The 70541-nt window shown below is 50.5% G+C and overlaps 2 protein-coding genes and 1 long non-coding RNA gene across 6 annotated transcripts in view; 2 read left to right on the top strand and 1 right to left on the bottom strand.

Annotated features, from left to right (window-relative positions):
- The window catches only part of LOC148056120 (uncharacterized), a 9145-nt gene extending 5637 nt beyond the window's left edge, over nt 1-3508 (top strand). The window contains exon 2 of the long non-coding RNA XR_015703928.1: nt 2671-3508. This is a non-coding gene — a long non-coding RNA (uncharacterized LOC148056120). The remainder of the gene's footprint in view (nt 1-2670) is intronic.
- A 15472-nt stretch (nt 3509-18980) lies between these two features.
- Nucleotides 18981-56113, bottom strand: CSNK1A1 (casein kinase 1 alpha 1). Of its 3 annotated transcripts, none has more exons than XM_087753529.1 (11): nt 55594-56113; nt 54654-54760; nt 41541-41667; nt 39714-39812; nt 37217-37300; nt 33696-33835; nt 30349-30427; nt 29286-29360; nt 27920-28026; nt 26907-27055; nt 18981-21650 (listed from the first exon to the last, which is right to left on the bottom strand). In XM_087753529.1, exons 1-11 carry the CDS (start codon nt 55714-55716, stop codon nt 21643-21645), a joined length of 1098 nt encoding a protein of 365 aa, XP_087609655.1. In that variant the 5' UTR covers nt 55717-56113; the 3' UTR covers nt 18981-21642. The 3 variants fall into 3 exon arrangements, with proteins under 3 accessions (XP_087609655.1, XP_087609656.1, XP_087609657.1); XM_087753530.1 differs by having other exon boundaries at nt 26943-27055; XM_087753531.1 differs by lacking the exon at nt 37217-37300 and having other exon boundaries at nt 55594-56109.
- A 13698-nt stretch (nt 56114-69811) lies between these two features.
- Nucleotides 69812-70541, top strand: part of ARHGEF37 (Rho guanine nucleotide exchange factor 37) — a 22589-nt gene continuing 21859 nt past the window's right edge. Inside the window, exon 1 of one of the 2 annotated variants that reach the window (XM_087754098.1) lies at nt 69812-69960. The gene's annotated coding sequence lies outside the window, so the exon portion shown is untranslated. The remainder of the gene's footprint in view (nt 69961-70541) is intronic. The other variant, XM_087754099.1, reaches the window with a different exon arrangement.

The following is a 70541-nucleotide window of genomic DNA, read 5'->3' as shown; positions in this document are numbered from 1 at the left end:
CCAGCACCAGCAGCTCTGCAGGAGCCGGTGGGTCCTGCACACCAGCACGGGACTGGGCACAGTGGTGGCCAGGCAGGGATGGTGGGATTTGTCCCCTGCCTCGGGGTGACAAACAGGGAGATGTAAGCTTGTGTTTGCAGCCTGGAGGTGGCAGAGGCCTCATCTGTCCCTGGGCTCCCTCCCGCTGTCCCCACCGTGCCACCACCCTGCGCCTCAAGCGGGGTGCGGAGGAGCCCCACTCTCAGCAGAGACACCAAATTAGGTGATTTCTCCCTTGCTCTGGCACCAGGAGAGGGGCCGCCTGCCTGGGAGGAAGGAGCACAAACCAGATGCGCTCTCCCCTCTGCACCCATCCCCTGCTCTCAGCCCCCCAAACCTGCTCCTTTGTTCTTGGCATTATAATTTATCCCAGCGAAACCCAGCGAGAAAGAGCAGCGTCCCCCTGGGCCCCCTTGGCTCGCCCCCAGCATGGGAGATGGGGGCCGCTCGGTCTCCAAATCTGCCTTTTTGACCATAAAAGGGCAGGCACGCTGCAGCCCCGGCGGGAGGATGGGAAAGGGAAGGCAGAGCTATTTATAGCTGAGCATCAGGACCTCAGCCTGAACTCGGGGTTAATCAGCCTGCGACCAGATTAGGATCTCCCTTGGCCCCTCCATTTTCTCATAAACCTTTGATTTAATACCAGCCCTGGCGAGGGAGGGAGGGAGGGAGGAAGGGAGGGAGGAGGCACCTCTCCTCTGCAGAGGCCACCATTGTCCGTGGGGGACGGGATGGAGATGCTGGGGGACGGGATGGAGATGCTGGGGGAGCTGGAAGGCCCCAGTGGGAAGGAGCATTGGAGCTGTCCCGCCACCAGCTTGTGCTGCAAAGCGACAGCAAGCAGCATCCCTGTGCAATCGCTGCTTGCGAGGGACACCCAACAGGCAGCCGAAGCTGCCCTGGGGTCAGTCCCTTAAGCTTCTATAGAGTTGAGTGAGTCCTTCCAGCAAAAGCACGTTCCCCTCCATTGTCCCAGCCCTCGCCACCCAGGAGGGGGCACTTGGCAGGGTCCTTGGGCAGGATTTACCTTGCCCGGTGTCACCCAGCAATGAGTCCCTCAGCCAGCGGGAGGTGGCATCAGGGCTGCTTGGGTAGCTGATGACCAGAACCGGATCAGAGATCCGCAGCGGCAGGGATGGAGCCCTGACGGCTGGTGGAGATCAGGCTTTTGGGGGCCAGGAGGAGGGGAAAGGGTGCCCACATGGGGCTGAGCATCACCTAGTGCCTTCCACCCTCCTCCAGAGAGCGGGGCAGCCCCGAGCCGCTCACAGCAGAGCCGTCCTGGCCGGGGCGTTCAGGTTTCCCTCAGAAGCCCAGGTCTGGCCTCGCGCCTGGCCTCGCAGGGCTGGGGAGTTTCAAGGAGGAAACAAATCCCAACTGCTATTAAAAAAGGACATTTCCTGCAGCGGCGGCGTGCCTGGAGAGGGGAAAGGGCGCTGTGTTGTAAGCACGGGGAGGGCCGAGCTCTGACTCAGCCCAGCGCCGCCGGGGCAGCAGCTCGCGGCCACCGAGCGCTCACCCGCCTGCTCCCATCCTCCCGGCACCCACTGGCAGCGGCAGGGCAGGCGAGCAGGGGAAGCGGCTCGGCAGAGGCAAAGGCTGGAGGTGAGCAGTGGGTAGGAGCCAGGGCAATGCCAGGCGGTGTTGGCATGACCAAGGAAGGAGCCGGGGGTCTGTCCTGGGCACGCACGCCGTGCCCCGGGCACCCTCCGGAGAGCCTTGGCTGGGGGATGCGGTGGCGGCTGGTGGCCACCTCAGCATCGGCAGGACCACGAGTCCAGCCATTTGTTATTCTGGTGTCTTCTTCTGAAGCCACGTGGCGTGTTCGCACCCACATGAGCGAGGGGACGAGCAACCTGGGGCCGGAGCTCTCCTCCTGGCAGGCTGTGCTCGGGAGACACTGGTGTCCCCCAACAAGTCAGTCCCCCAGCAGCAAAGTGAGTTGCATGGCACGCTGGTGGCAGCCTCCTTTCCTCGGGAAACCGGGATAAAACAGAGAGTGGAGACAAGGGGGAAAGGACAGGCCCTGTGGCACTGTCTTTTTGCCCCATCGTGGGATGGGGAGGCTGCGATGGGGACATCAGGGAGAGGATAAGGGTGCCGACCTCCCCTCAGGCAGGGGTGGGCGAGCCCCAGCAGATGTTTTGCCTCCAGCCCAGCGGGATGCACAGCCCAGCACATTCCTCCAGCTTTTCTCGGTGTTTCTTCTCCTGCCACCACCTCCCGGGGATGGCAGCTGAGGGCTCCCGGCCCCACACTGCAGGGGCAGAGAAGGCTCCATCACAGTTTTTCCCACCAGGGCCAGGGCAGTGGCAGGGAGAGGACAGGGGCCATCCCCGGGCCCCGCTGCAGGACTCCCCGCATGCCTGGGGACGTGCCAGCCACCTACCGGGAGAGGGGAACATGCCCCATGCCCTTGGGCTTTGGGCACACATGGCTTCGAGCAATCAAAGGCAGGCCTTTGAGTAGCTATCGTAAGGTTTCTTGTGTGCACAGAGCTGTTGGCATTGCTGCCCTCAGTCCCGTGGGGTGCTGGGCACCCGGGGGGGCCCATAGCAGCTGCCCGGGAAGGGACCCGAGAGCTCACGGCTCCACACCACCATGCTGACTGCCACCCTCTGTCTCTTACAGGCTCGGCTGTGGGAGTCCCTGGGGACATCAAGGCTGCCGAAGGCACATGATGACTGTACAGTCCCAGAAACACAGCCAGCAGCGAGAGCTGGGCAGAGCCAGCATGCCAGCACGCTGCCAGCGCGGGCACCACCGCGTGCCCTTTCCCTGGGCACAGGTAGCCGCATGCTGCGGGCAAACCTGCCCCTGTTCCCCACTGCCCGGGTGTGCAAAGTGGGGCTGGCTCCCAGGGCCCGCCGCAGTGCCGCGCATCGCTCCTCGCAGAAAGCAGAGCGGCCCCTTCCCGGGGCTGTGCATGGGGCCGGGGCGCTGCCTGGTGGGGCTGGCAGTGGGGCAGAGGCTCTGCAAAGGCATAGGGTAGCAGAAGGGTCCCTGTGGCACCTCCCCTGGCTCCAGGTCCCTATGGCTTTTCCCAGACTTGGCCAGGGCTCAGGGCTGGCCCAGCCATGGCCAGTATGGAGATAACCCCGCGCCAGCCAAGGCTGCTCCCAAACCTCCTTCCTGACTGACGGACACAGCAAGCTTGGGGCACCACAGGGCTCTTTTCCCCACTCTTTCCTACCGAGAACCAGGGGCAGCAGACGGGGAGCCCAGCACATTGCACGGGGTGATTTCTGCCCCAGTTCCCAGCTGGGCACACCCGGCCGGGGGCCCCGGTGCCGGATGCAGGGGTTCACGCCGGAGATGCACCATCTGCTTCTTGTCAGGCTGCTGGGAGTGCCGCGGCCCGGCAGTGGGATGCGGTTGTGATAGATGGTCTGTTTATCATGTTTTGGCTCTGCTCAGGATATTAGTGTTCGCCTGTGAAAGACATTTTTGGGCTTGGCTGCTCCCTCCATCCTCTCTCTCCTCCTGCTTCTCCCTGGATCCTCACCCTTGGGTCCAGATGGGCTTCAGCCCCTGGTCCTTGCCCATGGGAAGGGCTGGGCTCAGCCCTGCCGCCCTGGGAACGGATTGGGCCTATGTCTGAGCTTGGGAAGCGGAGGCTGAAGCCTCTCACAGGTGCTGGCCAGCTGCAGGCTCTCCTCTGATGGGGACTGGGACAGGGACAGGGGTGGGGAGGGACAGCAGGAGCTTTCACACGCTCCTCATCCCCCAGGCGGGGAAGGGGCGGGGGGCAGGGAGGGAAGCACTGTGTGATACCCACACCCCACATTGTCCTGGGGTGTCCTGGCCCCGCTGAGTGGCAGCCCTGGACTCTGGGGGGACTCCTGTCACCCTCGCCTCTTGCCCAGCTCCGCACTGGCTCTCAGGAGGGGTACACGGATTCGGAGGTAGAACCCCCCCATCTGTCCCTATCCCTGTCTGTCCCTGCAGAGCTGGGGCCAGGCTGAGCTACCAAGCCCAGGTCTGTCCTGCCATTGTGCTGGGGCTAGGCACGGGGGATGCGGGCACATGGCTCTGAAGGGGGGAGACCTCTTTGCCTGCAGCCAGCCAGGCAGGCAGACACACAGCCTTGCCGTGGCATGACTCACGGACGCACACCAGCCGCAGCGAGGGTGACCGTGGGCTCCTCCATGTCTCCCAGCCCAAGGTGCAGTGCTGCATCTCTGGTCAATTGGGAGTCTGAGATGAAGCACTGTAGCTCGGGAAGGGAGGAACTGCGCACCGTGGGGACCTCTGGGACTCTCCACCCGCTGGGACGAGTGACGCAAGGAGAGCTGGCCCCTGGCTACAGGAAAGGGCTCACCCCAAAGCTCCCAATCCCTGCAGAGAGCAAGGGGGGAGAGGAGGGTGGGGAGGCTTCTCCTTGCAGCAGAGGGACCCCCATGTCTGCTCAGGACTCCTGGCCTGGCACTGGGCACCAGCGGGAGGAGTCGCGCAGAAACGTGGGAGCCTTGGGCGGTGGGGGGACAGCAGGGACGCAGCAGTGGCACCCCCCCATCAGCCACACGCAGAGCCCAGCTGGCAGCAAGGACGTGCGGGGCTGGCAGAGAGCCCAGGTCGCCGTGCCCTCAGGGTCCAGTTTTCCCAGGAATCCCTTAGGCGCTAGGTTGGGGATTCCTGGAAATACTGTTCTTGGGGCCACGGCTCAGCGGCTGGAGACGGCCCATCTCACGGGGAGCCACAGCCTGCGGAAGAGCTGGCGATCGAGGTATGGGATGGCTTGGGGGGCTGCGAGCGGGAGGGGGAGACCCCGGCTACCCCGACCATGGGGAGGTGGGCAACCCAGCCCAGGCCGCCCCACGCTGGCGGTGACGGATGTCCCCGCGAGTCACCGCTCGCTGCAAGAGGATGCGGCTGGTGGGCAGATGGCCTGGCACACCGCTGCTGCCCGGCACGTGCCACCCAGCCACCCTGGGCTCAATAAAGGCCTCGGCTCCCGTGTGACTCTGTCCTGGCCGGTCCTTTGGGGCTGGGAGCAGGGTGGGAGCCTACGGTCTGGTGCCAGCACGGTTTGGGGCAGAAAAGAGGGACAAGAGCCGGCTGTGGAGCACAGCCCCGGGGGGCTGCTCCCTGCGCCCTGCGCTGTCCCCCACCACATCCCCCGCGCTCCCGGCCCCTCCTGCCCCTGCGAAGGGACGCGATGCACCGTCCCTGTCCTGCTGCTGCCAGGCGGCGCGAGCATCCCGGGCCGCGCCTGCCTCGCCCGGGAGCGGGGACCGCTCCCCGCGGCTCCCCGGGCACTCGGTCCACCCCACGTTAACCACGGCAGGATTAACGGAGCCCCGGCCTGCCCTGGCCCCAGCCCGGGGGCAGGGGGCCCCGCACGCCTGCTCCGCCCTGCGGCCCCCGACGGCCCGGCCCCGCCTGCCCGCACAGGGGCAGGTGCAGCAGGCAGGCGCAGGCAGGCGCAGGCAGCGTGGCCGGGTAGGGAGGCCGGGGCGGACGGCAGGTGGCGGTGCTGCCCAGGCCGGAGCAGGCAGGCTGGGCTGCCCGCCCTGCCCATTCTGCCCGCCCGCCCTGCCCATTCTGCCCGCCCTGCCTGCCCCTGCCCGCCCTGCCCGCCCTGCCTGCCCCTGCGCGCCCTGCCTGCCCCTGCCCGCCCTGCAGGCGGGGAGGACCCGGCCGCCCTCGCCCCACGCAGCACAGAGCCGTCCCCACGTCACCGGAGAAGCAGCCGTGTCCCCTCCTTACCCACGCGCTGCTGTCCCCGTGTCCCCTCGCCAGCTCGTGCCCTGCCTGCCCCGATGCCAGCCTTGGAGGCGGGAGATTCAAAGCCTGTCCCGGGTGGGTGCCGTGGGGACGGGGACCCCGCTTGCTCCGGTTGCTGTTCACAGCTGAGCAATGGATGAGCCTCAGAGCAGCGCGGGGCGAGGGACAGCACTGGGTGCCGGGGGACACAGTGGGGTGGCCGGGCTGGTCCCCATCGCCTGGCCAGGACTGGCAAGAGGCCCTAATCCTCCAGCCACCCCCAAACACAGCCAGACCCATCCATCCACAAGGTGGATGGACAGCCACATCAGGGACAGGTCCCCGGGGACAGCCACGTGATGCCGGCACAGCCACCATGCCATGCTGCTGGCATGGCGCACCCCACACATCACACAGCCCTGTTCCCACCAGGCCCGTTCCCAGCTCCCCAGCCCGTGCCGAAACGCCGCAGGGCTAACCGCCTCCGCACCCGTCCCACTGACTCAGCGGGGCACAGCCAGCAGCACCCAGCCCGCCCCGGTGGGGCTCGCTGCTGACGCAGGCCTGCACGTCGCCTGCGCTCCCCATCCCGACGCCTGCCAGCGGGCACCCTCCCACACGTGCCCACGTCCCCTTCCCACAGCTGGCAGGGAAGAGCCGGGCAAACCGTGCCTGCGTGCAGCCGATGCTGCCTGCGGTGCTCGCGGCTCACTCTGCCAGCACCCAGAGGCTGGCAGCCCCTTCGGGGAGCTGGAGGGGACACCGCGCTCTTGCCGTTGGTTTTCCCAAGGCTCCCAGTTTGGGGTGCCTGGCATGGGCAGGCGGATGGGACAGGGCTGGGAGGGCGAGGAGATCCCACCCAGAGGGGCCACCCCAAAACCCAGCCGGGAGAGGGCAGGGATGGGGAAAGTCCTTCCCATCCCACAGAAGGAGGAAAAGTGGAAATCACAAAGCCTCTCTGGAAATGACAAGGCAAAACCCAAACCCAGCCTCCCCCTGCGACAGCACTGTTGGTTTGCTGTGGCTCCAACTGCTCTGTTTCAACCCTTTCCAAGCAGTTTGTTTTGATTGCAGTTGTTGGGGGGGTTGCATGACATGCCGGTGCAGGATGGAAAGCTGTGTCTCTCACACACACCCAAATTAAAAAAATACGGCACTTAGTTCAGGAAATGCCAACTCAGAGCGCTTTGATTGTTTCCTTCTCTCTTTCCCCCGCTATTTTTCAGCCAGAAAAATTAGCAAGGCTGACCCTGTCCCTGAGAGAGAATTAGGTTTGGACAATATTTGCAATTTCTGGCCAAAAAAAGCCCCTTAATTGAAGAATCTTTGACTTGCCCCCAGCCTGCCCATGAACCAGCTGCTCCAGCCGCTGCGGGGAAGCACCGGTCTCCTCCTTGTCAGCAAGCAGGGCTGGGGTTCGGCTCCTCGCCTCTCACTGCCAACTCCCAGCCGGGCGGTCGCAGAGCCCCCCTGCACGGCAGCACCGGTGCCAGCAGCTGCAGGGGGGAGAGCAGAGACCCCACACGCGGCAAACGTCCCCCTTGGGACTCAGCGGGTGCCTCCCCCAGCCCCGTGCACGTGGGTTACCAGCAGCTCCAGCAGCTCTGGGCATAAAGTCTGGAGCGCTGACCCCATCTACCTGACAGGGAAACTGAGGCACACATCTCCTGACCGTCCCTTGCCTCGAGAACACCACAGCCAGGGCTTTGCTACCCTGCCCAGAATGGCCAGGGGGAGGATGGCTGGGATGAGGATGGCTGCGGTGAGGGTGGCCGGGCCACGTGGGATGGGGGAGCAAAGCCTCGTCCCTCCATGGGGATCAGCCGGGGCCTCTGGGCAGCGCCGGGGTTTGCAGAGCGGGCGCGGGGCAGTGCCAGAGCCCAGGGCTGGCGGGGGGCAGCCACGCTGCTGTGTGCCAAGGACAGCCAGGGCAGCCACGCCGCCTCCGGCAAGATGCCACCCTGGCATCAGTCACAGGCGTTGCACGCTCCCTGCCTCAGTTTCTCCAATGGTGACAGCACGGGCACGGAGTCGCTGGGGAGCGCTTGGACACTCAGCGTGGCTGGCTCAGCCGCCTCCGGCTCAGCGCTACCACCGGCTCAGGACCAGCCCTCCCGTGCCGCTGGCTGCCACGGCGAGGCCTTGCCATGCCGGGAAGGGTGTTGCCCTGAGTCAGCTGGCACAGCCCTGCGCCCGAGCACGGAGGAGGGAGCTGGGACGTGGCAGTGACGGCAGAGCAGGGGTGCTTCCCCCAGACTTGGAGGCAGACATGCTCATTCCTCCCTTATTCCTGGCAGGACGAGCCTCCCATGTTCCCTGCTTTCTGGAAAGCCCCCAGGAGGGGAGGCCGAGCTGCCACACCCCCTTTTTTGTGCAGCTTTTCCCCCTCCATGAGTTCCGCACAGTTATTGTCTTTGCAGAAACTCAGCGGCCATAAACCCTCCTCTGCCCGCAGGGCCAGCCCGCCTGCGCTTCCCTGCCTCCTCTCCATCTCCTCTCAGAGCCCTGCGTGGTGTGCCACAGCCCTCCAAAAAAATATCGGGGGTCTCTTACTGCCTAGCTAGAGAGAGAAGAGGCACCGTGCTGGAAGCCAAACCCCCGCACCTGCAGCCATCCCTGCCCCAGCATCCAGAGGCTCGTGTCTCACCAGGCTTGGGTGTCTCACCAGGCTTGGGTGTCTCACCAGGCCACCAAGCTGGGGCAGGACAGGGGCTGGTCACCCTCACTCCTAGAGGCCATCGGGGTGAATGAGCCCTTATAAGCTGTGGTGGCAAAACCAAATGGATTGGGGAAGGGGCGAAACCTCATCCTCCCCCTCTGGGGTGCGGTGCCAGCCCCACGGCTGCCGCGCTCCCCCTGTGACCCAGCAGCTGCCGGGGAACCCGCAGCCGAGTATCGCAGTGCTTCCCTAACGGGCAGCAATCGGCTTAAACTAATCCCCATGTCCTGCGCTGGCCTCGGGCGCAGGGCCCCCGCGGGGGTCGGGCGATGCCACCCATTGCCAGGGCCTGAAGGGAAACAGGGTGATTTTAAATGAGAGGAGTGGTGGGTGCTGGTGTGGCATCTGCGTGCCCGCGCCCCGTCTGCTCTCGCCAGCAGCCGCAGCGGGCATCCCACTGCCCTTCTCCAGGCTTCTGTGGGCCGCCACAGCGTGAACGCGCCCCAGTGCCAGCCCTGGGGGCAGGCACCCCCGGGTGCCCAGCCCACTCAGCATCGTGGCCCTCGCAGCATGGCACCACTGTGCTTCGGCGCTCATCCCCAAGGTGGTTCGGAGCAGCCCGGCTTATCTCCTGCCAAGGGCAAGACACCCCTGAGCCAGGGAAAGGCTCCTGGGATTAGGGCTTTTTGCATATGTAGATTTTCAAAGAGCTCAGCAGGGCTGGGATGGAGGCGAGGGTGCGTGTGTATGCACACGCGCACACACAGACCCAGCGAGAGGCGGAGGAGCGGATGAGCCCATCTGCAGCCCCAGGGGCCCTCCCACGCGCCCCTGGTCCTGCCTGCTCTGCGCTGCCCTTCCAGGGGCCTCCGCAGCCCCATCCCCCTGCCCCACACCTCCCTGGCTGCAGAGAGCTGCCCCCCAGGGCCACGCTGCTGAGCTCCCCGGCTCCCTGGAGCCATGCCGGGAACATGGGGACGGGGACTTGGGTAGCTCCATCCAGGCAGGATTGTGTCCTTCACCGCCCGGAGGGGGTCATGGCCTCCCAGGGCGCCCAGCTCAGGAGCTGCGCCTGCAAACCCAGCCCTGCTGGGGCTGAGCCGCTGCCGCAGCAGGATGGGATTAGCGTGTGCGTGGGAAGCTGGAGGGGGAGAGGGAAGGGGCAGGCATGGCCCCCCCAAGGAGCCCAAGCGTGCAGGTGTCACGGCACGAGCATGGGGGCGGCTGCCAGCCCACGCACAGGGCTGGGGGACGCGGGTGCCTGTGCCCGCGGAAGGGCTCAGCCCACCCAGCACCCGCAGCCGCCCCAGCTCCCAGCCTGGGCTCGCAGCCACCCACCCCGCTGAGTCAGCACCCAGGAAGGTCGTGTCGGCAGCCGGCGCTTGCCAGGCCTGCTTGGCGCGCCTGAGCCCTGCGGTGCCAAACCCGGCAGGGCAGGAGCTGAACAGTCCTGTCCCGGCAGATCAAAGCGTAGGCAGGCAGGCAGGGCACTGCCAGCAGCCACATCACCAGCCTCCACATAGCCCCAGCCTCCACATAGCCCGCTCAGCCATGGCGGGGCAGGACGAGGGTCTCGGTGCCCAGGAGCAGACCTGCTGGCATCCAGAGCATGCCCAGCCCGGCCCTGGGGCAGGAGGCACGGCCTCGCACACTCACCCACCAGACCGACGCACTGCCCGAAAGCCCCTCCGTCAGCAGCTCCGGGCCCTCCCCGCCCCGGCGAGCAGGCCCAGCAGCTCCAAACCTGCTCAGCACGGCACAGCACCCAGGCGGGGCCGGCTCGCCCTGCCCCGCTCCCACCCAGCACCCTGGGAAAGCAAAACGCACCCAGGGAGGGACGAGGCGGCACAAGCTGATCGCGACAGGGCAGTTTCCCACTGCCTTTCCCTCCTCCCCAATTGCCCTCAGGGCCCGGGATGAGGGTCGGCTTTGATCCTCCTTTGGCTGACCCTGCCCCGAGAGCAGAGACCACACACAACTCGCTGCACAGGCTCCGGCTCAGCCCCAGAGGGCAGGTGGGCAGCGGCCGCCCTCGGGAATTGCCCACAGGCTGTTGCGAACCAATATTGATTCAAGGTGCACCTTGACCTCAGCGCCATGGGCCAGGCTCCGGCTTTATCTCGCCACCTCCTCCTCTGGGAAAGCGGCCCAAGCCCTTGCACCGCGTCCCGAGGCTGCATTAACCCCTACCCCAGGGCTGGGGATCGGCTCCCGTGCAGAATAAAACAGCTTGGGGCTGCTTTGGCCACCCCAGACCATCCCGGAGCAGGGTAACGCCATAACCAGGGTGGCAGAACCCTGAGCCATGGCTTGTCCTGCTCCAGCAGCCCCTCCCTGGGCAGCAAAAGGTCCCATGGCCACAAGCGGGCTGTGGCTGTGTTCCTAGATGGACTTTGGTCCATGGCGTCGAAACGAGGGGCTGCAGCTGGCTCCCTCCATCCGCCCTCGTTTGCATGGTGACAAGTGGGAAAAGCTAAACCCACACACCCCGAGGCTGGGAGTCAGAGCCTGCGTGGGGCAGGAGCAGGCAGCTGCCGGGATGGGCCCTGCCGGCTGCCCAGCTGCCCCGGGATCCCCTTACAGCTGGGGCACCTGCGGGGTCTTCACAGCACAGGGACAAAACGCCACCAGGGGAGACGAAGAGCAAAGCTCACACTGTCCCCTCTTCCCAGCACCGAGCCCTTGCTGGGGTCTGCACCCTGGCTGTCACCTCCCCCAGCACCAGTGTCCCCATGCCAGGCAGTTTGCCAGGGCAGGAACAGACACACCACCGGTTTCCCCTCGGCCGTGGAGGTGCACAACCCCATCCCACCAGACCAGCGCTCCTCCCTCGCTCCTAACAGCCACAACCCAGACACCTGCTTTTAACTATCTTCTTCCTGCAAAGGAGCAAGGGTCAGGCTGCCACAGGGCTGTTGAGAAACAGTCAGCCCAGACCTGCCCTCCCCACCTTCACACACCAGCAGCCGAAGTCCTGGAGCCAGAGACTCCAGCTGGACCTGCAGCAGCCGGCGAGGATTTCATCACTCAGCCTTGCCCCAGGTCTCAGCTCCTGAAGTGGGTCTGTCCAGCCTAGGAGGACTAGGAGAAACAGAGCAACTTTGTACTTGCCCTCAATTAACGAGTGACCTATTTAGGAGAAAATCTGGGCTAAGTGGGATGAAGGAACCAGAGCTGGCTGCTTAGGGGTGCAAGGGCATGAAACAGGCTGAGCCCAGGAGCTCCAGATTCGTACGGGACAGGGAAGCCAGTTCAGAGCGTTTAAGAAACGCCCTAAAATGACCAGGAAGAGAAACCCGGTTTGGAAACCACCTCACGCTGCACCCTCTTTCCCGAGCCCACCAGCCAGGGGCCGTCCCCTCCCACCAGCCAGGGCGCAGCCGCCCCGCAAGAGGGACCAGGAGAGAGGTGCGGGGTGGGTGCGTGAGCAGGGGCAGCCCGTTCAGCGGGGCAGGGAGGCTCTCAGCTCCTCTCCTGTCGGGGGCCGTGGCGATGCTTTCAGCAGGGAGGTGGGAGTGGGGGGCTGGAGCCTCCTCGCAGCACAGGAACGAATGTTCCCCGGTGGGTGGAAGAGCAGGAGTACGTGCTCGCCTGATGAAATCCTGCCGACAGCGGGAGCGGTGTTTCAACTCGACGGCAGCTTTGAAAGGTAGGCGTTGGTCCTACCCAGCAAGCGTGTTAAAAGGAGAAGCGCTTATCTAACAGGACGCGTGAGTCAGACGTGTATCTCTCCTTCTAGAGACAGCTCTGCCCAGAGCTGGCAGCATCCCCTCCTGCTCCAGAGCCTGGGAAAGCCAACTGTCCCGCACCAGCCCCGGCGGGAGCAGACACCGCACCTGGGGGCCTCTCTGCAGGAAGGAGACGGGGTGGCAGCTCACACGTTTTAAGCCAAAGCACTTCCCACGCTGCGCTCAGCTTTCCATCAGCAACACCTCCATACTCCAGCTATCAGGCAAAGCCAGACTAGACGCTAGCGATTTACCACACTCTTCCTGATGCAAGCTGAAGCAACGAGGAGCTTTTTCTCTCCCCATCTGAAAGAAAAGCGGTGTTATTTCTCGAGCTGGACTGTGGGGACCCAGGAACTGGGTGGGTGGCTTTGAGAGGGCAGCCAGACTTAGACCGTTTTATATCTGCCGGATAACACGGCTCTTTCAGTACTTCACTTTGAACCCATGTGCAAAGCACCAGACATTTGCCTGTGCCCCAAACGGCGGCGGCAGCAGGTCAGCCAAGCTAGCAGAGACACAGCTGATCCGGCAGACCCAGAGAGGAGGCAAGCCCTGACCCGGCTCCGCCACGCTCTGCCCATACTGCCAGACCACCCGTGTCTCCTTCACGGGCTCTTGCAGCAGAGCTGTTAAAACGCTTCAGCCAGCCTCCAGCACCACTGCTAGTCTGGCACAGAGGCACCTCCAAACCCCCCTCCGCACTCAAAGTGCTGCGGAAAACCTTTTTCTTGAGGGGGAAAAAAAAGATATGGCAAGTCCCCGAGCAACCGTCCCACTTGAGGCACAGCTCCACGGACTGTCACAGCCCCGGCAGCCAGGCACAAGGATGATCTTAAGGCTTCAGCTGCTTTGTGTTCACCTAAGATCAGCCATGGGGGCTTAGCAGAATCAGGGCTTTTCCCAAAGAGGCTGCTGGCATGTAGCTGCAGGTCCAAGGACGGCAGGGAAGCCCTGCAGAGCCGGCCCTGCCGAGGACAGCCCCAGCTTTCCCGGCCCCCCGGGCATGCTGACATGCAGGCTGGGAGCAGGCAGAGCTGCTGCAGCAGTCTCAGTACCATCCCTGCAGCAGCTGCCCCCACGCAGCCGGGATGCTCACAGCCGCTCCCCAGTACCAGGGCGAGGACCCAGCCAGGGCAGAGGGGAGCAGAGTGCGGATGGGACCCAGCTCTGGGCTGGGCCAATGCTTTTGAACCCACTCCAGAGCAGACATGCAGTTCTCCAGACCAGACATGCAGGCCTCCAGACCAGGGCAACACCCTGAAGATGCCAGCATCAGCTCCAGGGCAGCTGGAGAGCTGTCAAGGGAGCTGACGTGGAGCTGCTTCAGCCTTTAGCTCCCAGGATGTTGGCAGAGGCTGAGATCAGGACTTCAGCCCCAGCTCTCGATTATTACAGTGGGAATGAAAGCAGCCATAGATCCCACACAGGAGGCTGCCCTGCCCTTCTAGAAATGGGATTTAGGCACAAGCACTTCTTTCCTGAAAAGCGTTCCCTGGGGTCTGGGATTCCTTCCCATCCCACAAATCTCCCCTCGCAACACTGATCCCGAGTACCCCGCATTCCTGCAGGATCACAGCTCAGCCCTGTTAACGAACATCAGCAGCTGGCAAGCTATTTAGAGGAGCAGGATTGCTCCCAGCACCACTTTTCTCTCCCGTTACCTGCCAGAGGCACAGCCTGCCAGTGCTGGAAGTGACAGCCCCACACGTGCTAGAACCTCGCAGGCTTGCCACCATGCTCCACGCGAGCCACCGTGTCATGCCTAGGGAAAGCCAAGCATGCACTAGGCTCGTCTGTGCCCAGCTTGCTCCAGCATCTTGTATTTAAACTTCTTCCTAGAGGTTACAGGGTAGCTGCTGCAAACTGGGTGTTGGACAGACACCGTGGCCCGACGGGACGCTGCAGCTCTGGGACCCTCTGTGCTGGGCTGGCCAGCCCCAGGGAGGCCCAGCACACGGCTGCTCCAGCAGCAGAGCTCCTTTGGGCAGCCAAAGCCAATGCTGGGATAAGAAACCAGCCACCTCCCACAGCCAGCGGCCCCCGGGCTTGAGCAAGGAGCCCTGCAGAGGGTCACCGGCATGTGCTGCGCGCCTGGCTGGCGCGAGGCAGGCTGCTCTCGCCCGTGAGCTGGGGCTGCCCGTGCCCCAAGGATGGGGCCATCAGCCCTTCAAGCCGGGCCCCTCGCTGCTGCCCCGGCTGCCGGGCTCAGCTGTGCCCTGGTTCCAGGAAGGGGGGCGCAGGGCAGCCGCCCCCCCGCCGCTGCCTTTGCTCTGTTTACCAGTCACCCAGCAACCCTGCGAAGAGCGGCACCGGCTCCGCTTTCACGGCCTGCCCGCCTGCTGAACCCCCAGGAACAGCAAGGCAGGGGAGAAGGTGGGAGGCCAGCAAGCAGGTGGTGCCAGGCTTTCCCTCGCCAGCAGACGGGGACAGGGACCGGGCAGCTCCTGAATGGGGACCAGGCGGCTCCACCGGGACGTCCCAAGGGGAGGGACACACTGGAGTCCTCTAGGAAAGAGGAGCAGGCAACTGCTTGCATGATCTTGGCACTGGGACGCGGCTTGTGTTAGAGCAACTGCTTCCTCCCCTGCTCCCCACCCTGTGAAGGGCTATAAATACGTCTGAACACACCCTGCACTGCGCATCCCACGGACGCCCAGGTGCCCCTTGTTGCCCATGTTCAACTCCTTCCTTGGAAAAGCCAGCCCAGGAGGAGCCGCCCGGCCACAGCTGAGCCAGCCTGTCCAGTGCCGTGATTCCACCCCTCCGCGGCCACCAAAGGGATCCTGCCCACGCAGCCGCCCCTGCCTGCGGCTGGGGTTTAGGGAGACTGGACAGGAGCGGGAGCAGCAGGCTGACAAACCCCAACAGTCTTTCACTAGGAAAGGCTGAGCGCAGCACAGATCGGACCCCGCGAGCTGTTTGCATGTTGGGATGCAAAAACAAGCCGCTTCCAATCAGCATCAAGTTGCCAAGCCCGTGCTTTGCCTCCTGGGAACGCGCTGCCAGACTCTGGCAGAGCCTGCCGGTTGCTGGCATGCAAGCCAGCCCTGGCCGGCGAAGGGCAGAGCGCGGCTCCATGCCCCGCTCGCGTGCCACCTGCGCTGCCCGCGGCTGGGAGCCCCCCCAGCAGGTACAGGGAAGGTGGAGAGGTGCACTGCAGCAAGCTGTCAGCGAGAGGGAGAAAGGCCACTGAGCGGTGGCTTACGCCCATAATCAGTTTATGGGATTTGTTACCAGCCTCAGGCTAACCAGCTGGGAACTCGCTACGACCGCCTCAGCCCAGCTTCAGCCCAGCAGCACGTTCCCACGCCGGGGGTGCAACGCAAACAGGGTTTATTGATGCTCCTCGGTCACCCAGACGCTGGCAGCGCGGCAGGGCCATTGTAGCACAAGCCCATCTAATAAAAGCCATCAATTAATACTTCCTGGGCAGCCCGAGGGAAGAATGGCCACAGCTGGGTTCCTCGCCTTTCCTCCCCCAGAAGAAAGGGGTCTCGGGAAGGAAGGCAAGCGCTTCCAGGATGTGAGTCAGCAGGAATTTCTGGCCGTACCCGCTGTTCAAACAGTGCCATGCAGCAGGAGTAACCCAAGGTCTGACTCGCATAATGCGAGTGCCGGCCCCGAAGGAATGCAAACACACGCTCCACCATGCAAGCACTCCCGATGCTGCTCGCAGGCTGCACCCCACCAGGTAACCCCGACCCTGCTGCAAGCAGTCCTGGCCCAACACCAGCCGCCGCCACGCCAGCGGCCGCCTAGGAGGAGGAACGAGCTCAGCACAAGTCAGAGCTGTGCCGGGGGGAAGCCTTCGGCACACAAGAATGAATCTATTTGCTGCCCAAGTCATTTTTCTCAGCTCAAATGACTTGCACCAGTTTCTAGCTGTACCTCGTGGCTCTCCTCCCCCCTGCCTGGCCGTACCTGCCTGTACGCCAAGGCAAACGCCTCCTTGCTCCTCTGCCTGCCTGGGGAGAGCCCTACCTACGACTCCCACCAGATAAAGATCTGGCAAATCCTATCAGCAGAGCCCAGCCAGCTTGGTCCCACTGCAGGCCAGCAAAGAGAAACTGCTTTTGAACACCAGAGCCAGCTGCAAGCCCCAAGCTGGTCCTGGGGTCAGCCCGCTGTACCTGCTTGGGATTTGTGAAACAGGACAGCCCTTGTAACAGGGTCACAGCAGGATTTGTGAAACATCAGGACAGCAGGATTTGTGAAACAACAGCCCTTGTAATCACATAGAGTTGGGCTCACGGATCTTTAAAATCACCCACGCTGCCAAGAAGCAGAGTTACCAGTTGGTGTACAAAACCCACAAGACAAGCACGTGCAGCAGCAAGGACGAGCCAGCCAGACGTCAGGGCAGGCCATGCCGAGACCAGCCCTAAACCCCGGGGGTTCTCAGCTAAGCACATCCAACGGTCTCATTCGGGAAAGCCCCATTGCGCCTCTGCCACAGCAACACACGAGGGACTCGTCCAAGGTACAAGGAAGGGAAAGGGAAAGGGAAGATTTGTTCATTGTGGCCCTGGTCTGGTGGGCCCCGAGGTCCCACAAGCACGGCCGAGTCGTGCAAGCACCACGGCCCCACCTCTGCCAGTTATCTGAATTGTGCCGAGCCAAGCACCTGCCCTGTATTTACAGGGCTGTAAAGGATAAGGCCCAGATTTATCGTTACAGGCAGGAGCTTTGAGTGCAACAAGGAAAGCTCAAAAGCCAGTCTATGCGGTACGGCAGCATGGACACTCCTTCAAGGTCTTCTGATGATCTCAAATTGCTTTCATTCAAAAAAAAGAAGTCAAAGTCCATCACCTGCAAAGTAGCTCAAGGCTCACTGTTATTTCAGGGTGGTGGAGAGCAGGGAGCAGCGGCGGGAGCCAGGAGCCTGCTCTTTGGGACACAAGCGCTGCACACAGCAGCTCTGACGGGGCGCACGTGGATGCCATCCTTCAAACTCGGAGAGGGAAAAAATGAAGTTAAGGCCAGCTGTGTTTACAAAGAACAGCCCACATTATCAACAGAACAAAAGGCTCCTGCGGAGGGGAGGGAAAACAGAAGAGTTAGGATGAGCATGCTCAGGTACTTCCAGAAGCAGCCCCAATATCAAAATGCCGAGCTGTTCTCTGAAAAAGGAGCTACATCCCCTTCACAGTTATTTTATGGGCAAAAATACTTGGAAACCTCATCACTGGTGTGAGAACACTGCCTAGCTCCTCCCGATTTCCAGCTACCCGAGTTCAGCACGAGCAACAGTCGCATCTAAGAATACCTCACACGATGCAAAAAGCATCTTAATTTAAAAGATGCATCTTAAGTTAACGTCTTAAGAGATTTCACACCTTCAGTACTGAGCTTTGCAGAGCAGCTGAGCCCACTGTGGTTCCGTTACACACAAGGACCCGGCCTTCCCTTGACACACCGCCTTCCCGGCACGGCTAAGGCCAACAGAGCCCTGGGTCTGTTCTGAAAAGCTTCGTTAACGCAGCCGAGAACGACCAACGTCCTCGAGCCCTACTCGCCAGTCACTCGCAATTCTGGGCATACAGACCCGCTACCACCCTCCCCCTTCCCCCTGGATAACAAGGATGACGCTAAAGAGCCATTTCCACGCAGGACACGCCGCGAACGCCGTCCTTCCGCTCAGGCCCGGTGGGAGCGCGGGCGCTTCCCCCGCGGCGCCCCTCGCCTCGTTCCCGGGGTGCTCGTGCTCGGAGCAGGCGGCTCTTCCTCCCAGCCCACCTCTCCTTTTGGTCTGGAGCCTGCCGCGCTCATAAACTTGTATTGCGACATCAAGCCGATATGAAATCATGACGAGTTCCCTGAGATTAAGTAAGGAGCAGATGGGGCTCGCGGAGCTGGCTAAGCAACAAATCTAAATTGGAGAATGCTGTCAAGAGAAATTAAAGCCTTATGCAAAAAGCCAACTTGGGATCCCAGAAAAATCCCAACTGGCAGGGACTGCAGGGAGGCAGCTAGCTCAGGCTCCTGCTCAAAGCAGCGCAGCTACCACCCAGGCCCCCGCGCCTCGGCTGCGGCCCGTGTCAGGAGGGGCACGGCACGCGAGGCACGTGCGGGCCCCTGCAAGTCGTAAGCAGCACACCTGAAAAAGCACCGGAGAACAGGGAGAACAACGCAACAGCAGAGCAAGTAAACACGTAAGCTTGAAAAATAACCCCCATACAGACAGAATTCGATAAAAAACAGCAAAAAAAAAAATTAGGATGGCACACACTGGACAGGCTTGACATGCCTACCAGAAACCTATCTGGCTTTCAGAGACAGACAGCATTTTCACCACAGCCAGGGCTCGAATTCATCGCTTGTTACCAATACCCACCACCACGCAGCACAGCAGGCAAGGCAGCGAGAGCGCCGTTACTAACGCTGCCAGTAACCCAGACGCAGCGCAGTCTGTCCTTCTTTCAGAGCCTCTCATGGGAGAGGAGAAAAAGGCTCTCGATTGCTTTAACAAGGCATGGCTTAAATAGGTTGAAAATAATCAAGCAGTATGGTGCACATACAAGCACTCCACGCTCCAAATTAAGCAATCCTTTAGGTGTCCTTAGGACGCCTCTCAGTTGCTACCAGGTTAATAAATTGCTTTGAAACCCTACACACAGCTTAGTAGGATGACTAAGAACCCGTGGTCACAGCTAATGCCATTACCTGAATTCTAGCACTTTCCAGGGAGCACGAGGCTGTAGTTCTTGCGCTTTATGGCCTCTGTTATAATGATAATCACTTGTAAGGGGCCTGGGATCGCTTGCAGAAGTTTTTGACTTTGCATCAGGACAGTAGGTAAGAGTAAGCCTCCCAACACAAAACCTTGGCAGAGCTGCAACCAGAAGTCAAGATCCACATAGTTTTTAATGCTTTCACTTTTAAGTCTTTGTTACAAACCAAATAGATTACACAGCAAATGAGTGTTCAGTATCACAGCACCTCTTTAAGGAAGGTCGCCACCTTGTTCACTGTTCAGCATGTCTGGTGCAGGCTGGTTTTCTGCACAGCAGCACGACACCGCTGGCAGTTCAAGCTCACGCTTCTGCGCGGAAGCAAACTCTGTAGCACACCATGCCTGAAAGACTAACCGGGCTCCACGCTCCTCCGCAGGACAAGGCTTGCGGTTGACACCCCAACCATATGAACGGTTCTTGCTTGCGGTGCTTATCAGGGGCAGTTCTGTTTCTAAAATTTGACAACCCTCCTCAAAGTCATGAGTAAATTTAATGGACAGAGGAAATAATTTCTTCTCTTGAAACCAAATGATTTCCCCCGATTTTTGATAAATATCTCATGTCAAAGCAAGAAAAGTGGTGCCAAAGCAATTCCAAGCAGCCACTCTGAAAACAGCTGCCAAGAAGGCATTTCATTGATGCTTCGTCCCCTTCTCCCAACGCGTGTTGTCAGGTGCATTGCCTAGACAGCAGAAATCGTATACAAGGACATCACACAGTATTCTAGATACCAGCTCTTAGAAACATACCAGTTTTCATATGAGGCATTGCTCGTAAAGCATCCTTATTCCGATGGGGCAACACTTAGAGTCTAGAAAAACATCCTAGCCAGAAGAACGAGCTACATTCCTTCTTCTGTCTTCAGGTAACAGAGACTGCTCTGACTCGGGAGAGAAGTTTCCAAACGTGCACCGATATCTCTGGAGCCCGGCAGACTTTTTGCCTCCCTGTACTCCCAGATTATCTATACAAACGTTTATTAGCACACAATGTTCTCCAGCTAAAGTTTAACGTCTTCTCAGGGCAGATCCTTCTCGTAAAGAGAATATGCATAGTGACCGCACCAGAGCGCGGCCTTGATCCAGATCACCACTCTGCGATGACAGAGAGTGCACAGTGTAAGTATCATGATCTTGAAGAAATGGTTTTCAAAATGAAAGACCTTTTCCAACAGTAAAAATATGAACTGTGAGCAGGAACTCTGCTACATGCATGGAAACCGTCTAAAAAGCTAACATACAAACAACATTTACACAATAGGCATCTGGCAGCATTTTCAGACATTTTTTTAATTTATTCTGACATGCTATAAAGGAATAAATTACACTGTTAAAGAATTACCAGCAATAAAAGTATTTCTTTCTTTCAGCTGGGCTAGAATAGGAGTGAGAAGGAAGACAGCCTGGGGCAGTAACCAATGTGAACTCTGCATGGTGCGAGGCTGTCCCCGAGAACAAGAGTAAGTCTGGTCATATCCACTTCACAAGAACTTGAAAGAAAATGCCTTGGTTTAAAGCCATCCAAATACTCCATTTCCAATTTTTCTCAAAACTAGCAATCACAAGTCAGTCCAGCCAATGCATGACATGGCAACGCTCGGAGGCTGCCAATACCGGGTCTGCAAAAGATGCCATTTCATTTTAAAAAAATCCAATCTTAGTAGAGAGGGCTGGTCTCAAACAACAAGTTACAAAAATGCAAGACTGCCCCTTCCCCCTCAAGGAAAAAATACAAAATTTATTTAAAAACAAAATGAGGAAGAGTTACAACACTAAATCTAAAATGATTTAGAAGGAAATATGACTTCTTTTGCTTAACAAATGGCCTCGAAACTTGGTTTAAAAACAGGGTGATGTAGATTTCTTAAACTGAATTAACAAGGCAAATTAAAAAAATCTCATTTCCTTACAGAAACAGTTTTTAGTTTTTAATGAACTTGTAAACAAAAAAGCTCCCGCTTCAAAATAAAAACAAAATCCCAGATCATATAGATGTTTACAGTGATTACATTTATCTAAGCAACTTACATACAGGTTCAGTTGTAAGATGTTAACTAAATTTTGTGACAAATATGCTGTTTTTCCTTTTATACCAAGAACATTATAGAGTTAATGCAGAGTCCTAAAGATTATCTAGTAGTCGCTAAGTTTCTCTTAAGTCTTCACTTTAGATGCTGTTATTTCTAGCACAGGTAAGCAGGCAGAGTCTTTCATATGCTTAAAAACTGGAATCTTTGGTTACTACCATGTCAGCTGGCTTGGTATGTTGCACATAGAAGCCAACAACTTTAAGAACGTTTTAAGTGTACAACTTTCAAAACCCAGGGAGGAATAACCAGAAAAGAGTGCACAATTGTGAGCATTTACAATTATCACAACTGTTGCCGAAGACTGTTCATGCCATTCTTCCAAAACAATGAGATCTCATAAGCAGTGTAGTTCAAAGTAAAAAGGTAACAAAAATTGGCATATGCACAATTTTCTCCACTTGTGTGTCAACCATTAGTTAACTTTTCCACTTGAAAAAATGCAATAGAAAACTGGACACCATGTTTCACTATCTCAGTAATATTCACAATTACAGCTGCTACAACTCAAAGTGCAGCATCATTGACACTGCCCAGAGCCAGTTTATACTGATATTAAGTTCTTTACACCAAGTAAATGGTTGCCCACAGCCACTGGCAAGTGTACGTATGAACTAAAATTTCTAGGATTTGGGGAGTGACAAGTCCTGCTCCGATCTGCTCTGCTTTGTCCCATCCTCGCCATGCTCAGAAACCTGCAAGATAAACACAAGGGCAACTTACTGATACGGGATGAAAATGAGAACCAGCCTTCACAGCAGGAGAATTAAACGTCAGTTATGGTCATTCAAAGGGGAAAATGCTGCTCTGTTTCAGAATTGCAGAGTTCCTGGTGTCCGTCTCCAAAGCTAACCAGCATTTGCCACCACCCTTTAGCTCAAACACACACCTCTCACGCACACCTACTGCTGCACTGCCAAACAGGCTGATGCACCAGCTGGATGCCCCATTCCTCAAACAGGAATTCCGACCAACAGGTCACTTCTTGTCTGAAGAAAAGATGTGTTATTGCCGCTAGGAAGCGGGATGTAATTTCATAGGATTGTTTTCTACTTGTCTGCAATGTCTCGTGTTTATATCCTTGAATGTCAAACTGTCATCTGATTGCAGTGGTGCCCCTCAGAGATGCAGTACAGCAGCGTCACACAGACAGAAGGAAAAGGACCAGGAATAACTTACCTTACAGTAACTGGTATTCACCACGTGCTCACATGTGCAACGATCGGGGCAACCAGAACAGAAGCAAGAACCTCTGACAGTGACTAGGAACCCAGCAGACCCTCTGTCCTTGGAAGGACAAGTGAAACAACTCATGTGACAGGGGCGGTGGGGTATCCAGAACAACTCTTTTAAAATTCAGTACTCCAAATGGCAAGTTCAGACATTGTGGAAAAGGGAGAGTAAAGGAATACATACACAGATCTCAAAGAACCAGTTACTGCAAGCTAAGCCAGTCTTCTCTTCATGTGACTGCTTATATACTCATTTCTGGTGACTCAGGTAGTAGCACTGTGCTTTAAAGAGGTAACAGTAGTCTCAACCAAAGACTACTTTGCCAAGCAAGTTTCCGTTCTGGATGCCCTCCAAACAGCATGGTATCCTGTCGATGCATGAATTCATCTGAGCAACAGCTCTGAGTTTTTGCAATAGAATTCTCTTCACAGTGAAATACAGACAAAGCTGACCTCAGCTATAGCTTGTGCTGTCATCCAGAGAGAAGCAAGTGCAAACAAGTCTTAAACATAGCCTGACGTTCAATCAAAAATGTATCTGGATAGTACCCAGGAGACAGCTTTAACTCTTCCAGAATAGCCTACAGGTAATTTAGAAGATATACAATAGCTTGCTTTGAACCCAATCTTAATGCACTGAAGGATAAGTCTTTATCCAGCACTAGCAATTCTAAAAAAAAAAAAATATCCTGCACCAGAATTAAGGCAGTCATTCCCACTTGGGTGCAAGTTCTCACAGAAACCCCAGTGATTCCTTATGCCAGTGGAACTCAGGTTGTCCATAACCCTTACTTGATGCATACAACCAAAAGTTACACTGTTTTTCCATTTAGTGTGTTCAGCAGTGAACATTGATTCATCATTTGAACCACTTTCTCCATCAAAGCAGCCAAAACTAAGTCAACAAAGGAGGAGTGTGCTCCCACTGTGGAAAGAAACAGCTCAACTCATTGCTTTAGAAGCCTGGATGTTTCAAATGAAAATAGGATCCTGAACCTGAGGACAAAGGACATGCTAACAAATGATATGCTGCTATTTGTTAGAATACCTCAAATCCAAGGTATGCCCAACTCTACAGAGAGGAATAGGGAACTGGGTTCAACCCACAGCATCCCTTGCAAGTCCCATTATGACTACACAGAAGTGTTCCCAGCCACAGCTGTCAAATGAGATGTTGAGACATTCATGTAGCACACGAGACTTTGCCAGTATGAAGAACATGCTGCAGAGTTTACGCTGGCATCTCTCTAACCGATCTTCACGATACACAGGGCCAGCTCTAACGTGCACATTCATCACTCCTTGTCCCTCTGGGGTGTTACCCAAAACTCTGATAATCTCTACGCTACACGAGGGATACTCAAATTGCTTTATTACTATAGCTGCAGATCTGATCAACGGGGGAAGCGTAACTGTACTGTCATACTCTGAGAAGCTCCTCTACTTGAGAGGTGTTCAAACTTGTTCTCTATTAAGTAGCTGTAGAGACAAGCAGTGAGAAGTATTTAGTTGTCAATTGGCTACATCTCAAGTAGTGAACTAATAGTCTGTTCCGAGAAATACTGCCACGACCATAGGCGTCCAGTGAATGCTAACGGGACTGCTGACAGGCTTACAGAACTCTACACTGAAGTGAATTAAAAACATCTCTCACAAATGGAACTGATAGACTTTACCCTGGAGATTGACTGCTTGAGTCAGTTTTATGACTGAGGGAAGCTGACTGTAAGCGTTGTTACACATCACACCTGAACAACTGCTGCACTGTCAAGAGATGGAGAGCTAAACTTCCCAGAGTCAGCAGAGAAGCTCTGTCTGTTGAAACAGGTCACCTCTCCCAAGTTCAAAACCAGCTGATCTTGCTGTTAGACACTGCACAGGCTTCCAGAGAGGGGAGCAGCAGGCAGAGAGAAAAGGCCATTGACAGAGCAGGCTACCCTGGAACCAAATAGAATATTCAGCTTGAATAGCCTATAGGACTCAGTGAGATGGTTTAGTACGGATCTGGAGTTAAGGCAGCCAGGAATATCTATAAATGAGCACACTGTCCAAACAATCTAAGTCATGTAAGCCTCTGGACACTGTTTGAAAGAACTAAGATTTCACCACCCTCCCCAGACGCACAGCTTCAATAGTACTTGCTCTTTATACAGTATACTGTAAGATTTTAGCTCATAAACCAATAAAGCATTTTAACCTGTAAATTGCTATTTCCAGTACTCTTGTTAAACTGGTATAATTCCTGTTAAACTGGATATGGTTACCAGAAGGGTATAATTCGATACCATGAAGCCTTTTAAGTCACTTCAGCACAGGCTTTGCTTCAGCAACTACAAGACAATTTAACTGAACTCTGGAAAAAAAATATCCAGCTATTTCATTCATCTTCAACATGACAGCAACATACAAGCCATACAGCCTCCTGCTTGAGCTTAGCTGGTTTCAGAAAAATCCGCATTAACAGGCAATGTCCCCCCCAAAAAGGCACACAGGATTTGAGAAATCTGGATTCTTTACTTTGATGAAGAGACTAAGCTAACCATTTTAGGAAGCTGGGGAAGCCTTCAGATGTTCGACAAGTGCTACGTTAATGCTTTGCTGACATTACAGCTTGATGGATGCAAAGGTCACAAGCCTTTTCTTCATGATGGGGAGGAGAGAGGAGGGAGTCATTCCCCCAAAAGGCTGTTACTCTGTGCAAGAGCCAATGAAACTCTGCTAGAAAACCAGCAGCTTCTCCATAGCTATAGTGATGGGCCTCGTTACCAAAGGACAGTGCAATGAGGAATGTCCATCAAGAAACAGGAATGGTCTGTAAGGTTCAACTGCAAGACGGCTTCCCTGTTCCTCATGCCTGTCAGTCAGCTGCAGCTTTGCACTCCATCATGAAATCATCGTGAGAAGGTGGAGGCAGATAATCATTATAATGACCTTCTCTTCGCTTACGGTAAAGCACTTGGTCAGAGACTGCCTGGGCCAGGAGAGCAGCACATTAAATCCCAGAATACTTCACCAGCAAAACAACATTTCAAGTGCATACAACTTGATTTTCAGGGCACCATCCATTTACAGATCATCACCTCCTGTAAGACCTTCAGCATGAGCTGTTGCGAAGAATACGCATTTTTGCCCAATTACTTCCTCCCGCTCTAACAGCCAACCTCTCCACAGCCCGCCAGTGGGCTGGGTTCAGTAGTGGGTTCTGAACTCCAGCCAGAGCTCCTGTATTTCAGGAAGCAATCCAAGCCTGGGTACTTGATCACTGAGTCTGCTACCTACCGGCGTTCCAGCTGAAGGAACTGGTTTACAGCCTTTGGTGTTGTAACACCCGTCGGCTCCAGCAAAACTAGTTGGACCCTTTATGCTACAAAGAACCTGACATTTAATGGTATCCCTATGGAAATCTTTTTTTCTTCAAGAAACTGTTTCAGACTGAGTCTTGGGAAGACCAGCAGGTATTTTACTTCTTCATTTTTCCGGATGAAGTGTTATATTTTTGGATAGCTATTTTGACTAAAGCCACCTGGTAATGTTTGAATGCTGCCACAATACATGAAAAACACTGTTTTGATAAGTTCATTGTAAACACTTCTGCATTTCTTTGACTTCCAAGTCTGCCATGTTAGCTTAATAGATAATTTTACACATATAAAAGTGATAGTCAAGACAAGAATGTACTGAAGAGTAGCAAGTACTAGCAATAATTCAGTACATAACTTAAACATAGCTTCTCTATTCTCACTCGAACAACCTCATTAACTTCAATTTTATCCACAGCTCATCTTGAGGAACCAGTTTCATTACAAGACTGGCTGGAATAGTCACCAGCTGTAGTAGTTTCATTTCAGTGACTTACTAGGCTAACACTGGTAGATTTACATGACAAAAAAAAAGTTTCTAAGATGTGTAAAAAAAAAATCATATGTGCCTTTTCAGAACTCAGTTTTTCAGTTTTTACACAATTACATCTTGAACAATTCACAACATTTCCCTTTGAAACCATAACCTAGAACATTAAAAATAGTCAAGAAACCTGAAGCACCACCCCAGAGTATCCCAATACTTCAGAAAATTGTGACTTGGCAGTCCACAGCAGTTTGGGGTTATTCCTTGATTTAGGCAAGACATTTTGAGCTCACTGGTCCTTTCCTTTAACTCTGGACCAAACGTCTCAATGTAAACCCACTGGAGGAAGCCAGATCATTCACAATTTTCTGTTTCCAGTGTTTGAGGTATACAGAACAGAAGCAAACCCACAGCACTATACCAGCTGGAACAGAGTAGAACCCAAAGTCTCTAGATCCTTGCCTAGTTAATGAGAATTATCCCTTAAGAAGTGTTAGGTCTAGGATTTTGGATTGTATTATATATTTATATATATATATAAATATATATATATAAATAAAAATAAATAAAAATGTCACATTCCCAACACCAAGTCAGTTTCTTGTTTTTGGAAAGTGGTTAATGCAGGAGCAAAAGATGCAGTGGTTAAAATGACCCAACATCCCCAGAAGAAATGATATGAAGAACAAGGACATTTTGGTATAAAGTTAGTAGTCAAATTCTCCAAGGACGTCTTTTGTTTTTGCCTTTTAAATTAACAGCCAAATATATATTTTTAAACCACCTCCTTGATCTAACACTTAAATTGCCAACATTGTCCAAATTAGTGTAATTTTTTTTTCCTGTAACGTCACTTGGTTCTTGGCTACTAACCTTTCATGTTACTCTTGGATTTGTCAGTTTGCTTGCCTGTGGGGGTTTGGGCCTGCTGCCCCTGCCCACTGGAAGAGGCTGCCTGCTGTGCTGCTTTCTGCTTTAACATCGTCCAGTCGAATGTGTAGTCATATTGGTGGTTCAAGGTCCTAGAAAAGAGTGAAATGCTTTACTGTAACACATCCTAACTTCCTTATTGCTAATACCACGCCTTTACTGAAAACCCAGAACTAGAGGTTAACTCTTTTTGTAAGCTGCTTTGGAGATTATGAATGGTATATAAATGCTAAGTATTAATAACTTGAAGGGATTCTTGAAGCAAGCCCAACTACCATCAAGCAGCATTTTCTTCACTGTTTACGAAAAGTCTGCATTTGTAGAAGCAGCACATCCTCACAACCCAGCTTACCCATTTGCCTGCACCAAGGTTCTCAGCTTTTTTTTTTTAGATATATATAGTTTTAAGGAGAGACTGCAGTATTGTAGATCATCAAATAAAAATTGCTTTGGATTCTAGAAACCCGGAGGGAGACTCTTGAGAGATCAGTACCAGCTCTTCTTTCAACAGATGCTGTTCACTCCACAAGGCTGAGTTTATGTTCTGGTTTCTCTAACAAGCTCAATGAAACAGCACTATTCCCCTCCATTGAAATCCATCTCCCAGGCACCACTGCTAGCCCCATCACCAATCTCCAAATATAAAAAGCTTCAAACACTTCTACTAAGGGGTCAATTTCTTAAGCTACTTGCAACAGAGCATGGACTCAACCCTCTAGCATTAGTGGTCAGATCATGCAATGCAAAATCAGAATTTTTTCCTTCATGTTTAACATTGAACAATATTTTTCAGGTCCTCTAAACAGCTTTTCAAACTCTGAAATGAAAGCAAGTCCCAGAAGAACTCCCTACACCACACACATACGGAGCAGCTTTCTGCAGCTTAAGTCCCACAGAGCAGTTACCAACTGGTAAAACACTGACAAATTTCTGTACGTTTCCACTTTGAGACTGACCTGAAAAGAATACGGAATAATTGCCTCAGATACATGTAATCTGGTGCCTCTTCAAAGCGCAGGCCACGACAGTAGTTCAGATACATGGCAAATTCTGCAGGGAATCCCTGTAAATCAACAGTGTTAATCAAGCCATGGCTTGCAGCAAAAAGCTTCTAACAACCCTATAAGAAGGCGAAAAAGCTGTATTTGTCTATAATGGCAGAGAAAAACTGGCTGAAGATTCATAAATGTAAATTCCACTTTGCCTCTAGTTATTCATTTATTCTGTACTTCAGAAAGTGGATTTGATCAGCAAGTTACCAGGTGCACGTTCCTTCCCCAGGATTGTTACCTGATGCATGTTTTGCAATCACAAGTCCTCTGCTACCAAAACCTTCAATATACAACATATTAAAAGCACTTCGTTCATCCTAATTAAACCTCGTTCTTATTAACTAGGTCTCTGAAATAAGTAGTAATTGACTCTTAAAAGATTCCACTCATGTTTCCTTGATAATCTACTTGAGCATATTAGAGGCAAGGTCAGTTACCACTATTAAGTATGAAGACAAACCATGAAAACCTCTTTCAAAGATTCCCTGCCTTACATATTTATACATTTCATGCTATATTAAAGCCTACATGTAAATAGGTAATAGCATACAGCATAGTGCTGTACTACAAGAAAGAGAACAGGGTATAACAGTCAGCAGTTTGGAAGATGCTGTCAGACTGGAAGGGTATATAAATGTGCACGACTAGGAAGTGCAGTCCTTGGTGCTGCTGTTTGACGTGCAAAAACTACCACGTGTTCTCAAGGACCTTTGTTAACAAGCATGTGGCTGCCACAGTTCAAGACAAATCTTAAGACCCAAAGGACAGCATTGGAAAAACATTCTGTGACATGGCTTTAAAGATCATTTTTCATCCAATTCCACTACAGCCTCTGTTTGAGATGGAGAAGACAATATGAACAATCTTGAAGAAGCAGAAACAAGTATATACAGGCAAGCTATACAGCTCTACCTTGGTTTTATTTATCCAAGGCGGCACACGTTGAACTTTCACTGTAGAAGCTGAAGAAATGAACAAGCCTCACCTAAAGAGCTGGAAAGCTTGCACAGCCAACAGTCACCAAGAACTGGAATGATGGTGGCATGAACTGTGCCAAGAAACAGCAGCAAATGCCTCCCCTGTTACACACGTACACAGTCTTGCTGGGTGGCCAAACACAAGGCACCCATGACTGCCAGAGAAGTATTATTCGGCAGCAAATGCCATGTGAGACTAATATATTGGCTCTAGTTTAAAAAAAAAAAAAAAGAAAAACCAAGAAAGAAAAGAACTTCCATTTTGCAGTATGACATCATTTGGAAACTCTTACCTTACACAAAACCTCAACAGGAGTAGACATTTTCTTTTCACTAATCTTTTCATACTTTTGCTTCTTTGTTGCAGCCTGTGGAACATGTAGGTCACAATATAAGAGATATTGTGCAACACTGGATTAAAAAGGACAGTAGCAAAAAAATGACAAAAATCCTTTGGTCAACCATAAGTATTTTATGTGAAATCTCCAAGTCCCACACACTTACTGCAAAGAGAATGAAGGTCAATCTGGTATTAAGATTTGGACACAGTTTAATACCATTTGTCGCAGTCTAATGCTTCCATCACATGGCACAGCTCATGTAGTTTAGCTGCTGCTTTTGTCCCGTTAAACAGAGCAGACTTGCATTTACATTTGCCAAAGTTCTATTAATTCCCACTCAGCACCCCATTCAAGGGCTGCCTGCGTGTTCCAGTAAGCAGCCATTACATTCATTTGCAGCTGAAGAGTTCTAGTGTTTCACAAGCTGCTTGCCTTTTTAGAAAACTTGCAGCTGCAACACCATTTGAGTTACACAACTCTCAGATGGAGGAAGAAAAACAATTAAAACATGAAAACAAAGCACCGAAGTCTATAACAAATATTTGCCATGCTTGTACTTGGCTACCATACATGAAAATACTTGAAACAAGTCTGTTGCAGCTAATAACTCAGTTGTGCCATAAACTGGACTGAAGATATCACTAAAGCTGGACTTGCTAGGCAAGAGATTATTTCCATGCTCTACTACAGCAATTCCAAAAGTCACAATGTTATTTTCTGCTTCCCAAAAAGGGCCTCAGCCTACAACAGGACAATAATAATTTGCAAAGATGACATAAGCTATTGTTTAGCGTAAGATCTAAGACAGTTAAAGAATACACATTTTGCCTGCTGCACAAGAAGCAGAAAGAACCTTTCTTCTAGATTCTATAAATATCACGCCTCGGGAAAAGCCACTTTGTATAACTGAAGCTAAACATTACATACAACCACCTCTCCAGACCAGCAGGCAGAAGCACAATACCCAAACATGAAAAAAACAGGCTGGGGTAGGGGGGAAGGCAACATAACCTACCTTTAATCCTTGCCAAGGCAGACTGGTTCTGTTGAAGTACATCAATACATAGCCTAGAGACTCCATGTCATCCCGACGACTGGAGAAAGAGGAACACCACACTGAATTACAAATTTTGCCATTTCATCCTTCATTCTAAATAGTGCAAGCATTCCAAAATTAAAAAAAAAAAAAGAATTAAGGAATAAAACCTAAGCTTTGGCGCAAAGAAAGGTCTCTTTCTAATACAGCTAACACATCTAGGTGTTCAGATTTCACTGGCAGGCACGTAACAAGTCTTCGCGAGCAGGAAGGAGATCCTAATCATTTTGCAAGCAAGGAATAGTCAGTAGGTATTGTGTGTGGCAAGTTTCCATCTGCAGTTACATTAGAATAATCTGGGAAAAAAACTTTGGAAAATAAAAAATGAAACATTAAATGTCTTTCCCATTTAATTAAGTAGCTTGGATAGAAACCAAAGTTTTACCTGTAGGGACCACAGAATGCATTGTAAGAGAGACACAGGACGTTACCCTTAACTTCATTAAGGAAGATTTTTCCCTGAACCTTGCCTCAGTCTGGGACCAATGCTGAACACCTAGAACCACAAGGGCCTAACTCCTTTCTTCACTTCTGGTAAAAAACCCTCAACTATCTCTGATTTTTTAAAAGACAAGCAACATTTAGAAAGGTGCATGCATCAGAGAGGTGCCTCTGCCTTCTTCCCACAAGAAGTCTGTTTCAAGGCAGCTAGAGAACTCCGAAGTTATCCATCCACAGACTTCACTGAGAACTTGCACACAAACTCTCATCTAAAAGGCTTCAAATGTTTTCTGTACTGCACATGCTCCAGATCCACACTTCAGCCACATGAACACCATCACACTTAGCTACACAGCGTTCATGATTACTAAGGCTAGTACAGTTCACTGAAGTGGAAAAAATGCTCCATAATTTTTTTTCCTCTTGGCAAAGCTGCCTCTTCCCAGCTGTGGTAGAATCAGATTTTTCCTCTGACTGCCCCTCTGCAGCTGACATCTATTTAACATGAGACAGAAAAACAGCTTAGTTTTTCTCCTCCCAGCTCCCTTATCAAGAGAACCTGACAGGCATTGCTGCCACTTTGCCACCCAGACAGATCTGCAAAAAAAGCATTTAAATGGTGGCAGGAAAGACTACGCACCTACTACCCCCACAAGGGAGCAAAAGGCTGCGCTCAGTATTGCAAACAGGAATACACATATGGGTGAGGGTAAAACAGCTCCCTTCAAGGGAAAACAATCTGTAAGAACCTGGACAGATCTACCTCCAGATTTTGATAGGAGAGGAAAGCAGGTGATGCTTTATGCTATAGCCAACCCAATATAACCACTAATAATCACGGGAACAGCCTGCCTGTCACCCCCTCAACTCATGTTCCAGCTCTCTGATCCTTTGGGGAGCCAGCTCAGGGAGCTATCCCAGATGAAAATCAGCTTGGCTCCCTAAACCATTTCACCACAAGGCCGAAAAAGCACTCGTTGCGCCCAGGGGTGAGGGAAGATTGGTTCACTCCTCTCGACAGCAGCTAGCTCGGAGGGCATCCCAGCTGTAACATGAAACCGCGGTCAGAGACGGAGGGGTGAAAAGTGATCCTAAGACCACAAACTCCAGCCTGCAAAACTTGCTAATTCTATTAGAACTGCAGATTTTAATCACCAACAGGATTCAGTGAACTGGTATGGGGCCATGACATAAAATTACATTTTCTGAGAAGGCAGCGGTAAATTCAGAAGCGATAAAGGGATTAGCAGTTTCCATCCCCCATCCAGTTCATTGTTTTAATGTTTAATTTCATGATTTCGTAGTAGAAAACATTTAGTTCTGTAAATCTGTAATGGATATATTACATTTGAGCATATACCGATGAAAGTGATTTTCAGGATTTGGAAAACAGGACAATACTCTCCATTACTAAAACGAGAAATGGATAACATTGCAAACAGCTCCGAGAATAGCTGCCATTACATATGGGAAAACAGGTTCTGTAACAGTTAAAATACAGCACTAAGAGTTGAAATATTCTGCCATAAGCTTCAAGACTGGTTTCTCTTGATTACAGGAATATATTATTTGTTTGCCTCACTGTTGGCTTGATCTAGACAGTTTAATAGCCTTTAGCATGCACCAAGCTACATTTCTAATTATATTAGAATTCCCAGTACCAGCAGAGATGGTACAAGGCCTCCAACTAAACTCAAAAGCCATAGTCCTTTGCAGTTCCCTCCCTTCGCTGTAAGGTGCGAGCGCCACTGTTCCCTTACACAAACGGCTTGGGTCCTATGAAATGTACTTCAGAAATGACACCTGTCATCTACCCTACTTGACCCACATGTCAAGTAGGCTTAAATAATGACACTGACAGACAATAAGATACACTTAAGGAACCTTAAGGAAATCAAAGCAAAGAGGAAACACAGAGCATTTTAAAGCACCAAATACTTGCAAGTTACACGTTCTGTTGAAACTGACCACTAGAAATTCTGTCATTCCCATCTTGATTACAGGGAAGGTCAGAGGCACAGACATTCATGGAAGTTTTAACTATGTCTAAGCATCCTCAGCATCATGTGGCAAAGCCACACTACGACACTTATACGTTACAATATCTCGGCATACATGTAAGGAAAAGAGAGGCATCACTTCGTATCTCATGAGCACCTAACGCGCACTTCCAAACACCCTGAAGTGCTATCTCCATTGGACCACTGCTAGGATCCTGCAGGAGCAATATGCTTTTGATCCAGATAAAAATGTGTTTGTTGATTAAGCAAAGCTCAAATATATATATACACACACACGTGTACATATATACATACAGAGCCAGAACTATGGTTGTGTATACCAGAAACCAAAATACAGTTGAGTGAAGTAGAAGATCATTAAGTCTTGCTTGCAGGCAAAAGGATAAACAACAGTTTACTGACTTGAAGTGAGAAAACAGGACACAGACACCAGCTTTAGAATACCCTTTCTGGCTACAGAATTGCATCTCAAGCCAGTCAGCAGTGGCATCAACAGGTACCAACACAATCGTGAAAGTGCACCGTTTTATTTGTGAAGGTCCAACAGGTCCACATGAAAGCACAGCTTATCCTTTAAAAAAAAACCCCAAAACAGTATGCAGAACATCCACCTCATACCTGCAAGCAGCAAATTAGGTGCTTGGATTTTTTTTCCTTACCCTTGCATAGGCAGCCAAAAAGAAAAGCACTTGCAAAGGGATATATACACTCATTCATGTAAAATTAGTTCAGACACTTCAGAAGCTTACAAATAAGATCATCTTGCAGCCTCCAAAAGCATGGCAGTAATCTCCTTGAACTCACCTCTGCTCAATGCCAAGATGTGCATTGATACTGGCATATCGAGCTGTGCCAGTGAGATTTTTGTCTTCTCTGTATGGTATGTGTTGCCTTGTCCTGTTGTCCCGGTACTTTTTGGCCAAACCAAAGTCAATAAGGAATAACTTAAAGAAAAATGAAAATAGATTATATTCCTGTACAACGCAAGGAATCCCCAACCTCTTTCACTAGGCATTAGCTACGTTTTAAGACACCCACACAATGTAACAGCCTACAGTTAAGAGGAAGCAAAGTAACAGGGCAGAGTCACAACTAGCTTTAACCAGCCAGTTCGAAAACTTAATAGTGAATTAGTTGAAGCCTTTTCTCAGTCCAGTAGAATAGCTTAGATTGTGCTACTCGGCATCTGTAGCTTAGTTCTACAACTACTTTATGTCACTATTGTAGTTTGTATCACATTAGCTCAATAACTACAGTGCACAATTTAGGAAGGAAACTAATATGTGCGAAAGCACGCTTCACAAAACCCACTCACACTGGAGCAGTTTACACATACAGAGAGTTAATGGCAGCTCAGCAGCTTAATTAATGCAAGTGATGCGCATCCTGCATTCTCCTCTGTGTCTCAAAGAACACTGGCCGTTCTGCAGAGCAAAAGGCCAAAACCTTCAAGAGCAAACAAGACATCTTGCTTTCAATCATGTGCTCATTTTAAGACTACCCGTACGCTATTCACAGCAGCATGACACACTTGCTGATGATATTAATACAGCCAGGAAGCTAGAGCCTAGTACATGGAATCCAATTTAGGTTTCTAATAACCAAGCTTGCCCAGTCATTTTGTATTTAGCAACAACCGAGTGCGTGCTAATTAGCGTGCTAACAGCCAGTCTATCTACAAAGGTTAATACAGACTGTACCTTCTTGCGACAAGATTTCAGGACTAGGCAAAAAAAGCTGAGGCAGAACTACGTAAGGAACTTTTCAAATTCTAGCAATCAGTCTTCGAGCTACAAATCATCAGGCTGAGCTCCTGATTCCAACGCTGGATTAATGCTACAGGATCAGGGACTACAACCCCTACAGATTAACAAATACCGCAAAAGTAACTTGGGTGGGAGAAGGAGATGATGGAAAGAAGACAAGGTTCAAGAAATTCTCAGTAAAAGCCTATCCAGTACCACCTTAAAGGTGATTCCAGAACAGAAGATGCAGCTTTAAATGCAGACAAGTACTGGAGATTGACACGCAGGCATACCTGCATCCAAGACTGAAACAAAGTCTGGCACGCTGAAGCGCTGCGAACTATAAGGTGACGCTAGACATGGAAGGATCAAAGATGCTGAAAGATTGGAAGTTTCTGAATTGCATGGTAGGCATGTTTTAGAATTCGGGGTGAAGATGACTTTCTAACTACAGTAGTCCAGACAGGAAAAACAAAGCTAAAAACCTCTTAAACTGCTGATGTCGGAGCAGACAACCTTGAGTTGAAGTCTTGCCATAATTTATATGCAAACACAAAGCACAGTGGTTCCACATTTGCTGTGCTAGTGAAAGTCACCCTGAAAGCCCAGAATGCTGTGTGCAGGAGGACGTGAAACCAAGCCTGTAAGACAACCACACTGGTCAGGCAGTTCAGGAAAGCGGGGGTCTTGCCTTTGTTGCACCCACCACAGCTACCGCTAGAGGTAGTTACTCACTTGGTGAGCACAGACATCTTCTCCAGCTACCAGCACGTCAATGACTTGGTTACTAAACTCCTAAAGCAGGTAGTATAAAGCTTCTATGTGATTACTATACTGCAAATGCAACTTTTCTAGAAGCAACGCCTGAGCTCAAATGCAATCCCTTATTTTCTGATCAAAGCTTTCTGATCTGATGACAGTCTCTGATCTATAGTTTGCAATAGCTACTTTTGCAGGGCCTTTGCCCGTTAGTTTAAGCAAAATACTATGCCTTAAGGAGGGAAAACCAAACACTATACACATCAGTCAGAATATTTTCTCTGCACATTTAGTTACAAACACTTTAAACACTTCAAAGTCTTAGTGTGCTTTCTGTAATCCTGGGGATCTTGCCATTAATTAATGGTACGAAGGGACAAAGTCACAGTTCATGAATCAAAACAGTTAACACTGGAAGTGTACCTCTACACAAACAGCTGGTGTCTAGCCCTGTTTAGCACCAACATGGTAAGGCTACTTTCTTCAAAAGAGTTACAAAAGTTAACGATGCTCTACCTCTTCCACAGCTGCTACGAGCTCTCGATATTAGACCCAAACACAGTAATTTTGCGTTCTCTCAAGACATATGGGTAGAACTTCTTAAAAAAGAATCAGTTCAGCAACACAGACCTGTTTTACGCTAGTCAAGTAACTGGATATTATTTTACAGCACTGATTTCTCTGGGGAAGTTTACTCTGTTCCCTAGCTTAGGCTCATTCTGTATTTCCCATTCCAGAGGGGTGGAAGGCAAAGGACTGAGTCCATCTTGCAAAGAGTTAAGTTGGAAGATATAGCCTGATTTGGATGAGCACAGAATGTACCGATGCCAGCCAGCAGGAACACAGACGTATTCCCACAGATAACCTCATACCACCTTAATTCTGTTTGTTGCACGATCAGCAGGAAACTGGAGAAGTAGGGCAAGATTTTTGCCAAGAGCAACTAGAGAAGTAGATCAAAGTCTCTGCCTCAACTGATAAGAGAGTTTCAGGAGCAGACAACAGAAGCCTGTCAGCTTGTGTACAGCTAGCTGCCTGGGATTTAATACATGAAGACTATCATTGTGGAAAGCTACGGACTGATTCTATGGCCAAAATCCTGAGCTATGATTCATGTTCAGCAATTTCCAGCTGTCCTGCTACAAACTGGCATATGTCTTCATTTCTCTCCAATTCAGCTTCTCTTCAAGAGTCAGAAGTGCTACATTTAACACTACAAGATAAGCTTGTGTTTCTCCAAGACACAGCTTGTTGAAGTAATTTCATTTTATAAGCACAATGGATGAAAATATAAGAGTCCTCGTTACACATTTGGAAAGATTTTGAACAAAAACTGCAAGAGAAGGAGTCTGGCTGAAGCAATAACAGAACTTCTCTATGTGCATTCAAAGACACTGCAGGAATCCTACGGGAAGGCAAGCAGACAGTCCTGTGCAGAAGCCCTGGTATTTCACTAGGGAGGCATGTCTATCCTTCAACACATTCAATAGATTGCCTTTGAATTTTAAAGAACAAAAAATGAAACCTGCATCTGAAATGAAGCATGTACATTTAGCCCTTTTTAATATCAAGTTTAGAAATAATTCCACAATTTAAACAAGCGCCACAGGGAAACATCTTAGTAATGTTACATGTTTGCCAAGTATGTCTGAATAATGCCAACATAAGAGGTGCTTTTGCAAGGTCTACATTCTCCAGAGAAAAAAAAACAAAAACAAAAAACAAAAAAAAAAAACACAAAACAAAAAAAAAACAAAAAAAAAAAACAAAAATAAAGCACATGAATTTGGGGTTGAGGTTGGAATAGGAGACAGTTCAGACCTGGTTTAATCCTGAGAAAGATGGGTCCTGAGAAGTACTAACAGTCATGCTTCTTTTCCTCTTCCCCACTGGAGATTCTAAACACTGAACAAACAATAGAGGGTGGCAGTGCATCAAACAGTATTGCTTACATTGCAACAATGGCCGGCGCAGACAGGCAACACCGAGGCGTTCGAGAAAGAACAGGGTAGCCAAATGCCATCCTTCTTCCACCAAGCACTGTAGTTTTCAAAAAACTATGTATGTTTGTATTTTTAGGTTTTAATTTTTTTTTTTTTCAAGGAGAAAATTTGAAAGATGTGACAAGGTAAATTTCAACTGTGAGCCACTCCAAAATGGCACTGCCTTGAACAGGGATAGCAATGGTGACATTTGGCTCTATTAAAAAAGGAAATTGAGTTTTGCTTACAAAAGCATCCTTTGGTTCCACAAACTGCCCTTCCCCCAAAAGACATTTAGAAAAAGTAAATCTTCAGTAAGGAAGAGGTAGAAGGCATTTAGTCACCTTAAAGTTTACTTTCATAAGCATGCAGGGCTTATTTCTAGCAGAGCTGAAAATTCATCTTTTAAGGTGGGAGCAAAATTTCTCCCCATCACCAAATTAAAATTTGAAAAAAATCAATTTAATTTTTTGAAAAGTATAACTGACAGGAAGCTACTGGAACAAGATTACCATGCTATTCTAGTCTTGGCGGCTGATTTTCTTTAAACTGTGTATAGTAATCTCTAAAAAACCCCAAACTACACTTCGTTACAAAAAGAAACAAAGTAAATACTGTATGATGGCAAGTGTTCCCTAGGTAAAGCACTTGGTTCCAAACTGAAGCAACCCTTTCCTCGTTTTGCTCATGTAAACCTATCAGTCTGCACTGCCGTCAAGAACTACCTCCCTAACCCCTAAAACCCTGCCACAGCAGCGAAGCCCATGCCCGCAGACAGTGTTTACCACCATATCATTGCATGGCTCCCTAACTAGTCTACTAATGGGAAAAAAATATAATGGTTTACAGGCAATTTTGCTTTTCATTTCAGCTGATGCAAATCTAATGTGTTCCTCCACTAAAGTAAGCACAGCAGCAATTTCTAGGCCATTAATCCACATCAAGATGAAAGGGAGTGCAGCAATGCCAACCTAGCATGACTGTGCAAAAGTACAGGAAAATGGCCCCAAAAGAACAACTGGAAATCAGAAACTAAAACTAGGAAAAAAAATTAAAGTTTTCAAGTTATACTCTAAGTCATGCCAGAAAATTAAGGAGCCTAACTGCTCGACACAGCAGAGAAAAATAGAGCTCTACAGAGTTGAAGTATGAAACTTGGGAACAAGCAAAGTTTAACAGCAACAGGATTACATAAAGACTGCCTTTCAGCTGGACTTACAAGCTTTTCCAACAATGGTTGTATCTAAACATTCAGTGCACTGCACCTCTTCAGACAAGCTGTTACTGATGTTAACCAAGCTCTCCCCTTCTAATGTTCATGGCCCTGAAGTTGGCATTCATACAGGCAAACAAAGGTAAACATTTTAAATACTAGTAGTGCCTAGAGAGATGAGACATTCTCGGATGGCATATAGAGAAGATAAGTGGGAATCTTGCTTCCAATAAACAGCTTGATCACGTACATTTGTCCTGAAGTTAATTTCTATTAAGTAGCATGCTTAATGCATTGCCAATGCTGCCTGTCTGCCCGAGCTCGACATACAAATTGCAGGATTAAGCATATTTCACTCAAGAGAACTAAAAATAAAAAAAGGTTTTCTTCTATCTAAGGTTTTCAACAGGAAACATGCACTTCTGACTACATTTACCCATCCAAACAAGTGCAACCACCTCAGCCCGCCCCCCCGCCCTGCTTTTTTTCCACAAAGTAAATTGAGAGCAGTTTTTTGTTGTACAACATATTCAAGTACTCTACAACTTAACTGTTTTCCATCAACATATTTGCATAAATTTCATTTATAAATAAAGGCAATCGATCTACATGTTGGCTATTAGTCATATCCACACTTCTGATGGCTGAAGAGTTCTCTTCACCAGTCTGTCACTGCAAGATTTAACGCCCTGAGGACTGGCAGGTCAGGAGCTCCCACGCTGGCACGAATTCTTTTCATCCCAGGAAGTCAGCCCCAAGCCAAAGATAAGATTTGACTTGATCATTGAGGAAAAAAATGCTATTACAACAGTCATCTCGATAACAAAACTCCATCATTGAGAAAAGCACCCAAGTACCCTCTAGGGTTAGTTTATAATCTTGCTGCAAGCCTAGAAATCATCTTGCAATCAAGTGCATCTCACAGGGTGGGTCAGAGACCCACATGTGTATGCCACTGCATTTAGAAGCCGACGCTGAGAAATCCAAGTTCTCGCATCAAAGAACCACAGTTTAGCATCCAAAACATCAGCTTTAGCAATGAGTTTTAAAAACGTTGTGCAGCTTGAATCAAGTAACATAGCCATTCCCTTTGGATCTTTTAAACAAAGAGCATTAGACTAACCTTATTACAGTGACGCCCAATACCCATTAGGAAGTTATCTGGTTTAATGTCTCTGTGTATAAAATTCTTTGTGTGCACATATTCAATTCTACTGATCATCTGTAAAAAAACACAACAACAAAACAGGTAAGATCTCAATGAGAGCAATACAATTCACTTAAACCTTCAATGAAAGCATATTTTAGCGTTACCTTCCTCTGCAAGTTTATATATTTGCTTAATGAAAACCAAGTCTTTTTATGCTGTTCAAATAAATTTATCTTTCTTACCTGTTAAGATTCCATAATCTTGGTCAGGAAATGGCAGATTAAATACCTGAAACTTTCCCAGACATTCAAGTCCATATTCTAACTACAGTGTCCCATTAAAGAGTAATTTCTTTTTCTTACTTCACACAAAGGTTTTCTATACCTACCACAAGACAATTTTAAAGCTCATTCCCTCCCCCTGTCCCAGTTATTCATTCATCAAGCATCACTACTCCAGGTAACAATTTTCACGGAGCAAGTAACAACTTGACTGTGGCCCATACTGTCATATCTAGGCTACCGTGATCCAGGAATAACAGTCAGCAATGCAGACGCAGAGAAACTCTGGCACATCTGTGTTGTCATACACAGTCATGCAATTTCCTGTGCGTGAGATCACAGCACATGCATTTATGTGGTACAGCTTTCCAGCTACTGAAACACTCTTCGTGCAATAGCTGAATTGTTGCAACACCACAACCTCGACAGCTGTTCTACTGGACTATGCCCTAAAAGCCAGTTCTGTGCGCCGATATCATACATCCCGTCTATTTTTCCAAGATGACAACTAATTAGTGTTGATGATCCAAAGGAATACTGCACGAAAGCCATACAGGTTCCCTGGAGATGCTGTAACACCCAGACTCTAGCTGACTGAGCAGGCAAATGGCTCTCTAAAGCAAGTGTACCGCTCCAGGCAGCTGAGAATAGGGACAGCTGACCTTGTCTCCATACAAATGCCGTGAGCTTCCTTGGCCAAGAGCCTGGGATTCTACAAGCATCTGGCGAAGTGACAACTTGGTACTGACATCAGTTACGTACTATTAGATGAAATTTAAACTACCATTGAAAATTCAATTTGAGAAACCCTTACTGCCTTTCAAGTAGCTGAATACAGCACAATCAAGCTATGTATTGAACAGCAAGAAATAAATATGGTTGGCCATTTCAAATGCTGTACTCTCATGACCAAGCTGAAAAAATATCAACTGCTAGAAAAAGACTTAAGAGACCTCAGTTTTAGAGGCCTTGATTAAGTTTGAGGCACACTGGCATCTCCATTAACAGCTTTAAGAACTGTCTTTAAGCACCACAACCACCAAAACAGTATTTATTAGCTCACGGTCTGGTACTAGAAGTGACAGGAGGTTGTGAGCACATAGTGACACGCGGTAAGAACAGACCCATAGACTTGCACGTTGCCCACCTGTCACCGCAGCTGGCCAGCATGTAACAGGCTTCCATTGAGTCGGATCAGCCTAACTGGAGATTGCTTCAGACCTTCTAACACCACACCCATGGCCGATATTGGGAGTTAAGTCTCCATACTTTATTACAGTTGCACTTGTTGGATCTGAGCATCAAGGATCTGGTGTCTGCACCGCCCTCCCACTACAGGCCTACGTTCATTTTGTATGCCACAGCACACAGGAGCCACCATTACTCCATTCCTATATAGGTCAAGTGTTGGCTTAGCTATACACAACACTGCATAACACATTAAACCCACTTTAAAAGAACCACACTGCACAAAATATTTTAGGGTTTTTAACTTCCTGACAGTAAGATTTGTACATACCTGGTCTGCTAACATAAGTACTGTTTTCATCGTAAACCTGCGAGAACAGAAGTTGAAAAGGTCTTCAAGGCTGGGACCAAGAAGATCCATAACTAGAACATTGTAGTCCTTTTCTTGACCATACCACCTGCAACAAAGAAAATTATTCAGCATTAGCGGGAATCCCAATACGGCCCAGGACACCATTAGCCCTCTTGGCTGCAAGGGCACATTGCTGACTAATTTTCAATCTTGAAAGCTAACTGAAAACTAAGGCTGGTAGTGTCTTATTTTTTCCTGGAAACAAAGTCTGAGGACAAAACAGAACACACAAGTTGGCAAGCATGTTGTACATACATTTAATTTTCCCATAAGAGGAAACACTTTAGCAGCAACTGAAATAGCAAACACCAAAATCAAAACGCAATCAAAGCAGAAGCCATTACATGTCAATATACTGCAGGGTGCGTACAAAGTCTGAACCGAAACTCATCGGCAGGACACCTTACGCTCCCATCATTGCTTCCTGCGTTATTTGACTTCACAGAAACATCTTTAGATGCTTCAGGCTTTGTTTTCGGGTATGATTTCTCTGCAACAGACCAAAGCAGCTCATGCAGTTAACTCATATACTACCTCTTCATTCATTCATGCAAATTTAACAAATGGCAATCAAGTTCTACTGTCCTATTAAGTAGAAGATAAAGGCTCTTTACCAGGTTTTCAACATCATAAAGGGAAAAAGTGTCATAAAGTGTCATAAAAGCAAAAATACAAATGTAGCAAAATATGAATTGCAGCCAAACAGACTGTGATATCAACCCTTAAGTGTCTGATACATCAATTCAGAGCAAAAAATTAAATGTTACCAATGCTGTAAGGACAAGCAGAAGGCCTCCCATGCATATTTTTCCTTCCAATCCATGTCTAGCATTTCCATCACAGGATTGCTTCATGTTATCTGCAACTGGGGGATAGCATTTCACCACCTAAGCTGCTGAGAAGACCTGGAGTCACACCCTTCACTTCTGCAAATCTCAGCTGTGAATTTCCATACTTTAAATGGGCACTGAAAGACAGAACCTGAATATTCTTCTCTACAGTCCTTCTGCACATTCCAGAAACCTACAGTTAAGCAAGAGGTGTGTGAGAAAAACTGTTTATGAAGCTGTGCTGACTACTAGTACATCACTGTAAAGATCCAACACCATATCGATCAGAAGGCTGCATTTTGCCTTTGCTAGGCACTGAGTCCTTACGACAAGGAACTAGCAGCAGCAGTCAGTGGGTAAAGCACTGACCAGCTCTCTCCTGGAGGAGTCCTGAAGTTTCCAACAACAGTGGTACAGACAAGATACACCAAGAATATACCCCATAATAAGAGCATGCAGATAAAACAAACAAAAAAAAAAAAAATCAAGATTCAGCTCAAACACAGAAGTAGCTGGGGCTTAAAGATCTGTGTAGACATTTTATTTCCACTTTAGGCAGTGACTCCAGGAGACTAATGCATAGTTGTCTGGAAAATAGTTACCACTGATAAAGCTGACAAATTCCTTGGTACTCACAGGATTCCAAGCTTAGCCAGGGTAGTAAAGTAAAATGTTTACAAAACCTCAGGGAAAAGATTCTATATTTGGATTTGTTTCAGGAACTACTGGCCTGTACCTTCCCGCTGCTGGGATTCTAGTAGAAACCATGCACTTTGTAATGCATGGTTATAAATTTGATAAAAGTTACATACGAGCTGTGGATCATACTAATTGTTTTACAGGTCAGTCTAGGACCTTTATTCATTCCCTACATCAAGATGGGATACAGAAAACACTTATTTTGAAAGCAGTCATTCAAATGAAATGTCAACAAAAGTTTTCCTCCAACATGTTAATGATCATACCAATACTGTAAGCACTATTTATCAGTTTTTGCCTTCTAAAAATTCAGTGAATGTACTATGATGTACAAAAAAAAACCACTTACAAGCGACTCAACTAGGAAAGCACGCTGATGGTATTATTTGATAAAGTCTGTAATTTATGAAAAGGTTAATATTCACACTGCAACCTGACACCGAGCCATGAAACACACACATTTTGAAAAGACCGGCCTAGCTAGGCCCTTGTAAGGAGTGATCAGAAGCTAGTTTCAACTGCAAGAGCAACAAAGAAGAGTATTTAAAAAATGCAATGCAGAGACAGAGTCAAAAGGAGATGCTGTTGAGAAAAGTTCTTAATCAACTACAAACCAGCTTCAGTTCAAGAATTACTGACTATGCCTGTAAATCTACTTCTTGGTTCCTATCAAAGTCACCTATGCAAACAGCTGAGTAGTTTTGACAAGGCCCTATAAACAGCTCCATAGGCCACCATTGAAAACGAAACATTATGGTCACCTAAAGTAATGAAAATGACCTGCCTAGTTATTCTGTCATATGAAATTTAGGTTTGTTGTGAAAAAGTCTGAAGAAGAATGAGCTGAAATGAAGCATTCTAAGGAGTAAATCAAGATCTAGATAAAATACGATTTTCTTCAAGAAATGGAAGTCCAATTCAGATGCTGAGTGTAATTGTTCAGTACAGTAATGGTTCAGTGCCCAGGAGACTGCAGTATAAGGGAAAAGGATCAAAGATCAGTCTTCAACTGAGCTAAGAAAATTTAGTTACAGCATCACAGAAAGAGTGAAGCTGATGAAAAGGAAGCTTACCCTGGGAGCTACATTTCAAAAAGCCTCTGGTTCTCTATAGGGATCTCTCTGCTTAGTAAGTGCGGTAATTCGGGTTGATTGCACAACCTCCATTTGGCCTACTTCTACATATGCACAAGAAAATTTTAATCTCCTGACCATTTTGTACTGGTGGAAGGCAGAATCAACTCTGCAAAACAAATAAAACAGGACCTCTCAACGTTTCATCTTCATGTTTACCTGCCTGTAATGCCTCGGAGAAGACTGCCGCATCTATTCATTTCACTACTGGCAACCGAAACTTCTGCTACGGTACTGGAGTAACTTGTGCTGTATTTACTTTGCTAATACTGCAAGTAAGTTTTCATTTCCCTTGGAACATTTCCAGGGAAAACAGGATTAAGAAGTAAGGCTACATCATGTCCATTCAAAGTCCAGTACCTGCTACTACTGGCAGCTCTGAGTAAAAATGTTAGAAGTCTTGGCTCTTCTCAAGAAACCTTGGACATTATGATACATATGCGCTTGGCAAGTACTCCTTACTCCCATGTGCGCATAATCAATGTAAGATGGTATACAAGCACACATTTTGGATGAGCACAAATTCAGAGCACTTTGGCATGCAAGTTTCAACACTACTGGGCTAAAACGCAAAACAACAGGGCAACAAACTGAGCACAATTCTAAAAAACCAGCTATCTCAAACAGAAATCTTCAGAAGCTCTAATACTGCATCAGCAATGAAACTTTGAGTGAACTACTAATATGAATGAATGATCCATACATACGCTTTGGATTTGTGCCGAGAACAGCGTTGACAATACAGGGATGGTTTTGTTATTGCTGAGCAGTGCTTACAAAGAGTCAAGGCCTTTTCTGCTTCTCACACCCACCAGCGAGCAGGCTGGGGGTGCACACGGAGTTGAGGGGACACGGCCGGGACAGCTGACCGAAGGGATATTCCATACCATATGACGTCACGCTCGGCATGTAAAGCTGAGGGAAGAAGGGAGGGGGGGGATGTTCGGAGTGATGGCGTTTGTCTTCCCAAGTCACCGTTACGCGTGATGGAGCCCTGCTTTCCTGGGGATGGCTGAGCACCTGCCTGCCGATGGGAAGGAGGGAATGGATTCCTTGGTTTGCTTTGCTTGTGGGTGTGGCTTTTGCTTTACCTATTAAACTGTCTTTATCTCAATCCACGAGTTTTCTCACTTTCACCCTTGTGATTCTCTCCCCCATCCCATGGGGGGGAATGAACGAGCCGTTCTGTGGTGTTTAGCTGCCTGCTGCATTAAACCATGACAATTATTTTTAAAAAAGTAAATAACTAGGCTAGGATAACACAAAGTATGGATTATTATCAGCTTTCCTGAAGAACAGCAGTAGATTATCTTATTGAAGACTACACAAGACATTAACATGACAATATTATTATGAAGAGCTAAGATTTACCCTTGAACTGGCAGCACAACGCTGTAACATCCGACACGGCTGTTCAGAACCCTAGTCCATATTCAAGCTGTAAGGCGCGCCCAGGCTCACGCATGCACCGTCACTCTCCCTTGCCTCATCTGTTTAAAGCTACAGATCAGTTAGAATACAGTAAATATCCTTTACCAAGCTTTCCGTCAAAGCAAGGTTAAAGATCTAACACTGACCTTAATTTGACTTCAGCGACCTGTCTAATTTGAAAGGCAAAGACTCACCACGTCAACAAAGTTTCCAAATCATGTGGTTTAGCAGCCTGATATATTGCCCCAGTATAAGCATACAGCTGAAATTTTGTAACATCTTGAATTTCAATATTTGCAGCTCTGTGCTGAACAGCTGCCTCATGACACATGCTTTGCAAGTACCGGGTTTCCACATCCCATACAGTAAAGCAGGTATGATGCCAGATCACACCACAAGCGAATGTTTCCCTGAACTCACGTGGGGTGGTTTTTTTAATTCCCTTGACTAGCCTCGAGAGAAGTGAACGAAGTACCGATGCACATCGAGCGCTTAGTAGCAACTACTGTAGTCAGGTCTACGCAAACTTAAAAATCCTTTTCTGTTTTCAGAGCTGCATCTTTCAAAAACTGTATGATGTCTATTTCCACAACTGCATATTTCATAAATAATGTCAATGACAAAAAAAACGTTTGAGAAAATGTTAATAGCTTGTTTTGTTTGTTGTTTTAACTGGGAAAACATTTCATTTGGTTATTGTAATATTCTCTTCACACCTAGTGTGTTTTCCTTTGGAAGGGTCAAATTGAGGTAGGTCAACTAGCAAAGAGAGGTGGGCGAAGGGCTAACAGAATTCTGACATGGGCCATGAAATTATAGGCCCGGTTTCAGACTACGGTACCACTTACACAGTTTTAGTAGATAACCAGCAGTTTCACACATTACATTGGCACTTGTAATTACAGCAAAAAGGTAACAAAAGCAGCACAATTATGCAAGCTGTGTGAGGTGGTCATGTGATGAATAAAAAAAGGATTCAGAAGATTCACATGAAAGAATCCCAAATTCACATCAAGATGAATTAAATTACTGAATAACTGCTCAGCTGCTCATCACTGGTAAAGAAACCCCAAATCCCATACATTCTGAAGCCATGAAGGCAGTAAAGGCATTGTCACCATTGGCATAACGACACATCGTTTTCTCTACAGCTTATCATATACAAAACCAGAACATGAGCTCAGGGTCACAAGAAAGCGTTCCTACTACCAGAGCAACTATAACAAGGCTATTTTGCTCCAGCTTGATAAAAATCTCTCCTCCATCAACACCTGCTTTGCCAGGTAACGTATCCTCCACTAAAGGCCTCTGTCCATTCACTCACCGACTACTCCAGCGGAGGCTGCGGCAAGCTGGCGTTACAAACAACTGCGAACGCCATCCTTCTGCGAGGCAAAAAAAGTATCTCTGGTGCCTCACTGCAAGGAAGTACAATGCTTCTGTGACAGGACGTGAATAGTTAAACTCAAACCTTAGACTTCCAGAAACATTTATAGTCACGTAAAAAAAGGACAATTTGGACTTTTGACATTACGTAAACTCTTGCCACTTCCATAATTCATAGTATGTGACCCTAGGATTACCCTGGGTAGTCCTACGCAATTAGTTCCCCAGCACTTGAGCTTTCAAACACCACGTAGAAGAGTTCACATGACAAAAATGCAGATTGTCAGAACTAAGGTGGATAAAAAAAGCTATTAAAACAAAAAGTGTACAGTGAACAAGCAAGCTGGAAAAAAACTTACTACCAGAATTACCTGAGATCCCCTTATAAGTAAGTTTGACAAGTCAGCGGGCACATGAGGGTGAATATGCAAGTCTGGAAGGCCTCATGAACACAAAGGATTCAGACATCCTACAGAAAACCAAATGACACTGAACTGATGAACACTCTGGAACTGTATTCCATTTCTGCAAGCACCAAGTCATTTATAGAAAAGTCTCTGAACTAGGCATTAGTCAGATGATGCGACTAAAGAGAAGACAGACCTCCCTATAATCAGATAGCTCTAATATCAAGTGTCACTGAAAAATAATAAGTAATCCTAACCAGTGAAAGTACAGGTATTCTACAGAGAAACTGTAAAGCAATCGGTATCAATGCTTAAGGCACTGACGTGCAAGCCCCGTCATCAACATTCAGGAAAGGAAATCCAAATCGGAACAGGGACAGAAAAGAGACTTCAAAAACGATGGGAAGGTGGTGACCTCTGTAATCACGTATTCAAACAGCTCAGCAAGGCAGCTACGGAGTTATGCAACTATTCTTTATAGATACGGGAGGACTGTAATAGGGAGAAGGTTATTAACAAAAAAAAAAAACAGGGAAGAAATAAATAGGAACTGCCTGCCTATGGGTACAAGCATTTATCTTTAGGCACAGCAGCTCTCTCTGTCCGACAACAGAATCGTGAGCACCACCGTGCTAGCCTAGGAAGTTTTAACATTGCACCTGACCGATTCACAGAAAGAACAGCACGTTGTCCGAAACAGGTGCTGGATTTGGACCAAAGCGGCCCCTTCTAGTCCCGTGTTCTAGACTTCTCAGGACAGACATCTCCTGACAAATAATTGGGAAGTATATTCTGCCTGTAAAAACATACTAATTTGAGTCTTAACAGATACTGAAGGAACACATATAAGAAAGGTAATCTATCATCATAAGATTCATGTCGAAATTGACACATATTTTAAATTTCTAGTTTATCTCCCCTGAAGCTAGAAAAGCACTTCTTAGCTGTTAGCCAGCCAGGAGTAATATAAGTGAACTTAGCATAATACGGCATGACTGAAATACTGAAGTGGAATATTTAGCAGATGTCATCTAACGTTAGTTGCCATGGTGAGTATGAATTAGGCCACCCAAGTACTAAATAAAGAAACAGCAATGAACACCCTACACTATGAAGTTAGACAGACTCTATAAATAAAATTCTGTATCAGTTTTTGTACAGTTATGAGAAAAATCTGAATACGTGAAGTATGCCAGTGCAGCTCATCTCCTAAGCAATAAGGTCATTTCATCTGCCTAGTGTTATGTTGCATACGTATTTCCATGTAGCTGACTTGCTGTTTTGCTTGCTGTTTAATGAGGTCCCTTAACACCGGATGGGAAGTGAGGAGAACCTATGTCGAGTTCCTCCCACAAAAGTCAGGAGGTTCAGTTGAGAAGGTAAGCCGCTGATCCGCAGCAGGTACAGGAAACATCGCTGAGGAAGAGTGTTTCATTAGTACCTCTGCTGATCACCCTTTCCAAACAAGAATAACACTGAAGCGAAACTGCATACTTTTGCAACTGTTCCTGCAAAGGCTGAGCTAGAGGCAAGGAGAAAAAAGAAAAAAACAAAATCAGAAAAAGACAGCTTCATTTGTTTTCAAACGGTGATCTCTCTTGGATGCTTCTAAGGAGTCCACGAAGACCAATTAAGACAGAAGTTTAGATTGTTACAAAACATGGAATAGGTTTTGTTTAGACACATTCATTCTCTCAGTAGAAAAATTTTAGGTATTGATTTACAAGACTAGCTTTCAATTTTACTTTGAGCTACCAGAACAAGAGGCTTCCTCTTATCTACTCGAGTGGTTCTGCCCTTCAGTATCCAGCCTTAAGTAATCACAGGTGGCTAATTAATAGGAGGCTCTGTCGCTAGACCCTTCCTCCTCACTACTTGCAGACCCAGATGAAAGTATCAGTCTTACCAAAGAAAAGACAGAAAACTTTTCAGACTTAGTATCTGACTACTAGTTTGGGGGTTGATTTCTTTTTGTTGGGGGGAAGCATGGGGGGGTTGCTTTTTGTTTGTGGGTTTGGTGGGTATTTTTCCAGTGGTGTTTTTGGTTTTGTGGTTTGGTTTTTTTTATGCTGCAGGAAGTTATTGGGAAAACAGTTTAAAATCAAGGTGTTTGAGAGGTGTATTTACAGATTTTTAAGCACTGCTTAAAGAGATCAAAATTTGAAGTGCTCAAGGAAAAATCCATTGTGAAAACAATCCTAAGATTAGCAAACTTGACCACAATTTTCAAACGAATACAGGCAGAGTCTGTTATTAATAGATTATCCAACAACATGGCAGTAAGCAACCAGGAGAACAAAAATTGTAGATACTTTTATAGATTTTTTTTTTGCCAGAAACTTTACAGTACGCTTCACTATTTAGAAGATTGCGTAGTGATACAGGAGTGGTAATACTGACTTTCTCAACATCAAAATATTTTGCAAGAACTTACTGTATTGAAAAGTTCAGAAATGGAAGGATTTACTTGTTCAGTTTGCAAGAGAATATTGCGAAAAAAACCAAACACTAAGTCAGTAGCTTTTGTTTTTTAAACTTACAAATGACTAAACTTAAATATTACTTTAATTAGCCTCCCATGCTGTACAGTATCTCTTCGGCCTTGCCCACACAAGAATACAGACGATATTGTTTCACATTCACTAGGCTCTCTTCCTGCTCTTAACTGCAACACTTCCAGTACATCGCCAATAGCCACAGCTGGTTCCAGCATAGCTGTTTCCCATTTGAAACTGACAATAGCGAAAACAAGTTAACCCATGATACTGTCAGGAGAAAAATCTGAAGCCCACTTTTCTTTCCAAAGTATGTCTGAAAGAGTACCTAAAGGTAATCGTCATAAAGGATACGAACAATACTTGAGAAACACCACAAATGGCAAAAATCAAGAGTATCTGTCACAGATAATTTGAACAATTGCCTTTGTCAAGGGTGTTTAACAGAGTTACACTATGAACAAAACACCACACAAAATCACCAAACACACTCTGCTGCATTCCTCCAAGCCAGAACAAAGAATTTGGGAATAAAGGTAGACAGTCCAAACTAATAGGATCAGTGCCCAGTTAACAAGATTACAGCTAAAAATGCTTTGCCACTGAAAAAGAGAGGAAAAAAGAAAAAGACAGCTGATGGCTGAGAACAATGAGAATAAGCCCAGCAGAATACTGCAGACTTTGCATTGTGTCCCGAAGGCAGATCAGATTGTTAGAATGTTAAGCTTGGTTCAAGAGCCTTTGTGAAAAATGAAGGTAATAATTAACCAAAATTTGTACATCAAGAACAAACCACAGCTTAAAAATCTGAAGAGCATTTATATAAGGTTTTGTGAAACTCCAGAGACAAGTTCAAACTTTGCTATCTCTTCCAGGAAACAAAAATAATCAGTGAAGTCAAAGATTTGCAAGTCTAAAAGGGTTTAGAATATTATAGAATGGTTTGGGTTGGAGGGCACCTTTAAAATCACCTGGTTCCAGCCCCCTGCCATGGCAGGGACACCTTCCACCAGACCAGGCTGCTCAGAGCCCCGTCCAACCTGGCCTTGAGCACTGCCAGGGAGGGGGCATCCCAGCTTCTCCGGGCAGCCTGTGCCAGTGCCTCATCACCCTCAGAGTGAAGAATTTCTTCCTTATACCTCATCTAAATCCACGCTCTTTCAGTTTAAAGCCATTACCCCTTGTCCTATCACTATGCTCCCTTGTAAAAAGTCCCTCTCCAGCTTCTTGCAGGCCCCCTTCAGGCACTGGAAGGATGCTAGAAGGGCTCCCGGAGCCCTCTCTTCTCCATGCTGAACCACTCCAACTCTCTCAGCCTGTCCTCACAGCAGAGGCACTCCAGCCCTCTCGTCATCTTTGTGGCCTCCTCTGGACTCACTCCAACAGGTCCATGTCCTTCCTATGTTGGGGGGCCCCAGAGCTGAATATTCAGAGAATAAAGACATTCCAATCTCATTTTTTGCTATTTTGTGCGCAAACAACGCGTTCTTTCTTGCAATCAGCCAGAAAGGCCAAATCAACCTTAAAGGCTAAATTGCTTGGTTCTAGATAATTTAAGTGACACTCTGGATATGCTATCTTATCATTACTAAGTTTGCAATCACATCTAAAGGGCAGAATTCGGTTTTAAGAACAGGTGCCCAAAATGAATGAGCAATCCATACCTCACCTATTATTTCAGCTTTGCGAGTCAAAGAACCACAGCAGACCACTTTAGTAAGGCAAAGCTACATAATGCAACGTCTAGTAGGTTGGTCTTGGCCACTGCATTAAGTAGATGACAAATAGAGAACAAGTCCCTCATTCTTAAATGAGGAATGTGAGATTACGTGCCTCTGTTTCCCAGATGTGCAGCACTGAGATAAAAATGCTGCTGAGCCCAGCTTATACAGCATGGCAATGAGAACAGCTTAGAATGATTCCTTAATTTTCTATCAAATGCTCTGTGCTGTTGTTGTTTAAAGGTGTCACATTACAGGAATTTTAACAAATGTATTGAAAGATTTTGCTTCAACTTGATTCATCCTTCTAAATATACTGAGCCAAGAACAGCTTATTCCGACTTGACAGCATACCATTATAAAACAATGGTGGAACATGTATTATCAATTACACATGCAAAGTGACCTAAGTACAAAGTCATACATTCTCGCAGCTTAGCTGCTGCCAAAAATGCACGTCAAGAAAGTTGAATTGTCTGAAATACGCACAGTAATTTCACTTTGGTGTTACTCTTTGTAATCACCTATTCAAAGACATATCCTTGTTAAGCACCTCAGTGATACGTCTCATTTGGTAGGCCAAGTCCTCCCCCTTAGATTCAGAGTACCGTGGATTCTACTTCTACTAAACACATCATGTTTTAACATTTGTCGCAAGAACTGTGCTGGGTACCCTGGTCAGCTTCCTCTTGAAGATGAACACAAAAATACAATTTTACATTTCTTCAAGCATCACCAGATGTCATACAGCAAGACGACAACATAGTAACAGAAGCCTAGTCAAAGAACCTGTCAAGCAGCACCTGGGACAGACAAATAGATTTTAAATTAATGCTGCTTCTGAAGACAAAAAAGGTATTTCCAAAACTTTTCTGAAGACACTTTTCTAGAAAAATACTACAAATATTAACACTGTGAGAACCTGAAAGTGAAAAACTTCAAGACTCGCTGACATTATCAAATCGATCACACACCTTTAGCACAATGAGTCTCTGAATCAATTTGAGTTGTTCTGAGCACTGCCTCAGTTGCCTATTCTTAATTAATAATCTTGTATTATTGGGGGGGGAGGAAGTGTGTGTTAAAGAAAGGCTGTAGTTCCCCTGTGGTGGTGAGACCTGTAAACCAGTCGCTGGTTGTAACAGAAAACAAAATCAGATACAAGAACATCAAATACAGAGGAAAGAAAACTTAAAAAGACGACTGCTGTAAGTGAAGCTAGAAGCAAGTTTCTCAACATGTAAGATTACTTTCAGTATTTCAGCTTTAAATAAAACGCTCTTATGGGGCATTTTAACCACATCCAAGAACTTACACAGTAGTTCAGTTCTATTACATGGAAAAATTGAAAAATTTGCAACTTAGGCCTTGTTTTAGCACCAAACGTTCATTTACTTTTTCAAAAAAACAGTTTAAGGATGCCTGCTTTTCCAGTTTTGCGATGAAACACCTGATATCCACTTGCTTTGGCTGTTTTCCCAGTTATTCCTGTTTTAGCACATAACTATACCATGACAGCTTTCCAAAATGCAATTTCTATTCTTTCTGTTGCAAAATACGGCACCCATCTGAAGAAAAGAAGGAAAACGTAGTCCAAAGTAAAGACTAAACCTGTTTTCACATAAGCAACTCTGTCTAAGCTGCAAGTATTCTGCTTAATTCAGGTATGTTTATTCCTTTCCTGCAAAAGGCTGCAGTGAATGAGGCCAGATGGCCGAGACAACACTGCCTCCTCCGCTGCTATATAGCTCCAGCTTACATTCAGGACTCTAGCCAGTTGTGTTTGGAGGGGAAGGGGGAGGAGGGGAGCTATTAACCTCAGAAAGGCAGACTTGTTTTATCTTTCGCTAAAATTAATACATGATCTAGAATATGTCATCATTATGACCTTACAATAGACTCTACAGGCCACTTGATACAGGTAAACATACAACAAAGTCAAGGAAGGGTTAACAGGATAAAAGGAATCCACGGTTTGTCCTAATATCTAAATTGAAATCTTTTCTGCAGCTCAACAAACAAAATTTCTTTATGCCATAGTGCAAATATAAGAAATACTAACTTTAAAAACAATTATTAACAAAGTTTTAAAAAAGAACAACTTCTTGTACAAAGTCTTTTTGGAGAAAACTGAAGTTTCATTTAAGCTATTCTGATGCATAGATTCAGCAGTTGAGAACTAACCCAGTATAACACCTCAATAATCTCAAGAGAAATAACTCCTCTTAGAGCATGCTGCACCAGCGATTTTCTTCCAGATCAGGAAATTATTAAACATTATTGAAAGTTTCAGACAGAATATGAAACAAGGAAGCCACATAACGAGCAATTGGGAGGGATTAATCTTGGCGCTTTAACTGTACGGAAATCCTAGTGACGCATCTGTTGCGGGTAAGAGAAAGGGGCTGCCATTTCATTCCTGGTTGAGGTTCTTTGCCGTCTCGAGCCTCGCAGCACTTAACTATGAAAGGAAAAGATACATGCCTGAGCACGTCCCTTGTCCCAACACGAGAAGGGGGAGGGTTAATCACGTCCATCCGCCATTTTCTGAGCGGAGGAGGAAGACATGTTGGAACAAAAAAAAAAAAGCAACAAAAGAAAGCAGCCATTTCCAGTACCGGCTCCAAACTCTCAGCCTCATCGAGAACACTGGCTCTCACTGAAACAGCCTTGCACTTTGTTCTAATCACAAGAATTTCTCCCAGCTCAGGAGCTGCCCAAGATCTCGCTTTCAAACCACAGTGCGCTCGGATAAGAAAACAGAGCGGGCCAGTGGGGAGGACACCCAACGGGCTGTAGAGCTTGGAATGGAGCATTCTTCCCCCAACAGCCCCGTCCCTCCCAGATAAATCTCTTTTTAACGGTGGTGTCCTGCCTCACACTAACATTAAGGACAAGTCACTGTACTGGCACACATGAATGATTCCTACCGTATATGTGGGATGCCAACTCCTCCCTGCAGAATCTTGTATAGTTTGCTTTCATACAGCAGCTGGGGATGTCTAGCCTTCTGAGACTCCAACTTTACAGCAACTTCCTACAGTGAGAGGGAACAAGGAGTGAGAGCAGAGCGTCCACCAAGCACAGCCTTGCCACTGAGGTTTAAGGGGCACCGCACTTCAATAACCCCCACACACCCCTGCTGCAAATGCTCTGAGGTATAATTTTTTTTTAAGCTCTCGGTGCTCAACGTCCTGCATTTTGTTGTGTCTTCCAATAAAATCCATATCGTGATGATTTGTACATAAATATCCATCCCAGGTCATGAAATTGAGCTGGAGATGTAAAGTCTTCAGATCCACATAAGTGAGGAAGAACATACGTGGGTGTTTCTTCTTTACAGCTCAGAGCCGTGAGGGGGAGGAAGGAAGAAAAAAAAAAAAAAAACGAGAAAAAAAGAGCTGAAGAAAGAGGGGATCTTCTTTGTTTCTATTACCGTTGATGAAAACGAGATAAAGTGTTCCCCAGCTGCGAGCGGGGAACGGCCGACTGGTGGGAGAGGGACGACTTTGGCGCTCACGAAAGACACAGTCTGCGTGCCCACAATGGTGGGCTCCGCTCCCGGCCTCCAGGAGCCAGCGGCGGCCCGCGGGGCGGGGAGCCCGGGCCCGCACGGCGCTGCCCTCGGGAGGGGCAGTGCCGCCCCCCCGGCGACGACGGCCCGCGGGCGGGGGCAGCCCCCGGCCCCGGGCACTGCGCTCCCCACCCCCGCGGGGCGGCTCAGCCACCCTGGCGAGCCGGGGCCGCCCGCAGCCCCGCGGGCAGCGACGCCGGGGGCCGGGGAGGGGGGGCAAAGCCGGGCCTCGGGGAAGTCGCCGCCGGCCGCCGGGTCCCCCGAGGCCGAAGGAGGCGAGGGAGAGCCACCCTTACCTCCCCGTTGGTGATGTTGATCGCCAAATAGATGTCCCCGAAGGAGCCCGACCCGATCTTCCGCACCAGCTTGTATTTGCCTCCGACAATGAACTCGGCCTTGGAGCCGCTGCTGCTCGCCATGGCGAGGGGCGGCTGAGGGGCCCGCCGGGGGCCGAGAGGCTCGGGGGGAGAAGGAGGGCTCTACCGCCGCCGCCGAGGAGGGGAGGGGGGGGGCAAGACAAGGCAGGCGGACCCCGCCGCTCAGCTCCAGCCGGGCCGCTCCGGCGGGCGCCCCCCTCCGCGGCTCTGTCCCGCTCCCCGGACGGGCGGCGCTCAGCGCCCTCCGGAAAAGCGAGAGGCGGCCCCCGAGGCGCTGCGAGGGGAGGGACGGGGAGAGGGGACGGGGAAGCGCGAAGCCCGCTGGCGCCGCCGGCTCCCGGCCGCCGCCGGCCCTCACTCGGCCGCCGCCGCCATCTTGTCTGCCAGCCGCTGCCGCCGCGGACACAAAATGCCCCCGGCCCGCGGCCGCCGCTTCTTCACCGCGCGGGGCAGCCTGGGAAGGGGGCGGGGCGCCCGCCGCGCGTGCGCCGGGGAGGCCACCCCCCCCTCCCGCCGCGCGCCTGCGCGCGGGGCCGCGCGGGCGGGGAGGAGGGCGGGGCGCAGGCGGCTCCGCGCCCTCTCCGCACGCGCGGGCCCCGCCCGCCCTCGCGACCAATCACGGGCGCCGCTCCTCGCCCGCCCCCGCCCCGGCCGCGCGTCGCGTGCCAGCTGCGCGCATGCGCAGCGCTCCGACCTGCGCCCGGACGGAAGAGACGGGCGCGCGGCCGCCCGCCCTCACCCGCCCCTTAAAGGGGCAGGCGCCCAGCGCCCGCCGCTGCCGGGCCTGCCCCGGGCGCGCCCCGCTCGGGGCGGGGAGCGGGTGGCTTCGGTAGCCGGCGGGGGGCCGCGCCGCCCCTGCCTCCCCGCGGCGGCGGGGAGCCCGGGCAGCCGCGCGTCCACCCGCCCTCGCTGGCGGCTGGGGAGCCGGAGGGAAGGCCGGCTCGGCGTCACCGCCGCCGCCGTGACGCAGGCGTCACGCCCCTGTTACGTGGGGCTGCGGGCGCGGCCCCGGGGCTCTCAGCGCGTCCCACCCGCGGCCTGCGCGCACGCTCCCGGCCCGGCGGCGCTGGCGGGTGGATCCCCGGCAGCCTGCGGCCTCCCTCCGGCCCCCCGCCCCGGCCCGCCGGGGGCGCCGCGCACGGCGCCGCGGGGCCGTTTCAGCCGGCGGCGCCTGAAGCCCGGTGCGGGCTCAGGAGGAGCCGCGCAGGCCGCGGGCAGAGCCACCCGCCGCGGCCGCCTCTCCCGGCCCTGCGGCCGCCTCTCCCGGCCCTGCGGCCGCAGCCGTCGCGGCCGGCCCCTCCCCGTCCGTTCCCCGGTCGCCCGGGCCCAGCAGGTCCCGCTCCCGGAGCCGTTCCCGGCTGCCTGTCGAAGCCCGGCGCGCCTCCCTTGCCCCCTCGCTTGGCGCTGCGAGATTTTCCTTTGCAGGAACACAAAACTGTGAATTCCCGGTGACTCATCGTCACTCCCTGGCAGAGCGGCGTCTTCTGCTGTGCGAGCCCGCGTGTGGGAAATGATTCAGTCTGCGGGAGAAAGCAAGCTCCTGCAGCACTGTAGCCCGTGGATGCAGAAGGAAAGCCTGCTCGGGGTGTCTGCTTTTAAGGGGGGTGGCCAGAGAAACGGCTTTCCAGCTTGCCTGCTGCACCCAAAGCCATGAGAATAATAAAAAGTTTGATTTTAAGACTCGTGTATGGACAGATTTTTTTGAATAGCTGACTGTTTTGGAGAAAAGTGAGATTAAGAGGTGCAGATTAGGACACTGCTGCATCGGTAGGAGGCTGTTGATATAAAGGCAGAGGAGGCCTCTGAACAGAACAGCATCCACACGGTGACAGAGACTTGTACTGCACTCACCGTGCTGCTTTCTAGCTTGGCAAAGGCACTGTGGTACAAACGCTTTGTGTCTGCACAAGTGCAAAAAAGTCCTGGCTTGTGTCCACCTGGCTGCTAGGCAGCGGGGGAAGTCTGTGATTTGCCTGTGTTTCTTCTGTGGGGGACTCGGCCCGCTCCAGGGTGACTCCATAGTGAGAGACCAGGAGGAATGGAGAGGAAAGACTGGCAGCCAGCGATGCCCTGAACCGCAAATACCAGCTCCAAGTTCCCCTTGTGGTTCAGGGAGCTTAGATCCAGGGGTTTACTACAGGTCTCTCCACATCTCTAATAAAAATAAAATGCGAAGGATCCAAAAATGAGCCCGGACTATGCCAGGTGCACCCGAATGAGAACGGTGCTCTGAGAGCAAGCTGGCCTCCAACTCATTCCCACCCCGGTTCTGTCAAGGAGCACTTGCGCAAGCAAGAATATCTGCACTCCTGTCACTGAAAGGGAATGTGGATCTTGTGCGGAGGAGCTCAGATGTATCGCACGCTGGTTAAGGGGGCTGGAGTTTCAAGGGCAAATGAGGTATCTTTAAACATCACACTCATTTCTAAATGCAGAGCCCCCGTGTCCTCGGTTGCCCTCACGTTGCTGTTACTGGTGATGTGCAGACAGCTTAGGACTGATGCGCACTCAGCGGCCTTTGGGGTTTGCTTGTTTTTAATGGTTGCTCTGGATGGGATTGGAGCAGTTTGGAGGCGTTTGGCTTGAGTCACATATCCTTGGAGGAGCTGGAAAAACAGGTCTGCAGCTCCTGGCCAGTAAATAGACCGTGCATGGGTACGCAGGAGAGCAGGATCTCCTGGGCTATGCAATGCTGCCACCTCCTGCCTGCCGGGGGACATCTCTGTGTCCAGGGGACACTGCGGGTGCCTTGGGCCAGGGAACATCACACAGGACAGGGACCGGCTGAGCCAAGCCCGGTGAAACGCACCCAGGCACGCACCTTCCCCAAAACGCCTGCGGTCTAGTTGGGTGCTGTGCGAAAAGGATGACCAGCAACCGGCATTTGGTATTTTGTGTCTTGGTTATTTTTAACATGCATTCACTAATGGGTCCTGCAGGAGGGATGGGAGTGGGGGGATTCAAAGGAGGATCGGTCTACGCAGTGTGGGAAGGGCTGCAGGACAGGCTGGAGGATAGCAGAGAGATGGCAGAAGTCAGCCAGCATAAACCAGGCTAAAACCAGGACACAGAAGAGAAGAAAGACCTACCAGCACAGCGGCAGCTCCATCACACCTGGCCAGGAGCAGCGAGGATGCCTGTGAACACCCTCCTGCACAGGGACCAGGAGCGTGGGGAGAACCTCCTCCAGCTCTGGCTGCTCCGTGAAGGACGAGCCGGAGAGCCCCATGCAACAGCGTCCCACCGTGTGCCGCGCCGAGATGACCTCAACCTGTTTCCCGTTTCCTCACTCCTGTGGTTGCAGACCACATCAGTTTGTGGGCTGGGGACACCACGCTGGTGTCAGGATGAAGTCCACCTGTGCAAGAGCTTTTGCTGTTTTTTATTTTGGCCAACGGATCTGTTCTGTCTTCATGCCACAGCGCAGGAAAATTCCGCTCCTAGCCCCTTGCGGAACATCACATCCTATGGCACCGTGTTTGGGGTTTGCCTTGCTGAGCACCAAAGATGCTGACAGCCTGGAAGCAGCCCTGGCCTTGTGAAAATCCTGCCACGGCCTCTGCCCTGGGGTTTGTGTCCTGAGTCTTTAGGAGAGCACAGAAGCTGGTGAAGACAAACACGAACAATACCAAGGTCTGCACAAACAAAACCCACAGAGATACTGATTTGATTTAAAATTATATCAATTAAAAGCACTGAAAATGGAAGTAGGGAGGGGAATTTTAGGCTGTGGTTTCACAGCAGCTGGCCTGATCTAAGGACTTACTGCTGCTCATACAGGACGGTCCCACTTCTGCCTCCTTCTCCCCTCCTACTCCCTGTTCCCAATGCCCAGCTCTGGCGGCTCATCAGACCCTCTGTGGTCGGTTCGGCTTTCCAAGCCTACAGAAAATTGTCCGAATGCTTTCTTTTGGTGTTTTCTCTGGGTTAATGTTCTGCCGGACTAGTGACTTAAATGGCTCAAGGAGCTTCAGGGGCCAGTACAAGGGTTGTCCCCTGTTGGCAATGACATGCTGTCAGCCGAAACACCAGGCGGGAGCGGTCAGATGGGAAAACTGAAGAAAAATCCCCTGCTGCCTGGAAAGGCACTCTGCAGACACCCAGGAGAGAACACAAGAATCGCTGAATTCCTTGCTAACAGGGAGAACACCACCTTCAGCACCACCACCAAGGAGGACGGGGTGAACTGGGCATCTAGAGCATCCGCAAGCTATTCTTTAGCTCCTGGTCATTATTATTTTTCACATCTTTCGGGGACACTGGGACAATGAAAATATGTTTATAGCTGCATCACTTGATAAAATGAAGATAGGCCAGAAGTCCTGCTGCATGACCAAGCCTCCAGTGTGACCGGCCCTCCTTGATCCTAGCATCGCTCATCCTTTATTTGTGCCTGTTTTGCAGCTGAGCATCTCTTAATTTGATCCCAGCAAAGGAGAGGAGTGTTTTCGGTGTAATAAACCAGCTGTTCGATGCAGCACTGATGGAGCAGCATCCTCTTTGCATGCTCGTAACCGTGTCAGCAAATACGTGCTGCTGTGAAGTTGGAGCAGGAGGGAACTGCTTGTCCTCCTGGGCAGCAGGGATATCCCAGGCTCCTGTCTAAAGGCTCCTGGGGAGGGAGGAACAGTGAAAGGACAAACCAAGAGAAGTCATGAGGCTTGCAGCACCTCTGCTCCAGAGCAGTCAGCTCGTGTTCAGGTCACGTTATAATTTCAGAGCCTCTCTGGAGTGGAGCTGCCATCTTCCAGGGCTTTCCTCCTGCTGCTGCGGGTAGGACCTAGGAGCACCAGGGATGCACATCCCGAGTGTTTCTGCAATACGGACCACAAAGGGCAAAGTTGCATGCCACAGCTGAGCCGAACTGGCAGATCCCATCCCCTGCCCAGCAGCAGAGTTCTGCTCACTCCTGGCCAGCCGCTCCGGCAGTCTGGCCCTCACCGAGCCGATGCACCTCCTAAACTGGCAGCAGACGATTCCCTTGTTTTGCCAGGCTAGTTTTCTGATGGTTTAGGGAATCAAATTGTCTCATGGCAAGGTCCAACAAAGCTGGAGCTGATGCAAAGGAAAAAGAAGAGTGGGATCAGCAGAAGCCCAAGATCTTCAGAAATAAAACCGCTGTCTTCTGTCTTTTGACTCGTCCCTCCAGCCACCCCGCATCAGCCCCTCTCCAGAGGGGCACGTTCACCCTGTGTACCCTGCATAGCCAAGAAAAAGCAAGGTCCATATCTGCAATCCGACGTCCGATCTGCTCTCTGAAGTGTTTATCGTCTCAAAGAGATGGAGAACCCAAGGCAGTTTTGCCCCCCAGTTTTCCCTGTAAGTGGGCAAAACCCGGGTGCAGATGAACAAACCGAGACACCACCAATGGGTTTCCCTGAGCCCTGGGCAGCCAAAGTCATCTCGGTATTTCTTCGCTCTTTGGCAGGAGGGGCAAGTGAGCTTCTGGCACAGCTGAGGGATTTGTGTTTTCAATTAGATCTGGGTTGCGGATTTGTAGACACAGCAGGTTGCCTGTCTGGGGACACCCATTTTGCTCTAGCATCTCCTTGCACTCCCCCTGCCCGTGCTGTTACACCAGCAGCGTGCCCTTCATGCAGGAGCCTTTGCCCTCCCTCCTGAGCCCTTGGGCTTTGGCTTTGCGCTGCCCTTAGCTGATTCTCCATCCAGCTATTTTTAGCAAAGCTTACGGTGTCTGGGAAAATGGCTGGAGAGGAGCAGCTTGTGCCAGTAGGAACCAAACCAGGCTTGTGCTGGGCCCCCACGTGAGGTGACTCACCTTCAGACGGTCCTGTCTGCGTGCCCGAGGACACCTCATGGGGTGGCTTTGCCACCCGTCTGGCCAAACCCTGCCCCCCCGCAGGTGCCCCTGGCAGAGCGGGGCGATGTGGGGCTCACCAGGGCATTGCAACAGGGCGGGAGGAGTCCAGTCCTTCCGCATTCCTTGGGCGATGTCCTCCCTGCACCCACCCACGCCAAGGGCATCCGCAGGCACCAAAGAGGTGCTGCTGGCCACCCCTGCCAGGGCCACTTGTCCCTGCCCTCCCGCCGCTCCCTCCCCTGCGCAGGCAGGGCCAGGCGCGGGGCTGCGGGGAGCCAGCCCAGGGAACTGGTCCAGGTTGAAAATAACTCTGTTTTTCTGGAGCAGTCTGACACCGGCTGCATTTGCCAGGCTGGCTCTCAGCACAAAGCTTCGATGCCAGTGCTGGCACAAGGCAAGAGGCGCCATTATTTTTGGCAAGGGTGCCTGCTTTAAGTGTTCGCATATAACCCTCAGAAAGTTGTCATCCCTTGTAGGCCAGGGTTACGGCCAGCACAGGCAATGCCTTACTGCATCAGACAAGATATGAGCAGCCGTGCCATGTCTGACCCGGAGCCTGGGATTTCATCTCCGGCACTGCTGCAGGAGAAGGGCAGCAGCGACAGGCAAGGCTGGGGCGAGCCTTCCCCACTTGGGCCAAACCCTCGCATTTGACCACATCGTGTCTGCAGACAGTCCCCATCGTCCGCAGCCATCGCAGCGTGGATGTAGCATCGTGCCTTGCTCGTCCTCCAGCAGGGAAGGGACGCGGGGAGCCCTGGAGCTGGGGCACGGCTCCAGCCGGCTGGGCACAGCCTGGAGCAGGGCTGGGACACTGGGACAAAGCTCATTCTTGCAGCGCTTGAATTGAACCAAAGGTATCTGGGTCCAGAGAGAAGGTGTCCATGAGCTAACAGGGCCATTTCCAAGCCTTGCAAGAAGTTAGAGGGGAATTCTGCTGTCAGGGACATTTTTGGCTGCTTGGAGAGAGGATTTTTTTAAGTACTACAGGAAAAGGGGGATTTTCAAGTAATTTTGATGATTCATAGGAAATGCTGTTAGTGCACAGCTGAAGTTCTAGCAATGAACTTGTTCCCTGGAAGACTCTTTCCTGCAGAGTTTCTCTAGTGAACATATTAGTGGCAAGCAGCAGCGTCCGCAGGCTGCTTGGATTGCCCCGGCTCTGCCGCAGAGCTCGGACTATCCACCCAGGCAAAAAGGTTCAGAGACATGAGATCCCTAGAAGTTTCTTTCTTGATGGAGCTCATCTCATTCCCTTTGGGATCCCTTGTTTTACCTTGCCTTAACTCTGAAAGGCCACACGATTTCCAAAAGCAGGTTCCTTCCCTGATGCAGTGCCAAGAGGCTGTGCAGCTCCAGAAGTGTTTGTAGGTCGATGGAGGAACTGCGTCTCCTTTCCTTTGGCACAGTCGCTAGGGACAATTTGCTGAATGGGGGTGAAGCTGAGGTCCAAACTTTCCAGTGATGTCAGACTTGAAATTGCTTTGGGTACTTGAGTGGATGCGCTGGGAGGTGAGGCAAGAGACTCTGAAGAAGTCATGGGCCAAAACTGATGTAAATGGCCCAGCTGATTCACTGCGTGTCGAGTGCTATGGATAAGTCTTCAGCAGCAGTTTCTCCAGTGCTTTTGAATTAATTACCCTGCCAGTGCAGAGTACTGGTATTTGGCATCCAAGGCACGTTTCCTCTGTGAGACTGCATAAATCAGTCAGGTCCAAATCACTGAGGTGAGTCTCCTCTAGTGCAAAATAGTTCAGCTTGTGGACGACGGCTGATACACTTGGGAGTAAATCTTCCCCCTAAGTATAATTTCTTGAACCATTTTAGGGAACGTGGGTTTTATACATGCCATGTGCTGTGGTGTAGGATGCCAGGGAGGATAAGAGGAATGAAAGCGGGTGGTGCAGAGTGTCTGCTGCAGCAGCTGAGCAAGAGTCTGGAGTGCAGGAGGTGCCCAGCTCGGTCCTGTCTGCCCAGTGCAGGCTTTGGCTGTGCTGGGTGGACGCTGCTGGTCGCCGGTGGCAGGAGCCAGCTGAGCACAGTCCGACCCAGCGGGCTGCCCGTCATCTCTTCTTGGGGTGCTCTGGATCTCTTTCCACGCTGGAGGAGAAACGGCACGGAGCTGTGAGCAGAGGCTGTGTCCCCCTGTCCCCCGGGCCCCTCCGCAGCAGGGATGCTCCCTCTGCCTCCCACCTCCTGAATCGTAAAACACTTAGAGGCTGCCTCTGGATGAGGATCAGCACTCGAGCAAATTGCAGATGAGGCACCCAATCAAGGGCTGCTGAGTCCGGTGATTTTATCACTAACAGCACATCATGTGGCGGCTTTTATCAGCACCTCCTCAGGGGTCATGGAGTTAGTCCTGTGGAGTCAGGGCATTACAGTTCTTTCCATTTTTTTTAAAGTAAGTTGCTTCCTCCCAAGATTGGAAAGAAAAACATGTTTGAGAGCACCCCAGAGAGCCTGGAGAGCACGGCGCAGCAAAAGGGAGCCCCATCCCTCCAGGGGCTCGTTTGTAAATGTCTCTGTGATTTTAAAACATGATAGTTCCTAGGCCACCCTCCTGATTCCTAAATCCTGGAGGAGATTCGCAGGAGACTAGCTCTGACGGATGCTGAGCGCTGGCCCATCTCCCAGAAGCCATGCACAAGGGCATGGCACTGGGATGCTCCTGGGCAAAGTATCCCAGGATTTGGACTCAGCCCGGAGCACCTGATTCCAGACAAATCATGGCTAGAAATCTGGGGCTCCAGCCCCTTCATGAGCATGTTCTCCCAGGAGTGGGATCCACTTGTGTCTTGTCCCTTCCAACAGTCACCTGCAGGCCTGAACATCTTCTCTACTCAATGGAGCAACTTTCCATGTCATTCAAAAGCTGATTCTTGTTGAGATCAAAAAAACACATGGGCTGAGAGATGCTGCTTGTTTATGCCTGAATTTTTTCTCTCCCCTCCTCCAAAGATCATCACGAGCTCTGGTTCATTAGTGTTTGTGAAAAGCGCAGGGTGGAAAGTGCCAGATAAGGGGAAAGGCTCATCACATGCTATTGTCGCCACAGTACTGGAAATATCACTAACAAATCAATCAGCCCCTTGATGCGCAAGGCCCTGCTCCACATCTCCTCTGGAGCAGCAGTCACGCCGTGTGGGCCCCACTTTATCATCTGAGGAGCAGAGCGAGCAGATGAAAAGGGTGCAGGCTGTCCCGCTTTGATGCACTTCAGAGCAAGCTCTTTCAAGGGCTCCTTTATTGATGGGCCTTCAGCTAATTTTAGCACCAACGAACGGCAGCTCAGCACAGCTCGGAGGAGCGGGGGCCATGGTTTGCAAAAGCAGGTGTCCATGTTAGGCGCTCCAGCCAGCCCATGGGCAGCCACAGAAATGGCTCTGTGATCTCGCGGGCAGCCCTGAGCTCGCCGTGCCCGTACTCCAAACCAGCCGGGGCCACGCCAGCATCAGTCCCAGAGCTGGGCGGCAGTGAGACCCTGTGGGGACAGCTTAACCTGGGCTCTGTGACACAGCAAGGCAGCTTTCGGCCACCGTGTTTTCTGGCAGTAGACTGAATTGCTGCCTGCTGCTCAGAGGCACAGGGCCAGTCATCTGAGTGCCCAGGGAAGTAGCTGGGTGCCTTGAAGAGCAGGGCGCTTCGCTGACACCCATGATGCAAATTTGGGAGCAGCACCAGCTAGGGGCAAGCCTCCCTTCTGCTCTGCACCGGCTGCAGCTCCAGCATGAGCGGCACAAGCTCCCTCTGCATCATCCTCCACCAAGGGGGAGCGGGTGCTGGCAGGGACTGGTCCCTGCTACAGAGCAGGGCACCTCCAACAGCCCGCGGCCAGGTTCAGCTGCAGAGTGGCTTCATGACGGGAACACAGCTCTGCTAGTGGCTGCTCTGTGCCTGGTCTTGCTGGCACTGAGACTGAGTGAAAATACAGGCATTTTTATTATCACTGCGTGAGGCTCCGGGTGCGGAGCTCTCATACCCACGCTCCTTTCTACAGCCCTCTCCTTTGGGTCTGTGAGGCCATGTCTGTGCGGTGGCGATTGACACCTGGCACAGGAATGTCACACAGCAAGGGTGGCTCGCCCTGTGATTACAGGTGCTGCTGGCCTGGTCCAGAGCCCGCTCATAGCTGGGGAGCAGATCGAAATCTCGTGTGACTCAGGCACAAGACTCGTCAGCTCTCTCCTGAGTGAGGCGGTTCCCCTGCTGTCACAAGATCTCTTGTAATCCTGCCTCCAGCGGGATGCAGAGCCCTCCCGGGTCCCCAGAGGAGAGGAAGGCGCGTGGTGGCTGAGCCGTGGCTCCACACGGCAAGCCCGTGCTACCCGGGCTGACGGAGCCAGGCTCCTAGGACTGGCGCCCAACCTGCTGTCTGAGACAGGCGATGTACATCACTCCGGAGCTCCTCAGGAAAATTCAGACATGTGGGACCTGCCTCCCCTCTGCAGGGAGACAAAGAAAGGTCTGAGACCAGAGGGGAAGAAATGAGAGTTTAATGGTCCCCCAAGGGGGGACCTGCCACAGCCGTGGGGTGCAGCCGGTGACAGCGCTCCTCTGCCCTGTGTCACCGCTGGCCAAAAGGTGGGCAATGCATCCAGAGCATCCCTTGGGTGCTGCAGCACGAACTGCAGCAGCAGCAGCGCACAAAGCCAAAACAGGCGCCAGGCCCTGGCTGGGAGCTCTCTGCCAGCCATGGTGCTGGATAAGCCCAGCACCTCTGTGCTGCTCTACCAGCACGGTTTCTCATGGCAGGTTGGGAGAGGAGCTACAAAAAAGATCATCCCCCCTGAAGTGTCCCGTTCACCTCCCGAGGGTCAGGTAGCTGCAAGTGACCCACACTACAACCGGTGTGTTCAGTCTCCACAGCACACGAAGCCCTGTCAGTCACCTCTTTGAAAAATTAACCTGAAAACAAATGTTTCTAAAAACAGAAATTTCTCCTTGTTTCACCTCTGCTGGACCCTCTCCCAAAGAACAGAGGAGCCAGACCAGAGTCAGATCTTCCTATTAAAGCTGGTGGAGTCACATCTCCATACCCAGCAGCTGGTACCCGGCTGCTGGGAACTGGTGCATTGCAGGGAGCTCCAGGCACATGACAGCATCTTTCTGGATGCCCTTGCTGTGAGGTTTGCTTTACCACCCCGGGAAACTGGAGGTGGTGTTCTGAAACCCCCAAACTCAGACCAAATTCAGTAGGGCTGCCTGGCTATTACAGTGATCAGATCAGATCATCAGGCCATGTGGCAGCAGGCAAACAGAAGACACTGGAGTCAGCCACCATGTCTGAATAGCCAGTTCCTGCACCTCTGAGCTGATTAAAACTCTTGCGAGCATTAAGCAGTGGAGGGGAGACGTGCACGCAGAGATGCGGGCTGGTGAAAGAGGCGGGACTGAGTTCTAGCAAAAGAACTTTTTTTTAAATGATTTTTTGTGACCGGAACATGTATTGTGGTTTCCATGAATTCCCAGACTCTTTTCCCCTCCTCTGTCTCAAGGACATCACCCGACAGCTGTTAGCAGCAGAAGTATTTGCTTTTGTTAGGCTGTATGCCGCCTGAAAATCCAGAGGAGACCAGGCAGAGGGATGTTACCCATGGTGAGGCGTTCCAGAAAGTGCTTCAAGAAGAACAGTAAACTTCAGTTGATTATTATAAACTATTCTCTTAAAACCAAAGGGAATGGGACCATCTCGTGGTGGCACGGCTGGTCCAGCAGGCGGCACAGGCAGGGCTGAGCCCCGGCGTGGGCAGCCTGCCCGCAGAGCCCGCGAGCGGAGCAGCCGGGGCTCCCCTCGGGGAGGACGCGGTGCACCGTGTTCCCGGGGAGCTGCCCAGTCTGTGGCTTCATCTCAGGGCAGTGGCGTGACAAAACCTAAGAGCCATGTGACGGCTCATCTAGGCCAATATCCTGGCTCCAGCTGTGGCCCATGGCAGATGTTTACAGTGGAAGAGAGTAAGGGCGCAGCAAGACTTCCCGAGAATAGTCCCCCAGCTTCCACCAGTCCTCCAGCCTTAAGGAAGAGATGGTGGTTCTTTGTATTTAATAACCCAAAGGATTTTTCTTCCATGAATTCATCCTGTTCCTGTTTAAATGCTTTGCATCTGTCACATCCTGTGGTGAGGGGCTCCACGGTTTAACTATACGTTGCACTGAGAACCACTTCCTTTTCCTTGTTTTAAACTTCCCTCCAGGTAGTTTTGTTTGGAGCTTGTTCTCCTGTACTGGAAGAGATGGTGAGTAATCACCCCTCCCTACCCTCACGTGCCTCCCAAGACGGTGCAGACCTGTATCACACCCCTCTCCGTCACCCCTTTTCCTGGCGATGGAGCCATTCCTCACACAGAGGCTGCTCCAGAGCATGGGCCATTCCTGCTTCCCTTCTCCGAGCCTCTTCCATATCCCTCTTGAGATGGAGGCAACGGGGAGAGGCAGACCCGCACGCAGCCTCCTGAGCACGGGCACATCGCCGGCTTACGCAGCAGCAGCGTTTCCTTTCTCATCCTGTTTCTTTCCTACTCACTTCCAACATTCAATTTTCTGCTTTCTCTGCTCCAGACATTTTGCAAACATCATTTAGTGCTACTCCCAGATCTCCTTCCTGGGAGGAGACGCACTGCTCAGAGCCCGTCACCGGGCTGCCAACGTTAGGACTGGTTTCTGTGTGTTTGCTCTGCCTGTGCCTGCGTGGAGTTTCCTTGGCCGCCTGACCATCCCACTGCTCAGTGAGAGGGACCCGACAGCGCCTCGCAGCCTGCCCTTGTCCGCTCTGCTCTGAAAAGCTCAGTGCTGGTGGCAAACGTGGTCGCTTTGCTATCCCTGCACTTTTTCAGATCATTTCTGGACACACTCAGTGGTTCTCCACGGGTAACATCCCTCTGCTCTGAACAGACCCTTTACTTCAGCCCTTCCTTTCCTGCCTGTAACGACTGATCTGCCTAGCAGGTCTTTCCTCTCTCCCTCCCGTACAGCACCGCGTCCCCAAGGGCCTGTGGTGGGAGGCCTGGATGGACATCTCGCCGGACACCCCAGCAGACCATGGGAACCAGGTCTCCTTCCCTGCATCCTTGCTGGATGGCCCTGTGATCCCCCTTGGCCGAGAGCAGGACCCAAGGCTTGGCAGAGAGGTCTCTAACTGGAAGGGGGCAAGGCTGGTGGCTCTCCACCACCATGGCCCGGGGAGGAGACCTGCAGCTGGGGCGTAGGCTGGTGAGTCAAGGCGGGTGGAAGAGCTGGAGCTGGCATCTCATCTACTCAGATTAATAATGGAGATGTCCTCCTGACGCTGCAGTCATCTTGTGGTTGGAGGGAAGGAGATGAAGTAATGGCTGCTGACGCACAAGGGAGCTCTGCTTTCAGCCGAAGCGATTGATGGGCAGAGCACACCGGGCCAGGCGCTGCCGCTTTGGCGGGAATCCCCACATTGCCAGAGCCGGGACAACCCAGCAGGAACGGGGAGCTGAGCCGTGTGGGGCCCCGGGCCCGGGGCGGGTGGTGCCCAGTCTGACCAGTGCTCTCCTCTCAGCTGGCAGACCTCAGTGCCACCAGCACTCCTGGCCATTGTTTTATATCCCATTATATTAGCTGCTAGTTTTCTTCCACAGTAAACTCCTCCCCGGTAAAACATCCTCCTTGCTAAGATGTGGGGAGTTAGGTAGAGGAGGACACGTGGGCAACATCGTGAGCTGGGCCCGGAGCCTCGCAGCTGCTGGGGCTCCAGGGACCCCGGACCTCTCCGCCCACCTCAGCCTCTTTTCACCCCTTCTGGGTTTTTCGGCCATATCTCCCTGTCTTCTCAGCCCCACCAGCACTGTCCTGCCAGGGATCTGCAGTCAGACCTCCACTGACGCCAGGCAGCTGCAGAGGAGATGCCCGGTTCTCCCTGCTGGGTTGTTTATCTGCTCACGAAATGAAGGGGGAGCGCAGGCATTCGGCTGCTCCCCTGCCAAGGCTCTTGGCCGTGGCTTCCCCAGCCCATTGCACAAAGCTCGGGGGCTGCCTGCCCCTGCCCTCCTTCCCAGCAGTGCACGGAGCTGGTGGCCTACTGCAAGGTCTTTGCTTCAGACATCCATACTATGCTGTGAGACACAGCTCATCGGCTGAGATTCCTGGGCTGGGTTTCTGCCTTCAGTAGTGAAACAAGCACACAACGACCCCTCCCAAGGGGGCAGCTGTTGTGCTTGCCTGTGGCAGAGACACAAGCCCAGTCAAGGCAGAGGCACTCCCAGTTGCGTCAGTGGAACAAGGGATGGAGAACTTGCACGCTGACTGGCTTGGCAGCTTCAGAGCTCTTGCCTCCCTCCCACTCTTCGTTTCTCTCGCGAGCAAGAGAAGTCAGCTCCTGCAACGTCTCTCATGCAGGCAGCAGCTACTGCGGTCACTCCAGAATAACCATTCTTGCAGGAATTTGCCTGAAGGAGCGGGTGCTGGTGAGACTCCAGAGGTACCTGATCCCAAAGGAGAAGGTGAATCTCGGGGGGACGCGCCTCTGCTTATCTTCTCGCGCCCTCACCTTGCGCAGGAGAGCAACTGCGCGGCGGGGTGGGGTGCCAGCAGCGGGGTGTTGGGTGCCCAGGCGCGTGGGTGGCCCAGGGAGAAAGCGTGGTGTGCCGCCGGGAGGAGGTGGTGGTCACGTGGAGCGCCAGCTCTGCGGGTGGGTGGTTGTAATGACTCGGCAGGAGCAGAAACTGTACGAAGTCAGGCAGGGAGAAGATGTTGGTTAGATCAGTGGAAATGACTAATCAGCATAAACCACCAGAATTTTCTAAACTCTTCTCACCTTTCTCATGTCTCATTACCTCCTCACTCCAGGCAGAAGGTGCTCGGTGGGATGGCGCGCCCACCCTGTGGGATGCTTTGGGCAAGGAGTGTTGTCACTGGCACTGTGATGGGGCGTTGGTGGCCCCAGGTGGGGCTGGACTGGCCTGGAGACATTTGTCCTTCCTCCTAGAGCTGCAAGGTGCCGCAGACGCCTCCATCCCTCCCCGGCGCCCCTGCCCAGGTGCCCACAGACCGTGCACACCTCTACGTGCTGCTCAGCCATGGC

This window comes from Nipponia nippon, unplaced genomic scaffold (genome assembly GCF_047370975.1).
Source record: "Nipponia nippon isolate SJK-2023a ecotype South Korea unplaced genomic scaffold, ASM4737097v1 scaffold_17, whole genome shotgun sequence".
NCBI classification, from domain to species: domain Eukaryota; kingdom Metazoa; phylum Chordata; class Aves; order Pelecaniformes; family Threskiornithidae; genus Nipponia; species Nipponia nippon.
The sequence above is the reverse complement of the archived record's forward strand: the minus strand, read 5'-3'. Positions and strand labels throughout refer to the sequence as shown.

Bases quoted from the DNA above. Each gene is read 5' to 3' on its own strand.
- CSNK1A1 (XM_087753529.1), bottom strand. From the start codon at position 55,716: ATGGCGAGCAGCAGCGGCTCCAAGGCCGAGTTCATTGTCGGAGGCAAA. The intron at 33,836-37,216 runs GTCTGAACTGTC...TTTTTCTTTAAG, and splicing joins CTTTCTCAGGATTAAACCAG to TTATTCCTTATTGACTTTGG. The intron at 29,361-30,348 runs GTAGGTTATGTT...CATGTTCCACAG, and splicing joins TGCCTTGGCAAGGATTAAAG to GCTGCAACAAAGAAGCAAAA.